Source organism: Dermacentor andersoni, chromosome 9 (genome assembly GCF_023375885.2).
Source record: "Dermacentor andersoni chromosome 9, qqDerAnde1_hic_scaffold, whole genome shotgun sequence".
In the NCBI taxonomy this organism is placed as follows: Eukaryota; Metazoa; Arthropoda; class Arachnida; order Ixodida; family Ixodidae; genus Dermacentor; species Dermacentor andersoni.
The window spans coordinates 18,161,200-18,231,519 of record NC_092822.1 but is presented as its reverse complement, the minus strand read 5'-3'; the positions used below and the strand labels follow the sequence as shown (position 1 = coordinate 18,231,519).

Sequence of the window (70,320 nt, the reverse complement as noted above, 5' to 3'; positions counted from 1 at the left end):
GCACTGTACTCCTTGGGGTCTGGCTGTTTGGTTCGACAATTATTCTGCGTAGGTTCCGACCCTAAGCTTCATCATCGACCTATTTCATATCCACTGCACAGTGAAGTTTCTGCCAGTGATATTAAATAACCCCTGACCCCATCTTATGCCCAGCTAATTTTATATTCTCATTACGACACAATCGTCTGCCATCCTCGACTGAATTTCGCCCCCCTTGGCATACACTCTGTAACTAATAGAGAGTTCGATGGAAGTATGTCTGATCGGGACGGAGCATGACAAGGAAATACGTACAGCGACCAAAATAACTTTATAAGCAAGGGGGGGGGATGCAAATGAGAGAAAGGCAGGGAGGTTAACCAGACTTAAAACGTCCGGTTAAGACGTTTCGACTTCTCTACGGAAGCATTGTTAACAATGGTGCAAAAAAAATCTTGAAGTGCTTGCTTAAGTAGGTTTTGTAATTGTGTAACTATAATAACTCTGTAACTCTAACAGAACAACGGTTACCTGCTCTATGCCCTACACGGCATTCCCTACGCCACTGCTTCCACCTATAATCCCACAATGATATCGGTATTTCGAGCACCACAATATACAGTTTGAGGCCATGGCTGGATTTCGAAAACGCCACTCCTCTGTTGATCGCCACACATCATCATCAACTCCTCTGTTGACAACGTCATCGACCTCGTAAAACTCGTACAGTAAGAAAAACACACCAAGCGTCTATCGGTTGCGCTTTTCCTCGATGTGAAAGGCGCATGTGATAACGTAACGTCCAAAGCTATTCTTGATGCTCTAGAGAATATTGGAACGTTTCGATGGATGCTGAGCTACGTATTCAAGACGTCTTCCTTTGTGCTAAGTGCGCCCCTGCATGATTACACATGTCATGACATTTGACCGGGGCGGGGTTCCCAGCTCAACTTTCTTCAATTAACCTGACGATCAATGGACTTGGCGAGGTTCTACTAAAGGCAGTAAATCTTTCCTTGTAAACAGAAAACACATGCACGTGAGTCTCGGCAGTACCACGTCCTCAGGCGCGCGCACGACTCCAAAAATGAGCAATTCTAACATCGACGTACATACGGGATCAAGACCTCAGCATTTCCATCGAGGAGTGCGACTAGCGGCTTTTACCCACAAGTCTGGGACCTGGTACCCCGTTTACATTAATCACAAAGCGATCTCATATGCAAATTTTTACCAATTCCTAAGTGCTATTACCGACAGAGACCTTTCGCGGAGCCTCCACACCTTATACGTCAAGAAAAGCCTTGCCTATATCACCCGTACACTACGGTTTCTCGGAGGTAAAACATGGGGCGCATTCCTGACACATGTGCTTGAACTACACAGGACGCTCTTCCTAGGAAACTTGCGATGCAGCACGCCACTGCTGCAGAGTCCAACACTGGCAAAACTAACGTTTACTACAGAGCGTCCAAGGCCGAACTCTTCGAATATGACAGGGGCCATCTCGCTGAGCTTGAACCTTACCAACGATTGCCATCACCAGGGATCCGCCACTAACTACATGTATAGCTGTCGACGCACACCGGCCACATATTCATCATATACCGGGAGTTCCTGGCCACCGTCTCACTCCCTCCAAAGGTTTCATGGGGGACGGCAAGCCCCCCGCCCTCTCCCTCGACGATGCCGAAGCCTACCTTCCCCCCCCCCCCCCCCCACCTAAAACGTAATTACCAGAGTTTTGTCACCCACATCGTTTGAGGTTTCCTTTGTTTTGCCTCTGCCTTTTCACCTAAAATTTTATTGGGTCTATTAGCTTACTGCGCCATTATCGGCGCTGACGTGCACGGACTTTCATTCATACTATCGCTTTATTTCTTCAAATCCTGACAACAGGAGGAGAAGCGCAATAGAAGCCCCCCCACCAGAGGCGGCTGCCTCATCCATATTTTCTAACTTCAACAATTTTTTTTAAATTTCCGCTGTAAACACCCTGCACATGCATAATATATTTAAATATGCATACAGGACAAAGCTTATTATATTTTTGAAAGAGAAGGAGGTAGCCAATGAACAATTATCTCAAAAGGTATGGATGCCCTATGCTTAGAGAATGAGTGTGTTGCTAATGTTCACCTCGCTCCAAATTGCTTTGCATGCTTTTTTGACCCTGAAAGGAGCTGCAGACTTCAGTGACCCCTTCGGCAGTCTTTTACCAACGGCGTGTGAAATCACGTGAACGAGATGTGTTTCAGTATTGCTTCCCTTTCCAGTAAGCCATCCTCACGACTAAGGAAAAAAAGAGCAACTCTTTTAATAAGTTACAACACTCATTAGGGATAGAAACATCGTCACTTGCCTGCAAAGGTCATATATACAGGTTGTCTCCATTAACTATAATGCACCAAGATTTAAAAGAAGAGCAACTGCGTTACTCGAAGAAAACATAGTGCATATTGTTTACATCAGAGCGGAGTAGCCGCCAATAACTTTTTCGTTACTGAGAGTTATTTAGGTCATTGTAATAAATGATCTAACTCGAGATGTACTATCCTAATTATCAAAGTGCCAATGAGGCTTTTGTAGGCACAGCCAAGGGACATCTAAATGCGGTATTTCCTGCGACGTACTAATTGCTCACTAATTTTTCCCGATTGATAAGTAAACCCTGCGAAATTTGAAAAATACCACGTGACTGCACTCCCACCCGCATCATAAAGCAACGCCCTCGACAGGCTCCCTCCGAGTTAGTCACAAAGAAATAGAGGAAATAAGAAAAACATCATGATCGAGCCTTACCTGCCGCGCCCCGGCCTAAGTAACACGTCGCGTTTGGTGTTACCTGAAAACAAGTTGTGATATTTTTCTCTTAGCGTAGATAAAGTGCATGGATGGTACTTTTTTTATGCCACCAAACCTACAGATAACAACGAATTGACGTCAGCGCAATGGTTTAAAGGTACGTTCCGTTTCGTCCCAGTTGCCATGTCTTTCTCTAATGAGCAGAAGGAAAACATGACCCTTGCCTTGGGAGCTGCAAATGGCAACAGGAGGAAGGCCGCAAATATATATCAGTCATGGAAGTGTGGCGGTAGTCTAAACGCGTCGACTATAATAATAAATTATGAAAAGTTGAGACACACCGGCAGCTTTCAGAAACTGCGGCGGAGGATTCCATCTTTGAGTCCTAGCCTACGCAGGGATGTTCTATCATTTATGGCCTCAAACCCTCATGCTTGCGCGCGAGACTTGACCGCCCAGGTGCCAGTTTCCAACTCACCAGTTTGGAGGCTTCTAAATCACTCAGCCTCTTACTCGTACCACCTTAACCAGCGCCAATGCTTGGAAAATAGGGACCTGCAGAATCGCCTAGATTTCTTGAATTGGTTCCTCACAAAAGCCGACAAGTCAACGGACATTTTTAGTAACTTCATGTGCACAGATGAAGCCAATCTTTGCAGAAACACCTAAGTAAATTTGCACAATGCATACTGTTCGAGTAACTCCAATCCAAACTGGATGAAGCGCACTCGGCACCAGTATCAGTGGGCGTTCTATGTGTGGTGCGGAATTTACGCCGGTGCTATAATCGATCCCATCTTCTTCGATGACACTGACTGGAAAGCGTTACGTGGATGAAATATTTGAAGGAGTGGTGGATGAGTTTCTCAGGGAAATTCCCGCTGTCACGTCTTCTACTTATGTGGCATCAGCAAGATGGGGCGCCAGCACACAGCAGCAGCCGAGCACGAAGCTGGCTGAATGTGAGTTTTCATGCCCAGTACATTGGAAGGAACGGGCCTGTGAACTGGCCGGCTGGGTCACCTGACCTCTCTCCACACCATCTCTTGTGAAAGATCATATTTACATAATCGAGACGACGACGTCAGATGAGCTCAAGGCAAGGATAACGGATGTCTGCCGTAGAAGTCCAGCGTCGGTCATCAAGAAAGCCAATGAAGATGCGATGAAGAGGACTCAGTATTGCGCTTATGCAGATGGAGACCCATTCGAACACGTCCTCTAGGCAGCAGCTGGTGTTTCACGGCGCTTACGAGCCCACAAAAAATAAGGGTACACTGAAATCTGAGGGTTGTCTTTTGCTGTTGTTTTTGTGCAGACGCCGCGACTGCCAATTCGGCTGATTTAGAAGTGGTACATTTACTTTCCTGAGCGCATCGGCTTTGCCTTTTCTCTACACGTGGGTCGCTTCAATGTGTGTTTAGCCGCTTTTATTTTTTCCACGAGCTTGTTTTTGCAGCAGCTATACACTCTCATGAAAAAATAAAACCGTCATCTTAATTTTGCTTTGCTCCGAAGCAAATTTCTGGCACGACATACAGCCGTGGTCCTGCCCTGATAAGCTGAGGCATGACGTCAGCTCCCATCACTTCTTAGTGCACAATGATTTCATGCACTTCCTCTGAGTGCCAGTCCCATGTTGTTTGTGCGCCAGTTATGTGTTGTGTTTCTAATCTTTAAGATTATGTGCACCGTGCTAACTCCGGAACCCCTTCACTGCGATGGGCCTTGCGTAGCCCCAGCCAACGTTACTAGACTAGGTTCAGTTTTCAAACTCCTGTGACTGCGTGGACCCACCACCGATCCTCGCATCTCGTGGCGCTGCTGTCGCACTTTGCTCGGTCAGCACGGCGCGGACGGGGCGGCGAAGCGCTGTCCACGGCTGTTCACGCGTTTTGGCCGTGTTCATTACACGCGTGTTTTGCCGCAGTCTCGGTGCTTTTTGCGACACTATTGTGCGTTTTCAATGCCGTGTGCAATTTGACAAGTTTGCGGCCCATGTCATCCAATTTTCTTCGGTGACGCGAATGCATATTTATGCTCCGTTCCTGCAGCGAGAACCTGCCTTGAATGCGCAAGAATGCTCGCAAGCGAGCAAAGCTCACGTAGGTTTTAACATTGCACTTGTGAATGTGGTGCTCTGATGAAAGAAAGGGCGCTAGCTTCAATTTTTTTTTTTCAACCCGAAATGAAGTTCTGAGAGTTTGTACGTACTGCAGGGTGTCCCAGCTAACTTTAGCCAGAGTGTTAAAATACGCGAATGCCAAGTAGCTGAACAAAACCAAGGTAATGTTGTTTGGCGTCACTTGGAGATGTTCACATATTTTTTTCAAATCCGCCAGTTAAGTAATTAGTCTTAATTATTTAATAACTTTCTGAAGTATATAATTATATGAAAAGTGTCAATGGTAAAATTGTAGTGCGACAAGAAAAACTCCCGACACATCTTTCAGTTCCTCAATACGTGCTACATAAAAGTGTTTTTCCGAATGTGAAAGAATCCCGCCGCTCGAGGCACTTTGTATGTATTCCCGGCCTGCTTTCACGCTCGGAAAAACTTTTATGTAGTACGTACTGAGGAACAAAAAGCTGTGTCGGGAGCTTTTCATGTCGCTCTACAACTTTCTCATTGACACTTCTAATCTAACTATAATATTTTCGAAGTTCATTAAATAATTAGGAATAATTATCTAATTAGGCGTGATGAAACAATAATTTCAGTATCTCCAAGTAACGGCAAATAACATTACCTCGGTTCTAGCCAGCCACGTGGGATTCGCATATTTTTAAGCTCAAGCTAAAGTTAGCTGGGACACCTTGTATATGGAAAAATGTGCTTTGGATTTATTCCTACTATTTTTAAAGTGCACGGATCGACCTCTTGACCACTAGAACTGCTGATGAGTAGCACCCATTAGTACTAATTAATTACCCATTGACCTGCGGACAGCCACAACGGCTGATTATACAAGTTTAGTAGTAATAAGCTAATTGTTTTTTACATGATCAAATAATGAAAACTTGAGGGGCGCTGCGTTGACGAAATATCTGATTTGTATATCTTATGTTCTAATAAAGAAAGAAAGAGTTATCCCTACGTGGATGAATGGGAAAGCATTGCCACCACCAAAAGTTGAGGGTTCGACTCTCACCAACGATCGTGGGTTCGAGTGTCTTAATTACTCTATTAATTAAGTTCGTCATAATTATCACAAAAGTAAGTGGGTTCGACTACTACCAGTGCTCGTGAGTTCGAGTGTCATGATGAACTCTATCGTAACTAAATATGCGCCTTGTTTCGCCCTCCCTTAATTAACTTCGCCCTAATGAACACCAAAGGCACTGTGTTGGACTCCCACTAAAGGTCGCGGGTTCGAGTGCCCTAACTATATCTTAGAAACTGGTATTACTTAACATCGCCCTAATTAATACCAACGGTCACAGGTTCGACTGCCACCAATGGTCGTGGGTTCGAGTGTCTCAACTCTATTTCAGTTAACTTTGCCTTAATTCGCCCAATTCACTCTGGCTTAATCCACTCTACCTTAACTGGCGTCGTCAACTGCCTCGACTGGCTCACTTGGACTCCCAGGTGGGACACCCAAGGCCCCGTAGGCGAACGCTCTGCAGGACTATAAGTGAAGTTGTTACCAACCAAACGTGCAAGTTTGGATGTCACTTATAGTTAATAAGAGCTATGTGGGATACTTCCAGTGTGATGTGGTGACTGTACCGAATAACTAGATCATGCTTCTGGTGCTCTGCCCGTGGTGAAATTAGTTGTAAGCTTGCGGCTTGTATTGGAGTGTATGCAGTGTTTGTTGTTATCATGATCATTTCTTCCTTTTGTTTCCTGAGTAACGTTTAGAAATGTTTCGCCAGAGCCCAGGGGCTCGTGGCAGACGGCCAGGCAACGTGAAGCCCACCCTATTAACTTGTCGGACAAAAAGTAAAGTTTTCACCACCACCTAATGTTTAGGATTTCGGGATAGTCGACCCTTAAGAGGCCTGCGTTCCTGTTTGTCTTAACAAAACAGCTACAAACTTTTCCGCAGGACGTGGAAACTTATGCTCGCGACGAGAGGCTGAAGTCAATGACGGATCTCCTGTGCAACGTCCGGGTCGTGAAAATGTATGCCTGGGAAGATGTCCTGCAAGAGAACGTGCTTCGATCGAGGAAAGTGGAGCTTAGAAACCTGCTTGCAATCAATGTGCTCAACGCTGTCCTCGATGCTCTGTGCAGCTCCTGCAGTACTGTGGTACGATAAAAATATTCACTTAGGCTAAGAGCTGTCGAATGGCATCTTTTATTATTATTATTATTATTGCGACAAATACTTGCCCTTAAGGCACAATTCTTTATGTCTATATCTGTAATATATGTGTGCTGTGAGAGCTGTGTTGTGTATGAGTTGGAGGGGCGTTTTGTGGAATCTGTTATCATGTATCCAGCGGTCACAGCTGGTTGCGACACTGTAGCGAAGGCAGGCTTGCAGTAGGAGATGCGAGCGTTCCGATTGTAAGCCTGGCCATATATGTCTATATTAGGCACGCACCTTCCTCCATAACTGGGGGTGAGCAGTATGAAAACGTAGTACCCAGTGGTAAATAAGACCAATACCACGTTGAGAACACAGCCGGTGTAAAAGCCACCCCGGCCCGACGCCTCCTAAGCGCAACTAACTCCGCCATAGTAAAGTGAACAGAGAAGGTGTAGACACACGGTGGAATAAAAGCTCGCGTGTCCTGCCGGAGAAAATTTTGACGGGCTCGGAGTGAGCTAAGGGATTCATGTGGGAGGGGAATAGGCGGAAGATATGGATTAGGAGGGAAGTGCGCCTGCTAGTCAGCAGCAGTGTTGTGAGGGTTCGCAGCATGGCCTTGAATCCAGTGTACTTTGACGCAAGTAACTGTTTTACTATACATAGTGTGGGTTGTCTCGCAGATTTACATCGCCTCGTAAACCTTCTTGAGTTCTTGGATGGCCGCTAAAGAATCAGTGAACATATCTAGTTTGACTGTAGGCAGCTTAGATGCGACACTTTGCACAGCGTCATGAATGGCTTGAAGTACCATTACTTGAGCGCTGGCTTCCGTAAATAAATAACGCTGGTAACCACTGATGAAATTATGCGTAGTACTGAGGAATGATGTTCTCCTGCTGTCTGGTAGGACAGCAACATCCGCATAGACTTTGCAGGTGTTAGCGCATGATGCATCGATGATACCATAGAATGGTATCTAAACATGTGGGTACGAGGCGCTCTTTGAATGACTAACAAATGGTACTATTATTGCCAAAGCAAAGCCACTCCGCGAGTGACACGGTTTGTTTATTAGTACTGCTGGAGTCGCTCAGGAGCTAAACAGAGCGCCAGGCGCTTTCTCTGTCAATATTAGTCACATTGATATTTAAATGTGTCACAATGGTCTCAATATGTGACATAGCGAGTGGTCTGGCAGCGGGGAGACAAAAAAATTTGCATACCCCGCTTTCCAAGAGATACTGAAAATAACATTACAGATAGAGGAGTCGACATAAGCAGAGTATTTCCTTATGGCAGAAACACTTGCTACACGTTAAGCAAAACAACAATTTGGGCGCCTTAATTTTATTGCGATAGCAATTATATGGAGACTCCAGACACATTTTTGCCCTCGCCGTCGCAGTGACGTTAAGCATAAAGTCCTAAGGTGATCATGCCGTCCTCGCGTGTCGTATGCTGTATGTATGAGCGAAAGCACACGAGGAAAGCCGACGATCGTGGCTCAGTCTGGCGCGCGCGGGGGAGCAAAGCGGAGAGCAAACGCGCCGTCTTCCGTCGCGCGAAAGGCCCTGGGGGGAGGGGAGGGAGGGAGAGGGGGCGGCACTGTACTCCGGCAGCAACTGCGTAATCCGCGACCGGCCGCAAGGGGAACAGACGATCGCGGTTCAGTATCGCACGCGCTAGGGAGGAAAGCGGGCAGGCAGCGCGAGAGGGAGGGAGTCGGCTTCAACTTCGCCAACAAGCGCGTACTTTGCACCGCCGTTCGCGTTCGCGCGCGACGTATTTCTAGAGGGACCTGCAGACGGCTTATACCTTTGTGCGCGCTGTGTTCTCGCCGCTCTCGCATTGAAGCGATAGACAGCGCGAAGGTCACTTCGCTCGCTGCTGCTGCTGCCGCACTTGCCGAAAATTTAGCCAATTAAGCAGTTGCTAGCACCGCAGGCCATCGTTACTTGCGTAGGTTCTTTTCGGTCTCTAGAAATGACTAAATATTGCAAGCGATGGAATGGTAAAACCTACTGCAGCGGCTGCGGCAAAATGTGCCCCAGAATGATTGGCTAGCAGCAGCCCCCCACACGATAACATATATACTCGGTAACAATCCTACAGTTCAGCACAATCGCCGCCCACTAAAGCAAACTGCATCTATCCTCTGTGCCTTCGCGCACCAGAACCTAGTTCCCGAGAGACGTCGATGTTGACAGAAGTTCGCCTCTGCCACTACGTAACGGAAATGAGCGAATATATTGGCGAATTCATACAAATTCTAGTTGAAGTCTACAGCGGTATTTTCGCCACTGAACTGTTAGGGTTGTCACCGACTGAAGGCAATCATTCGTGTTCTTAATTCATTCTTTTTCTTCGCTTCTTTTTTTTTTCAGACAACAATTATCCTCTTCTCAACTATGTCTCTGTTCGAGCCTGAACGTGCCCTCAGTCCTCAGCTGTCTTTCTCGTGCGTTTCTTTGTTGTACATCACCGATTTGACTGCCAACAGCCTTGCTCTTGTCTTTAGGAACATCAGCAAGGTACGCTCTCTTTTATAGCTACGCAATTTCCTTCCTTCATCTAATGCACTTGAAGATTGCACTTTCGCCTACCCACGCCTGTAATAACTCGCTAAATACGTCACGTCTACAATAAAAGTAACACCAAACACACACCATCCCCATTTCCTATTTTATTTGCTGTTTAGCCCCCATACTTGCAGCTCCGATAGACACTAGCGCAATATTTCCCTATACAGTCGGATCCCATTATTGCGACATCCGTTAATACGACCTCCCACTTAAATGGAACGCGCCGGAAAGTTTCGGCGAGAAACCATCATTATTATGAAATTAAAATCCGTTTAGTTCGAACGTGAAAGCAAGGGCATTGGTTAATTCGGCCTCCACGGGCATCCCCTCAAACGCCCAGCGGTTATCAAAAGCTTGAAAACCTAAATTCATAAATTCATTTGAAGCTGTTTTCGTTTTATCTGTTATTGGCCAACGCTCCTTCCGCCCATGGAGCCATGCTTTCCCGCTTGTTTCGTGTGGTGTCAAAGCGGGGCAGCGCTTAAACATGTCGGCGCTCTTCGCCGCATGCTGGTTGAGTTGTGCTTCAAGAGCCGGAAGCAAAAACTTATTACAGACGGTGTCAGCAATGAAAAGGGATTCGAATTCGTAAGTTTAATTTTTCCATCATTTCCTAATGCAAACTTTCGGATAATTCGATCAAATCTTGCGTTATCGCAAGGGCCGAATTGACGGCAGTAGGCTGTAGTATATTTTTGCGGAAAACTATGATATTCAATGTTGTGCTATCGGCGCCACCTAAATACGTTTCTCATCTTTCAGGGCGCAGTTGCACTGAAGCGCATCGCTGAATTTTCCACGGCCGAAGAATATGGCGAGGAAAAGCAGTCGCAAGTGAAGGATTGCTTCAGTCAGAAGGGTACGAGATTGCTGAGCAAGTGCTCGTTGAGTCAGGCGGATGCTTTTGCTGACATTCGCTTTGCTCTGTCAGCTGTGAAAATTTCAGTAAGCTTTCGTTTGCTGCTTACACTCCAAGTTAAACGGGTACACTCACTTTCCTATTTCTTGGGCTTTCTTCGCTTAAATCAAAGATACTTGTTTAAGTTTCAGGACAATGCAGGACAGACAGAGGCAATAGACGACAGGTCCTGACAGGGGAACACAACGCATCCGACAACGTGAATGTTATGTGTTGCTCTTACTATTCTTTGTTCATCGTTTCCTTTCTGTTTGTTTGATTTGATTCAGCTTACGGAGTTAGAACTCGTATAAAACACCCGTATCTATTTTTATATACTTACAGATAATGCTATCACCGTAGGTCTCCCACGTTTTTCGCAAACCTAAGAAGTTTGGGAGCGTTTTACGATCTTTCGACTGTTGCGTCTAGTTTTACGGAAAACAAAGCGCTGTTCGCTAAAAAGTTTCGCTCATCAGTGTCCGAATCTCCGGATGGAAGTTTTCTTATAGTGGAAGGGTGCAAGCAAGTTAATACAGACAAACTCCTGAAGCAGGCGAAGCCTGCGACAGCAAAGTCACTGAAAAACTTAGTGATATAACAAGATGAGGGTCTTGTCAGTCTAGGCTGTTCCAACGTTGCTGAAGCAAGGTTTGTGTACGGGCTAGTTGATATTCCATTGTTTCAAACATCTCTTGCAGCGCATCCCTTGTCTATGTATGCGCTGTAAGTGCTGTTTGAACCAACATTGCTGGTGCTGCCTGTGTGCTGCGTATAAGACTAAACCACCGTCAATAAATGCATACATATTCCACAAAAAGCGTGTGCTCGAGGTACGCTTTTAATCAATACGTTGTACCTCTTCCCCCCCCCCCCCCCCCGCCCGTTCGCCCGCGGTCTCGTACCCAAAATATATTCTAATGTTCGGAGCTTAGCAGGTGTACAAGAGGCTTCAGACAAGATGCAAATCAGTGCAAACACTAATTGTAACTTGCAATCGCGAAAAATACTTTGCGTGATTACACATGTCGGACACACGTTTGAGAAACAGGGCGCTTAAGACAAGTGGCACTGACAGAATTGCGAGACGCGAGTCGTGCGAGATGTTTTGCACGCTCTGTCGGTGGGCGTCCACTCAGCGCTACGCATCTGAACGGGCACCGCAGTTAATGGAATATCTTCATTAAAAAGTGCATTTAACAGTTGATTTATATTTGAAAAGTACCCATTTGGGGACAGCTTTGGTAAGTTCAAGGTCATCGGTAAAAAAAAAAGCTCTAGTACGTTCCTGAGCTGTTAAGTGCCCATACAATAAGTATAACCTGCAATCGCAAGTAACAACAACGGTTGCTCCAAATTCCTCTGCAGGAGCCGTGAGCCTGAAAAACTGCACGCTGGCATGGAGCCGCTCGCCGGCAAAATCCGCTGAGCCACTGCTGAGAAACGTGACGCTCAACGTCGAACCCGGATCACTTGTTGGAATCGTTGGCTTCGTCGGCAGCGGCAAGTCATCGCTGCTGTCGGCCATCCTTGGAGATATGCAGTGCCTAGAAGGCAGTGTTACACACAGGGTGAGCATGCAGCCTCGGTCGTGTGAGTGGTCCCTAGTGAGTTACAGTTGACTTCATCCATTTGAGTTTGACTGGTTATGGCGCAAAACGTTTTCAGACTGTCTTCTCCATCTTTGTGCCTTGCTGCGCGCTGCTGCATTTCTGTATTCACTTGGATAAGCTAATAGCGACCTAGTAAGTTTGCGCCATTATGAAAAAAATATATAGACCTAGATGCTCTGATGAATTCGCGTAAAATTAAAGAGCACCACTAATGCGAAGTTCAAAGCCTTACACGTCTGAACCATGTATCCCCTTTGTCAAAAATACGAAGGTTACGTTGCAAATGATCGCCACACTGACTGCAGCCAGCTGAAGGTATTTCCCGTGGTTTGCCATAAGTTCCAACACTCGGGGGGTTGAAACAAACTTGTGCTTGCCATCCACACGTCTGAAGGGTCAGAAGCCCCACGACAGCTGCATCGTGTAGTGAAATGCTGCCTCGCCCACCTCCACCCTGTTAGTCTCTCTCTCTCTTTCTCTCTCTGTGTGCGTGCGCGCGGCAGTCACGACAGCAGTAAGCCCAGCCATGCGCCACGACTCCAACCCCTCTTTCTTGTCCTCTCAGGGCCGTATAGCGTACGTGCCTCAGTTGCCGAACGTGCACAACATGACCATACGGGACAACATTCTCTACGGCCGGCCCATGCATCCGGGCAACTACGAACGCGTGCTTCGCCGCTGCCAGCTAATGAACGACCTCAACAAGATTCCAGCGGGGGACGTGGCAGAGGTGGGAGAGAAGGTGCGTATAGGCATAGCTTTAGTTTGGAGCGCAGCTTCGCTAGATGCAAATCGTATGCTCTGGTTTTTCTCTTTTTCTTCTTCTCTTTTTTGTTTATTTACAGCGATATATGTTATATAGGCTCGCTCCCCTGGTCATCTTGATGTTCGCCGCTGGTGCCGATGTCCATCGCCGTCCGGCGCAGGAACCCTATAGTATTTTGCGAGCCCATCATGGTCATGATGGCCGCGCGCTAATGAGATCGGAAGCCTTCAACACACACGTACAGATTTATTTAATTATTTATTTATTTATTTATTTATTTATTTATTTATTTATTTATTTATTTATTTATTTACAACATATTGAAGTCGCAAGACCAAGCAGGGGGGGCGTAACAAAAGCAGTTGACAAAAGGAATTCAACAAACACAAGTAAACGTAGAGAAACAGCACAACACAGTATGATACATAATTACAATCAAAAGTCAGCAGGATAGAGCAAAAGAGCAAAGCACAACCAAAATAGATGCGCAATTTGAAAACAACACCACAGCTTGTACCGTGGGGTCATAAACAGAAAGGCACACAGCTCTCAAAGATGACTGATATCAGAAGCCTCCCACATCCAAAAAATTGGCGATGCATGCGTAAACAACCCGCATACTCCTTCCAAAGGAAATGGCCCTCCTGTTGGAGTGGTTTCGTCCCATCGCTTCCACGCTCGTTCCTGCTGAATATTTTCTGCTTGTTTCTTGTTGATCATACAGAATACAAATGCCACTTGGAAAAATAAAAAGCTGTTTGTTTGTCAGCGCCGTTCTATGCCCCTTTCTTATGTCCTTTTCACTGCGCTGATTTCTCTGCTGAATTCATGAGCCAACTAGCCCAAACATGTACATTTCTTCATGGCTAAAGCGATCTTAACCCGGTGCACTGTCCGAGGGAGTAGGTTTCCGGCTTGTAAGACTTCTTCCATATTATCTAAAAGTGGCCACATCTTAATTTATCCTGATTGATTGATTGATTGATTGATTGATTGATTGATTGATTGATTGATTGATTGATTGATTGATTGATTGTGATCAAGTGTGCGAATGAGTCAGCGAGTGACTGACTGAGCAAGAGTGAGTGTGATCAGAATTTGAAATCTCAACAACAAATGAGTCACCACACGCCCCACAACAAAAAGGATTCATAATTATATGTTTTTGTTGCTTCGTTCATTCGGTCACAGGGAACGAACCTGAGCGGCGGCCAGAAACAGCGAATATCGTTGGCTCGCGCGGCGTACAGCAACAGTGACGTGTACCTCCTCGACGACCCGCTCAGCGCACTTGACCCCGCGGTGGCCAACAGCATTTTCCGCGATGTCCTGGGTCCGTCCTCCCTTCTCAGGAACAAGGTGAGCTACCGGGCTTCCTTTTCTGTAGAAGGGTACACGAGTACACGAGCGATCCGTGCCAAATGGAACGCATCTGCCGTGGCCGGGAATCAAACCCGATACCTCACGCTCAGCAGCAGAACACTGATGTGCACACTGACTCACCGCGGCGAGTATCAGCACTAAGTGGACTGAATGGTTCAAGGAAAACATGTTTAGTTCTTATAATATTGCCTGTCCTCAATCAAGCAAAGGTTATTCCATTTCAGTCAAGCACAATCCACAGACATAAACAAGCAGAGATCAATGGCAGAAGCCTGCGCTGCGCCCGGTTATTGCTTTTAAGTCAAGCCATAGTTTGGATTTTACTAATCTTCTAAGCGAACGCAAATATCTATGTCTACGTATTAGAAGCTTGTTAACGATCCACCAAAACGGGAGAGAAAGCAGTTGGCGCACAAATTTAGCAAATATAAATGGGTACCATGAATTTAATGACAACCTGTCAAGACCACGGGGCAAAGATACATGATAGAAAATGCAGCTGTCACTTGTTAGCGTTGTCCTTTACACAAATGATAGTTGTTAGGTCTTAAAGTAGGTGAATCGCATACTGCTTTTGTTGTTACAATTGTACCTAACTGTTGCGCCTGCATTCGCCTTGACATAGCTGTCCCTGACGCTTTCAGCTGGAGTGTTTCATTCAATATGCATCCGTTTCAGACTCGCATTATGGTTTGCAACCAAGGAACGTACTTGGGTCACATGGATAAAATTGTATTCGTCCATGGCAAGAAGGCAACGGTGTACTCATCTGTCGACGATCTGCTGCAAGACCCAGCGTCGCCGCAGAATTTCCACGCGGCTTTAAAGCAAAATCTGCTGGCGTCCACTGCCGCCGACGGGTAAGGTACTAAGCGGCAAGCCTCCGATAGCGCGCGTATCATTGCACACAATATGAGCACCACTGCGTGCGCTTCCTAACAGCCGTGTTACTGAAACCTTGATTAGGTTCCACGTGGCACATTTCTAATAACTTTTTCTCGTGTTGAGGCCTTTACGACGGAGAAAGTGTTGTTCAAACGTACTAGGTTTAACCTTCGCCGTCTTTAGAATGCAATTTAATTCTTATCTTTGCTGATAAACAAACAGCTAGACCTGAACAGATGCTGTAAAATCCATGTCGTCGCGAGGTGTTAACGTCGTGAGCACAAGGCGGCGGCGTCGCAGTCCTTCTGTCCTTGTGGCTTCTTTTGTGGCCGGTAGAGCCTCCTGTCAGAGTAATGCCTACTCCTGGTATCCTAGTAATGCGACCTACTTGAAAGGTTTTACTTTAGTATCACAAGTTCTTTATTGCACGAAGGGTATTGTTTAAAGGTGGGACCTTGTAGCTCTCTCGTAGAAGCCTTTCAATGAGTTCCTAGACTGAACGCTTTCATATAAGCACAACAAGCGTCTGAATGAATAAATACAGAAAAAGCAATGCTTGCTACAATCCAGCTGTATTGTGTTTTTGTTGATTGAGGGACGCAAACATGAAAGAGCAAAGGTTAGTTTCGTAACAGATGAATTACTGTTGCGATGTTACATCTGTCCGCAATTGTTTCCACAAGTGAGCTGCAGTATACGAAACGGAAATTGAGCCATAATTAGCACGCGCGTTTGGAGTATCGGAGTCGATGCTCGTAGAGGGCATGAAGTATTCCATGTAATTTTTACTAATGCACAAGATAACTTTAAGCATGATTTTCTAAATCAAAGTGAGAAAATGGTAATGAGTGCATTCGTTTACGGGTAGTACCTCAAACTAAGCATGGAATAAGCGTATCTAAACGACTGCATTCTTTTGAGCTGAGCGTATAGCTCGAAGCACAGCATTTTGCGCGACAGTATAATGGGCATAATGAGGTGATGGGCCACGTGAGTCCATAAACGGTAAATGCGAACGAAATATGCGAATGTATGAAGCTAATATAGATAGTCCGAACAGTATGTAATGGGAAGTAAACGCGTTATTTATTAAGTGTTGTGGTTTTCTTGCAGGCAGTGACTATATACTGAATGGCTGTCAAGATAAACTCTAAATATTTCTGCACGTTGACTCTTTGCGAGGGACACTCATCAAAGTTTACATAGCGCTCGTTAATCGGATGTTTGTAGCGGCGAAGACAATGTAGTTACTTTTATCTATGTTTTCCCAAAGACAGTCGATTCTAGCCAGTTGGACAGCTTTCGTATAACGGCAAGAGCTATGTTCTAAAGTTCAGTTTCATTTTCAAATATTAAGCAAATATTCGTATAATCTGCATATAAGGTACTCTCTATACTGAGAGATAGCCGCGTAAAGCGCTTATACATGCCAGAAAACGTACTTACTAGAGGTACTCTTATTCAGTGGCCCCGAAAATTAAAAATAATAATGACACGTGTACTTATCTTTATCTAGCGACCACGTTTCGCCGCCTGACAGGTGTTGTCGCACGGCGCGGGACGCGCCTGCATGTGTCATAAGTTTCTGGAAAGTTATCGATGCTTCTATCCGCTGTCTGTTGCCGCCGAACCTTGTGTTACCTGATTTCATCGCCTGACGCGAATGGTGTAGAACTCTGTGGAAGGCACGCGGGTCCCAACGATTAGTCTGGAACATTCGACGACTGCTCTATAAAAGCCGACGCGCTTGACCCGCTGATCAGATTTTCGACGATCGCCGACCGTGTTCGCCGCTATCGTTGTGCTATAAGTGTAGCCTGTTTTGTGGGCACAGGTTCGCCCAATAAAAGTTAGTTTTGTCGTTCACAGTATTGCTACTGTGTTATTCAACGTCACCACCACGTGACAATAATTAAATTCTAGAGTTTTAAGTGCCTAAACTTCGACCTGACAATGAGGCACGCCGATGTATTGAGAGGCTCCGGATTAATTTTGACCACCTGGGGATCTTTAGCGTGAACTTAATGCACGATGCAACAGCTCTATCGCACTACGCCCTCATCAGAATGCGACTGTCGCAATCGGGATCGAACTCGCGACTTCGAGCTCTGTAGCGCAGCGCCATAGCCATTGCCCTACTGCGGCAAGTCGGCCCTCAAGCTCCTGGCAACGATAGTGCAAATCAAACTTGGTAACTCTAAACTTTTGAAACGTTCGAATTTCTCGAGAAAGATGCTTTGTTCTAGATAAGTATAGTACTTCATGTCACACCAAGATTGTATACTTTGTTCAGCTCAGCTTCAAATTCCGCTGACCCTTAATCACCAGTCATTCAGCAGAACTGATAGTTGGGCGAGATGGTATGTACTCATGGTGAAATTTGTGCGCGCTACAAATTTCTCCATGACCAGTCACTCATAAGCGGTTTTAACTAAAACTTATACGGTTTATTGTTATTTTCTTGGTTATGCTGGAAGCACTGCGCTTGAACAGGATGAAGAAAACGACGCTGCCGGACGAATTACAGAAGAAGAAATGGATCAATCAAACAAGGTGAATGACGTCGATTCCGTTATTCGGAACAGGGGTGTCTTAAACTTAGCTAAAAATGTTTAATGCACTAAATAAATTTATTGCGGTAAATATGACCTGTGTAATATTAAATACTTTAAATGTATTCACTTTCGTTAAACATCGGCGACTAGTGCAGATCGAAGCAGCAGTGAACAGAAACATAATGAAGGGGTTCTCAAACAAGCAAAAGTTCGTTAAGCAAGTCCCCCACTCAGTGCTTGTCTGAAAGAAAGCGTTAAGTTGGACGTAACGTTGTCGTAAGTTTCGATTCGACTGCGATGTATCGCCTTATGATAGTGATAGCACGCATTTATTGAATTATAGAATAAGAAGGTCCCATTATGGCAGCACACATGCAAGGAAAGACACTGCTGTAAGTACAGTAATAACTTTGTGACTTTTTAGGCCACTAAGTATTGTAATGGCATTTATTCTAATGAATTATTGTTGATTTGTAATTAAACCCCAGAGAGGTATTATTTATGAAGAACGCTTTCGGGACGCGCACGTTTACAGTGTGGATGATCTCTGCACGGAACCTTGAATTCTGGTATATTACAGGGTAACTTCAAATATGTCGTCATCAAATTTTCAAAGGCGGTTGTTTTAGCGACGGTACTTGTCATCATCACCTTGTTTTATGTCCACTGTCCGACCAAGCCCTCTCCAGCAATCTTCAGTCACACGTTTCGCAGCAGCTGACACTAACCTGTGCTTGCCACGCCGTACTTGTGACAAGCTATAATTTTCAACGTCACTTAAGCAATTCATGAACATGTACTGTATTTGTGAAAAGCGATATGACTTGCTGCCAAACCGAAGTAGGCCACAAGACATGGTCGTGCTTTAATGCATACACCAAACGAACGGAACAAGAGAGGTCTAAGCCTGGAGCCAACGTTTCCACAAGGGGTCACGTCTCCTCCTAAATAACCTTAACGAGGCCATGAAACACTATTTGATAATCTGAACATATAAAAAAACGTTGTCGATATGTTGACATGTGATAGTTTGATGAAACGTTTCGTAGTAATATTTGGCTCACATGTCGACAACGTTGTTGAAACGTTGCCAACGTGCGAGCCAGATATTATTGCGCTGCACGCAGCAAAGAACTTACCATATTATGTCGTAAGCAGAGAAAGTCGCCTGCTCTTGCACTCGCAATGTCATCATCGAAAGCAGTTGACCGACCGACGCTATTGGCGGAGTCCGTTATCGCGGAAACATTTTCAGTAACACGTAATTGCCCGTTTTGAGCTAAATAAACGAAAAACATACATGTTTGCGATCTCAAAAAAAAAAAAGACAGAAAAGTCATTTCATCTTTTCCCTACGCGTAGATGCGTCTGCTACGTGTGACATCCAAGATGGCAGCGGCACGCTGCGTAGTCTAACGCGGCCGTCACATGGTGCCGCGACGAGCCCTTTCGCCACAGCGACACTAAACTTCCGACCGTGGCTTTGTCCGCTTTGCTTCTCCGCTGTGCAGCTCCCAACGGGCTAGCAGAGACGAAAAGCGAAAGTCGGGTATCCGTGCGATAACTCCAATAATAATCGAAGGATTTGAAAAGTTCTCGCAGCACAAGATTCGTTGGACGACGTACTTTAACGGTGAGACCATTCTGTGATTGGTTTAGAAAAGTGTTTCAGGGCCACTTTAAGCATGGCGTTACCGTTTTACAATTACCAATATACCTCTCCCACCACAGCATCCCATGCATCCCGGCTTTGAATGCGTCTGCGCAGTCAGAGGCAGGCTGCACTTGTTTCAGAAACGTATGACGGCATGTAGGATTTTATCGCGCAATCGAAATTCATTATGGAACATATAGTTTCGTTTTCCAGGATAATTATGCCGTGCATACCGGAGGTGTTTGTCTAACTCAACGTTCACTCTCACCTCGGGCGGTTGCGATCGCAGACCAGCTTGCAGCTTCTCCTGGCTCTCGTCCGTTTCTCGCAATGGCCCGCGATGGCAGGCGTGGCCGTCCTGGCCGCGGCAGCCGTGGCGCATGCGATGCAGCAGCTGTGGATCAAGTCGTGGACGGACGCCTCCATCGCCGATCCCGGCGGCGCGGCAGCGGCACGGCGGTACTGGGTCGGAGGACTCGTCGGCATCTGCGTTGCCAACGGTGGGCACCTTTCACACACACGCAACAATTTGTTCCTCGGATTCACACGCGTGCACTGAAGAATTACGGCAAGCATATATGAATGGCATTAGCATTCTTGTGATAGTTCAGGCACTTTCCTGTGACTATCTATGTATGTCGTCTCTAACCGTTTACCCGCCTATACCTGCGTCACCGGGTAGTTCAGCGAATGGATAGGGCGTCGGGCTGGTCTGTGGAAACAGAGCTCGAATCCAACTACCAGACCAACTTGGGTCACTCAGTATGTGGCAATGTGTACACACATGCCGCTCTTTAATGAACCTCCTTCACGCCCATATGGGTCAATGTAGATGCAGGAGCGGGTAGGTACTGCTGTTCAGGAAACTAACGCCGTGTATCGCGTCACATACCTAGTGACTATAGTGACATGGCTCACAGGGTATGTACGTGTCTACCGCTCTTCAATGAACACCTCTGACGCCAACTTGGGTAGCTAGCTATGTCCCACTGGCATTGTGCCACTCTAAAATATAGAAAAAAATCCCTTAAATGTATCTGATGCCGGGCGGAATTGAACCCGCGTCCCAATTGTTCTTCTTCAAGGACAGCAACCGGATGCTTTAGCAGGCTGCGTAACAAATTTACTGTGCAGCTTTTCAGTGAACATCTCTCACGCCGAAGCTTTAGCGAGGAGCGCCATGAATGCGCTGGGTATATTCCACTGGGTATATCCCACTCCGTCGGGCTCAGCCGCTCAATGCCAAAGTCCCTACGCCACAACGGCAAAGTATAACTCGTTTCGACAGTGACAATACGTGGTGTCCCTAGATTGATTCAATGCTAAACGCATTACCATCGACGTCATCGTGAGGTTAAGACTAGTGCGAAACGTGTGACTGAAGATTGCTGGAGAGGGCTTGGTCGGACAGTGGACATAAAATAGGGTGATGATGACAAGTACTGTCGCTAAATCAATCGCCTTTGAGGATAAGATTATGCCGAAATTCTTAATTAATTAAATTATGGGGTTTTACGTGCCAAAACCGCTATCTTATGGTGAAGCACGCCGTAGCGGAGGACTCCGGAAATTCGGAGCACCTGGGGTTCTTTAACGTGCACCTAAATCTAAGCGCACGAGTGTTTTCGCACTTGGCACCCATCGAAATGCGGCCGCCGTGGGCGGGATCTGAACCCGAGGCCTCGCGCTTAGCAGCGCAACACCAAAGCCACTAAGCAACCACGGCGGGTCCAGGGAAACTATGTCAACGTGTGCCCGAATCAGGGTTCTATGAGCAAGAGCATGCGACTCGCTTTCTCAAGCGCTTTCAATCGCAGATTTATGCGAAGAGCTGTTAGCTTTTCTACATTTCTTCTTCCACCGAACGCGTTTGCAGTGCTGTGCCGCTTGCTGGGCGGCGTGCTGCTGGCGGCCACTGCGCTGTTCATGTCCGGCTCTCTGCACCGCGCCATGCTGGAAGGTGTTCTTCACAGTCCGGTGTCTTTCTTCGACGCGTCGCCCAGGGGCCGAGTGCTGAACCGGTTCGCCGGTGACCTGGACATCATGGACGCCGAATCGTTCGTTTGCGGCAAGCAGTGCGTCCAGGGGTCGCTGATCACAGTCGCCAGCGTCGCGGTGGTTGCCACGCAGGCGCCCCTGGTGGTGGTGGTCACTGCAGTTGTGGCCGTCCTCGCCGCAAAGGGTTTTGTGAGCAACATTTGGTCATCTTCCGCCAGCGCACGTCTCATTGATGTCGGCCCTTTCTATCTGTGCATGTCTTCTCTATTTTTTTCTATGCAAATATGAGTGCGAGCCCTAGCAAGCAAATAGCCCGCCTTACTGCCCTGGCGCCTCTTTAAGTCCGCTGTCATCCGCCAGCCATTCTAATGAGGAATGAGTAAGAATTTTCGAAGTCTACGCCCAGTCTAGCGGTACAACAGTTTAGTGTCACAATGCGAGTGGGCTGATACGGTAATCGTAGCAGCGACATGTTAAGTACGAACATGATACCATGTGCAAGTCCAACCGCACGAGGACCAACTACGCCGCAAACGCGTTTCAGCCAAGCGTGAACAACTGCGAGGAGACAATCGATTCACCTCGTCAGCCAGTGCACCCGCTTCGACGTCGTACCAGTCCAATGTCAGCCTCAGAGTGTGCTCAGCCAACCTGACAGTCGACCTTTTGCAGAGGCAAAAGTCCTGGGCCTCCATCGTCAAGCGGACCTGATAAGACGCTTAGGACTGTGTCTACTGCATGTGCATACAAGTGTGAACGTGAACTCCCTCTCATTTTGCCTTTGCGTTCTTTCTTTCAAGTCATCATCCCCTTTACTAGGACAGCTACACTCTAGCTTTACACTGTGCAGGGTAGCCAGCTAGATATCCGTCCGGTTAACTTAATTCTTTGGCATTCAGCCTTCACCCTCCCCCTCGCCTCCCTCTTTCTCATCTTTCTATTCCCTCTCCCCCGTTCCCCAGAATAGGGTAGCCAACAAGACGCATTTCTCGTTAACATCCCTGCCTTCTCTCTTTATTTACTCCTCTTCCTCCTCCTCTTTGTCTTCACTCTCTCTCTCTCCATTATCCACCGATGCACTTCTGTAACTCTGTGCTGTGGGTGCCGTCTGCTCCGAATCTATGAAGTCGCCATTGTGCATATTTCGGCCCATTAGTTCCCTACTGGTGGTAGTATTTGCTTTAAATTTGTGTCATGATACATCGACAGCAAGGTATTCGTGACCATGCGTCGCTGTTTCCGAAATCCGTTCTCGATATTTAGAAGCTTTAAGCTTGATGATGGAAGCTGAGGCTGTACATTGCTTCCGAGACATGGCGGCGGGTGCGGCAAGGCACGGGCACTGCCAGATTTTAGAGGCAATATATTGCTAATGTTTGCTTGTGATGTACATTTCGTATAGATGGCGCCCCAGCCTATATTTTGCGCACCTGAAACTAACATTGTTTTCCAAGTGTCGCGCGTAATGCCCGTAGAAATCTCGCGTTCGCGTGCGCAAAGCTTATAAGCAGGTCAGACTAAATTGCGTAATGATTCATGCACTTGTCCTGTGAAGTTAGGTTGGATGCAGTATTTTCGGCTTTTAATTTCGGGATAACGCTTGTCGAGTTAATGTTGCCGGTTGGACACGCACACGTAAATGCTTCAAGTATACTGATAATATCTCGTAAAATAATATGAATCACTCAAAGGCTTAACTCCACAGAATCTCTTTAAATGTGGAGAAGCCAGCTTTGACGAACGCTTCTTTTGGGGATGTACACTCAGATGCACGCTCCCGTGGGGTAGTCTTCTGGGACTGTCCCAAGTACCCCGTACCCACAAGAACTACAGAAAGTCTGGTTAGTTGGTAAAGATTTAAGATTTGAAATTTAGGCGCGGTGAATACGGACAAAGAGCAACGAAAGGGCGCGTACAGTCATTTTCGTTCCCTATGTCTGTGTGCGTTTTCTGCGGCTAACCTTCAAGGCGAAGTGCCGTTAGCATAAAGGTACGCAAGAGATCAGAACGCCTGTTACGCGTGACTACATGGAAGAGCGATGTTTAATTGTTTTGGAGGTGGTCTTTAAGCACGGCGTGCAGACATATAAGTGTGCGTTTTGAAGTCAGAAATAGGCCACAGTTGTAAATGCCGGTGAGCCTAGAAACTCGACGATGTACTGGAACAGTTTCGGAACTGTTACCGTATGAATTTATGCTGATAGAACCTGCGAGTATAGGCTCTTTTCTGTGAGCATGGTTTAGCTGCAATGGTCACGACCAGGTGCTCTGCGCACCGCTGTTTTACAAAACGTGGAAATACTCGTCGGCGGCGTCTTAAAAAGCAGCAGTACGTTGCCGCTTGCTCCCGACTTTCCGAACCTCGCAGAGCATGGCCGTGAGCGCGTCGCACAGTTCGCGCTTCTACGACAGCGTGTCCACTTCGAAGCTGCTGCAGCACATGACCGAGACTCTGGAGGCGCTGAGCAGCGTGCGGGCGTACGGCGTCCTGGAGAGGTTCCGGCGGCACTTCTACCGCCTCGACGACATGTGCCTGCGCGGTTATTCTTCCTACGCCGCCTGCTACCGTCTCACGCGGACCGTCACGGCCGCGGGTGGGTTCGTGGTCGTGCTCGCAGCGATGCTGTTCAGCACCGTGGGCAGCATGGCAGCGCCCGATCCGAGCAGCTTGGGACTCACCCTCAGTTCAGCCACCTCGGTGAGAGCACCAGTGAGAGAGGGTCGTGCGTGCTAATGAGACACACAGCAGAAGGATGAGCGACTCGCCACAAGTTTTCCCGTAGCGTCCATGTCACGGCTTGTCACCCGCTCGCCGTCGGCGCAAAGTCGTCGACGGGGTATACAAGCCGGGTGGTCGTTCTGTACTCAAGCGCACACAGTGAAGGGGTCAGAGTCGGGAGAAAGAAAGAAAAAAAGAAACTTTATCTACTGACAACGGCACATTATTCAAACGAAACACAATAAACACAAGAACTACAACACACATGCACTTAATCTAGATCAATGATGAAGACAAAGGAAATACAACGAACAGTTAACTGTAATTATAGAAATTAACAGTACACACTTAACGGTGGTCAACTAAACAGAGTTCAATACAAAACAAATGATGGCATACGCATGGCCGGGCGGCAGCAGCAAGTCCATAAAGCGTGCAGTCGACGGCAGCGCTTTTTCGAAGAACGCTGGCAAGCCGACCTCGTTGCGGTAGATGCGATTGCTGGGCTGGTTTCCCGGGAGTCTAGGTCTGAAGTCTTCCCTGGAGCAGGTTGAGCTAACTTGAGGGGAACTACCGTGAGCTTCGTTGCAGAAGTTGGTTTGTCGTCTCTTACGTCACCTAGTAACTCGCAGCTCAGGAGAGGCTAGGCGGCCCAGGCGATACTGGACTGCACTAGCGCCTTGACGCTTCTTAGCTTATTGTAGTCTCAGCTTCTAGACTGCTTAGCTCGGTCTAAAACCAGCGTTAAATAGCTTCTCATTTCCCTAGTTCCCTGTGTTGGGGAATGGTAGATATTGGTGGCGATCCAATCAAGTTCACCCAGTTGTACTCCGGCTCCTCCTAAGGTCTTGGCCGCGCCCGTTTTAATTAGGGGCGAGGGTACGGGTGATCGCCCCCTGCTGTTGGAGGTCGCGCCCTTGTATTGCACCACACACGCACACCCTTGAGTCCGTGGAGGGCCTCTATTGTTCGTTCACAAGCACAGGGGAAACTACGGTACCCGGCCATACGGCGCTGTCGGCACGCATACACTGTCAGCAATTCGTGGACAGACGATTGCACAGAGGCACCACATATTTCGGAGTATTCGCACTACCCGCCTTCTTAACGAGCTTCTCAATACACGCGCTGGGCAGAGAATACCCGGGAGATTCCTAAAGAAAAGCTGTCGGGGCGTTACGGTCGCGCCGACGACAAAAAGACAATCTCTAAACCTGCCTTCGACTTCTTTCGGCCGCTTTCCCGAGTGGCCGGCAATAAGCGTCTTGCTCGCCAGTTCCTATTCCTACGACCTTGTGGCGCCCGTTGATCGGTAATTCGCCGAATCGAATAATGTCGCGCCGTGACAGTCCATTAACTTGCAGTAGTTCGAACAAAAGCGGCTCGCTTTACTTGTGACGGCCGCTTACGGAGAGTACCAGGAGGAGCTTGGCGGACAAACGTCACCCGATTGGCTTCTTGACTGCTTCCGAATAAACGTGGGAATGGTCGATCCACATGATTTACTGAGCAGGAGCAGAATACGTACAATTAGAGATAGCTTAGTTGAGAGATCCAGGTTAATTCTGACCGACATCGGCTCCATTACGTTCACAAGTGTGCCAGCATTTTTGTATTCTGCGACCGCGAGAATGCGCCCCACCGATATTGGGATTTTAACTCGCGACATCGGGCTCTGTAGCCGAGCACCACAGCCATTGAGCAATCAGTGTGGGTGACAGTATAGATGAGGCATGACGAGAATCGCGCACAGAGTGTGAAAGAGGTGTGGAGTCGGAAGACTGCCTTCTCGGGAAAAGGATATGTCACAGAGATGAGTCACGGGTGGCATGACCATGTCAACTCGCCGCCTTGCCAGTCTGCGCTCGCTTCGTTGCACAGGGCGCTATCGGATGCGCAGGATGGTCCTCGCGTGCCTCCGGACACCACGTGGCAGCGAACTCGATGCTTCGAGCGCGTACCATGTGCTAAGAGCTGGAGACTCCAAGAACGAAAACGAAGGACACACTCGTCCTGCGTCCTTTCTTTTCATCTCCACCATTTCCAGCGCTAAATAGCTGTTACAGTGTCATATTCAACAAGCCCAACGTCAACCTTTGTTAAGTGCCCGTCTTGTAACCACAACGTGACACAAAACAACTAACGGCAACAACTAAACAACACAACATGCACATACTACCAACCGAAGAGAAAAATGTGACAACTTTCCAACACAACACGAAAGCCTACAAACTTTCCAAATTTAGAGTATATGCTTATAAACGCCCGCGCCGTCTCAATGCATATGTAGCACCTTTGGTAGCGATTTTCGTCCTTAAGCGTGGAAGAGTCTCTTTCCACTCACTCCGTGACTATTCGATGGTGAGACCTTCGATGCCTTTGAATTGTCTGTGAGGTGTGACTGCGACACAAAGAAGAGTTCGCGTGAGTGCGGCTGCGACACCATCCCACAGAATGCGTCTTCGAGTTGCCCGTCCTGCTCTGCGCCCACTTCGAGAGACAAAGCGCCTTTATGAACATGACCCGGGCTGCAAACCGACCGCGTGGGTTTTCATATACTACGCTTCTTCTATTTATTTAACACTTTATCCGGGAGACAGGGTTTTGCAATTGCATGTAGAGAAGTATTGATATCGAAGGGCAAACTAACGTACAAAATATATGTCTCCCTTTTTCGCAGTACGTTATAAATGGACACTTTCCTTAACCCCTTCTGGAGCAATGATTTCGGTAGGAATCGTAGTGTATTTCCCCAAATATTCGACTTTCAGGAAAGGAAAAACAAACCAAAAAAGGACTATTCTCAGGAATGTGAGTGCCTGCCAATGCTATGTAATTACATAACTTCTCATCTTTGTACCGCAGATGAATATGACCCTCCCTGAAATTTCACAAATGTCCATGCACCTTCATCACGCTGAGGCTATAGGCCTCAGGACTTCATTTTTCGAGTGTGCTGCCTAATGCACATATAACCTCCCTTGAACGGCACCAGAAAGTTGTTAACGACGTTTGTCGCCATAGTTCACACTACCACGATTGTAAGTAAGGAAGTCTGAAGAACCGCATCCTACTTATTTTTGGCAGCTCATGAGAAAAACCGTAGACTCACTGCAAAAAACTCGAAGACTTTTTTTTTTATTTTTCCCTGACCATTGTCGTTCATACGCAACTTCTCACTTCATTAAAAAAAATGTAAAGCAGAAAGGATTAACGAGTCTAATATACACTGCTTTCAAACCAACACTTTTACAGATTCCGCTGGCGCTGGTGAGCCTTTGCCTGATGCTGTTCGGTACACTTCAGTTAATGGTGTCCTTCGAGCGTTGTTTGGAGTACACGGAGCTGCCGCCTGAGGTGCATCGTCGTTTACATTCCTCTGGTTGTCGCACTTAGACATAAAAAGTGTTGCGAAAAGTAGTCTTGTTGCGGCTTTCGGTTCGCACGCGCAGACTGACGTCGACGGGATCCCTGGAGGAGAACAACAGGATTTGGGCTGCCTGGCTTTGTCCGAGGACTGGCCGTCGGAAGGCGGAGTCACGTTTCAGGAGTACTCCGCTTCGTACCGACCTGGCATCGCACCGAACGTTCTCAACGGCGTCACTTTCACGGTGCAGCCTAGGCAGAAAGTAAGCGCTTGGTCTGCTAGTTCTTGCATTCTGTTGAGATCCAAGTCATACGTACCCGAAAGCGAAAGCGTACTCTTGTAGGCTAGGTAGTTTAATGAAGTCAACATGATGACTGGATGGCGCAAAAGTTTATATGAAATAAAAGAAAGCAAGTGGAAACATTTCGTGGCTGTAATATACGGATCCACTTAAAGCCACGTCTTCAGTATAAATAACGCAGCAATAAAGCTAAAGAAAAAGCGGGTGGCGGGTGGGGGGGGGGCGCACTCTTGCGCTTGAAACATGTTGTTCCACTTAAAGTTTCATTGGTTCCACTATGCATGCGTGGAACGACAACCTTAAGCTCAGCGTAAGTGAAACTGCGTGAATCAGCATCTTGCCGGCTGCTCGTTTTCACTGAGTTACCCACCGCAGTGGCTTAGCGGCTATGGCGTTGCGCTGCTAAGCACGAGGTCACGGGATCGAATCCCGGCCGCATTTCGATAGGGGCGAAATGCAAGAACGCCCATGTCCCGTGCAATGGGGGCACATTAAAGATCCATAGTGGTCAAATGTAATCTGGAGTCCCCCACTACAGCATGCCTCATAATCGAATAGTAGTTTTGACACGTGAATCCCCAGAATTCAATTCAATTCATTGATGAGAATAATTGGAATTTGTACGAATGATAGCAATGTCAACGAAACGACACGCTAACGCGCATTCTTGCGAGAAGAAAGAGATTCGTCTCGATTCCATGCTGTGAAAGGGAATGTGCACCGAAGCTGGTGCGGACGATAAACGACGTTACACGACGTCTGTCACGTGCGCACGCACGCGTAAGGAAGTGCCGCATACATCCTCATTCTTCTAGGCCATCCGTCAAGCGCCTTATTGAACTAAATTAATGCTTAAAAGTAAACTGCGTCAGCAAATGCGTAAAGTAAGATTTGCATACAAGCTGCAGACATGACAGCTTCCGATCGTTATACGAATATACGAGAAAACAGAAATCTCTTAGGCAGAAATTCAAACACAAAGCCTTCCAGCTGCAGTTTGCTTTTGGCTCCTCCGCTTAGTGCAAGTGCACTATTGAAGTAATTGAATTTCTCAAAGTAATATGTGTCAGAAAATTCGCAGAGCACGACTTCCACATAACCTACAGACTACAAACTGAAACACAAGCCCCTTCTTTATGCTGCGATTTTTTTTATTTATTTATTTTTCGGTGAGCACGCCACAAGAAAATCCCGAATAACTAGAGGCTAATAGCTTCGCTGTAACAAAAAAAAAGAAAAAGAATACATAATTTTTCAGAGCGTTTAATTTTTGTGGCTGCAGAGACGGAGAACAATCGCAATAACGATCTCGCGTCGTAGAAGATGTTGCTTACTTCGTTGCGTATAGTTTTGAGGTAAACTTGATCTGAATTAGAGCGGTTTTATACAGATATACATGCGCAGTTGCTAGAATTATGTAACGACACCAAAAACAGCGATGATGTGTTCTCATAGAGGCAGCGAAATTAATGATAACTAAGGATGCGCGTAGTTAAGCGAGACAATAAAACAAACTACGCTAATAGGTACTGCCGGGCTACTTGGTTCGTGATACAGCTCGGAATAAGACAGGGACAAGGACAACACGTGCCAAACAGTGGCGCATCCACCGAGTGGCACAACAGGCACGCGTCCCACCCCCCCGCTCCTGCGAGAGAGAAAACAAGGATAGGAAAGGCAGGGAGGTCAACGAGAAGAGCACCCTACACTGCGGGTAGGGGAAAGGGGAATAGAAAGAGGCAAAAAGGGAGAGACTAAGCACTGAGTGCATGCGTTGTGTTAGTATGCGACCTGCCCAACCCTCTTCGCCCTCCGACCTCCCTCCTACCAAATAATTCTGACAAAGCCACCGGCGCCAACTATCGCTTGGCTATGCATGAGCTTGAACAACGTCATCTGCACTTTATTTTCAGGTGGGCGTCGTTGGAAGGACGGGGGCCGGCAAGTCTTCTCTCGTGCTTGCCCTTTTGCGCATTCTTAAAGCTTCTCAAGGACGCATCCTCATCGACGGCGTCGACATTGCCGAAGTTCCTCTGAAAAGGCTGCGCCGGGCCATCACGGTCATTCCGCAGGTGACGCTGGAACCGACGAAGCTGTTGGTTTTGTTCGCAAAGAGCATTACTGGAAGTTTACGATGTTTACGCTATAGCTCACCGCTCATATGGCTTTTTTTTTTTTCTTTCTTTTTTTCTGTGCGCGTTTCCTAACACCCTGTAGAACTGGGTAGAGACGCACGACTATGTCTGGTTAACCACCACGTTATTTCTTTGCATCGATGTCCTATGCTCTATTCTTTCTTTATCTCTACTTTGCTATCACTTTACCTCCCCCTCCACTCTCTCCCCAGCGTAGGACAGCAAACCGGATCTTGCCATCTGGTTAACCTCCCTGCCTTTCTGCTTTCTTACCGTCTCTCCATTGGTACTTTATTCACGGTGGTGCTGCAAACACGCGACAGGACCCGAGCCTGGTCCGAGGCACGATGCGCATGAACTTGGATCCGACAGGCTCACACTCCGATGACCAGCTATGGCAGGCGTTGCGCCACGTCCACCTGGGACCCTTAGTCAAAGGTCACCCAGCCGGACTGGACATGGAGACCGCTGACGGGGGCACGAACCTCAGGTGAGTCATCGCAGTCGGTTCTATTCCTGCTCATGTTTTGTCTCGTCGACTCTTCCAGTGCAGGGAACAAGTGCAGGGCTACAAGTCACTTCACTCACCGGAAATACAATCGGCTGCGTATATCTTAACGCTGGTGCATTTCACGCTGCGAATGCATGCGCAGTTCATCCCGTTCGACCGCCACCGTGCGCGGTAGGTTAAATGCGGACATTGCACAGCAGCCTTCTTTTCAAGCTTGAACCAGATGCGTGACACAGATGAATAAGACGTTGAGGCTTCTTAAGTGACCCCTGATCGACTCTGCACTCGCGGACGAGTGCTCGATTTCCTCCTCGCCTTCGTCTCCACCCCCCCCCCCCCCCCCCCCGCGCGGGCGCTCTCACATTCTCACCCCTTGAAGCAAATATAAATCGCACATATTGTCACGTTGTATGGAAGGTGAAGAATCAAACACTGCAAAAAGTGTGAGTTAAAGGAAAATGGACACCAAATTTAGAGGCTAAATTCAATATAGCTTAAGATTTGCCTGCTTACGAGGAACGCTTTGACAAAGTATGAGTGACAGGAGCCACATAAAATGTAGTTTATTTCGATTTTAAGGTCTAGAAATGAAATGTGACTTCCTTTTACGACGAACCCGTCGCGACAGCCATCATGAAAGCGTCACTGTTGAGAGCAAAATGGTGTGACGTTAAAGGCGCTGGTGGAGGTGCATTTCCTGAGTTGCCGCACTTGCATTTGCTGAAACGCGACCGGGAGACGCAAGTGCGCGTCTTCCATATAGCTGCGGCGCCGGCGAACGTGAGCGTACGTGTGAAATTGACCAAAGGACGAGTGAATTTGCTGTCGTCTACTCTTTGGTGGTTCACGTGACCTCCGTAACATCGGGTACCGTACATTTACGCCATTCAAAGGTAATTCACCCGTGCTGGCTGGAATACTGATACGAGAAACTGTGCGATAGAAATTGCGCGATATTTCATTACCGAGGACACGATCCTGCATATGCCGATCGTTATCGTGGTCCCATTGATGCTGTGGATTATTACCTAAGAGTAAAAAGTCGTCACCTGAGAATTCGGTGCCTACACTTCTTTAAGAGGAAAGCTTTAGCTCGGGCCCAACTCCGATGCGGCTGGTTCAAATGCATGTAATCAGCAGAAATGCTTTTCTGGAATCAGCTCAGCATCACTTTTATTGAAACTTGTTACATTTAAGAGACAAAGAAATATTTAATTCTAGTGGCTTTCAAAACGCAATTTTGATTTGGTGCATTAATGCATAATGGTTTTACAAAAATTGCCGAAAATCGACAAGTTCGAGAAATGTATAATGGTGTTTACAAATCTGTAACTCTGTGCCAAAAATAGGTATCGTAGTTGTGTAAATTGCACCCATTAGTACATCCAAGGCAGCCAAAATTTTTCAAGGTAAAGAAATTGTGACCCTGTTTACAAGAGTTTTGCAAGAGTCCTGCTCACACATTAGTGGTGCGTTGAAGAGCCATGTATAATACATCAATTTCGTCCACTTTAATGGAACTCCTAGATGAAATTTACTGAACTGTGATATCATACTTCATCGCAGAGTTACTGAGTTGCAAACTCGATAGTTCGTGTTCTCAAAATTTGCGATTTCCAACAATTTCTTAATAAAATGCCAACGGCCTAAATAAAGAAAATCTGCTTCCAACATTCACTGAGCTCTACCGTTATATTTTCGGTTCAATAAATCTCCTCGACTTTTGTGAAGCGGTTGACGAGAAAAACTATTTCTGCTTTCTCATGTACTTAGAAAGCAGCCCCTGAGTTAAAGCTTACTCTTTGGGATTCAACTCTTTAACGGGCGAACTTGTGCCCAGAAAAGAGGATCAACAAAAGAGGGTTGTAGCGCCGAAAAAGACAACACATAGCAAGCGAGACGGGACAGGCGCAAACCCTCTTCTGGAAACATGCACCAAATAGCCCCCCAACAAGTGTTACTCAGGATCAACAAACCCCAACACCGCGATCACGGTCAAGCGCAGTGGTCGAATTCGTAGACGTTCACACACACCCGCGAATCAAGTTCGTCCACTATCCATGCACGTCACACCACATTCTTTGAAACTGATGGTAGCGCTAAAAGGGGCGAACACAAGGTGAAAAGACGACACGACGATGAGGTAACGCTAACTAGGGTGTCGTCTTTTCACCTTGTGTTCGTCCCTTTTAGCGCTACCATCAGTTTTAAAGAATGCATCACCAACTAGCCCAGCACCAAGTTTTATTGAAGCACACATAAACACACCAGATTAATGGCTGGTCAATGAGAGTGGTGACGTGGGCTTGTTGTTGATCTCGAAACGAACTGTCGCAAGAAGACAGATCTGGAAAGAGCAGTAAAAAAGTGAGTGCGCGAGAAAGGTAAGGAAAAAGTCCGTAGATTGCAGGACATTTGTAATTTAGCGTCACCCAATGCTTGACAATCCTGCTTTCTTAGGGAAGATGTGAATGTCATTGCTTCACAGACTGCTCTATCATCTGTTCCCTTTTTATGTACTACGATTGTCATTATCTCGTAAGTTGTCTTGCGCTTTTTTCCTCGAAATTTATTTTCTTGCGTTCTGCGTGTACGCACTCACGCTTGTGTCCACCTGGCTTTTTTTCTTGCTTTCATTTTGCCTTTATGTAGTGAGCTTGTGTTACGTTGCATCCCTGCTCCCACTCCTGCCTAAGGCCTCAAAAGTAGGCCGGTAGCATGTGATAAATAAACAAAACAAATAATAAATATAGAGACGGCTTTAACCGCTTAAACGTGGAGGCTGAACATATGTCAACGCACTTAGCGAGTCGTGCATAAGAAAGCCATCCATAGCATCATCATCATCAGCCTGGTTACGCCCACTGCAGGGCAAAGGCCTCTCCCATACTTCTCCAACAACCCCGGTCATGTACTAATTGCGGCCATGCCGTCCCTGCAAACTTCTTAATCTCATCCGCCCACCTAACTTTCTGCCGCCCCCTGCTACGCTTCCCTTCCCTTGGGATCCAGTCCGTAACCCTTAAAGACCATCGGTTATCTTCCCTCCTCATTACATGTCCTGCCCATGCCCATTTCTTTTTCTTGATTTCAACTAAGATGTCATTAACTCGCGTTTGTTCCCTCACCCAATCTGCTCTTTTCTTATCCCTTAACGTTACACCTATCATTCTTCTTTCCATAGCTCGTTGCGTCGTCCTCAATTTGAGTAGAACCCATTTCGTAATCCTCCAGGTTTCTGCCCCGTAGGTGAGTACTGGTAAGACACAGCTATTATACACTTTTCTCTTGAGGGATAATGGCAACCTGCTGTTCATGATCTGAGAATGCCTGCCAAACGCACCCCAGCCCATTCTTATTCTTCTGATTATTTCCGTCTCATGATCCGGATCCGCCGTCACTACCTGCCCTAAGTAGATGTATTCCTTTACGACTTCCAGTGCCTCGCTGCCTATTGTAAATTGCTGTTCTCTTCCGAGACTGTTAAACATTACTTTAGTTTTCTGCAGATTAATTTTTAGACCCACTCTTCTGCTTTGCCTCTCCAGGTCAGTGAGCATGCATTGCAATTGGTCCCCTGAGTTACTAAGCAAGGCAATATCATCAGCGAATCGCAAGTTACTAAGGTATTCTCCATTAATTTTTATCCCCAATTCTTCCCAATCCAGGTCTCTGAATACCTCCTGTAAACACGCTGTGAATAGCATTGGAGAGATCGTATCTCCCTGCCTGACACCTTTCTTTATTGGGATTTTGTTGCTTTCTTTATGGAGGACTACGGTGGCTGTGGAGCCGCTATAGATATTTTTCAGTATTTTTACATACGGCTCGTCTACACCCTGATTCCTTAATGCCTCCATGACTGCTGAGGTTTCGACAGAATCAAACGCTTTCTCATAATCAATGAAAGCTATATATAAGGGTTGGTTATATTCCGCACATTTCTCTATCACCTGATTGATAGTGTGAATATGATCTATTGTTGAGTAGCCTTTACGGAATCCTGCCTGGTCCTTTGCTTGACAGAAATCTAAGGTGTTCCTGATTCTATTTGCGATTACCTTAGTAAATATTTTGTAGGCAACGGACAGTAAGCTGATCGGTCTATAATTTTTCAAGTCTTTGGCGTCCCCTTTTTTATGGATTAGGATTATGTTAGCGTTCTTCCAAGATTCCGGTACGCTCGACGTCATGAGGCATTGCGTATACAGGGTGGCCAGTTTCTCTAGAACAATCTGCCCACCATCCTTCAACAAATCTGCTGTTACCTGATCCTCCCCAGCTGCCTTCCCCCTTTGCATTTCTCCCAAGGCTTTCTTTACTTCTTCCGGCGTTACCTTTGGGACTTCGAATTCCTCTAGACTATTTTCTCTTCCATTATCGTCGTGGGTGCCACTGGTACTGTATAAATCTCTATAGAACTCCTCAGCCACTTGAACTATCTCATCCATATTAGTAATGATATTGCCGGCTTTGTCTCTTAACGCATACATCTGATTCTTGCCAATTCCTAGTTTCTTCTTCACTGCTTTTAGGCTTCCTCCGTTCCTGAGAGCATGTTCAATTCTGTCCATATTATACTTCCTTATGTCAGCTGTCTTACGCTTGTTGATTAACTTCGAAAGTTCTGCCAGTTCTATTCTAGCTGTAGGGTTAGAGGCTTTCATACATTGGCGTTTCTTGATCAGATCTTTCGTCGCCTGCGATAGTTTACTGGTATCCTGCCTAATCGAGTTACCACCGACTTCCATTGCACACTTCTTAATGATGCCCACAAGATTGTCGTTCATTGCTTCAACACTAAGGTCCTCTTCCTGAGTTAAAGCCGAATACCTGTTCTGTAGCTTGATCTGGAATTCCTCTATTTTCCCTCTTACCGCTAACTCATTTATCGGCTTCTTATGTACCAGTTTCTTCCGTTCCCTCCTCAGGTCTAGGCTAATTCGAGTTCTTACCATCCTGTGGTCACTGCAGCGCACCTTGCCGAGCACGTCCACATCTTGTATGATGCCAGGGTTAGCGCAGAGTATGAGGTCTATTTCATTTCTAGTCTCGCCGTTCGGGCTCCTCCACGTCCACTTTCGGCTATCCCGCTTGCGGAAGAAGGTATTCATTATCCTCATATTATTCTGTTCCGCAAACTCGACTAATAACTCCCCCCTGCTATTCCTAGTGCCTATGCCATATTCCCCCACTGCCTTGTCTCCAGCCTGCTTCTTGCCTACCTTGGCATTAAAGTCGCCCATTAGTATAGTGTATTTGGTTTTCTCTCTACCCATCGCCGATTCCACGTCTTCATAGAAGCATTCGACTTCCTGGTCATCATGACTGGATGTAGGGGCGTAGACCTGTACAATCTTCATTTTGTACCTCTTATTAAGTTTAACAACAAGACCTGCCACCCTCTCGTTAATGCTATAGAATTCCTGTATGTTACCAGCTATATTCTTATTAATCAGGAATCCGACTCCTAGTTCTCTTCTTTCCTCTAGGCCGCGGTAGCACAGGACGTGCCCGCTTTTTAGCACTGTATATGCTTCTTTTGGCCTCCTAACTTCACTGAGCCCTATTATATCCCATTTACTGCCCTCTAATTCCTCCAATAGCACTGCTAGACTCGCCTCACTAGATAACGTTCTAGCGTTAAACGTTGCCAGGTTCATATTCCAATGGCGGCCTGTCCGGAGCCAGTGATTCTTAGCACCCTCTGCAGCGTCGCAGGTCTGACCGCCGCCGTGGTCAGTAGCTTCGCAGCTGCTGGGGACTGAGGGCCGGGGTTTGATTGTTGTGTTCATATAGGAGGTTGTGGCCAAGTACTGCACCAGGGTGGCCAATCCTGCTCTGGTGAGGGAGTGCGTTACCGGTTCTGGTCACCGGGATCAGGCCACACTCCAGGCCTGTTTGTGCAATTTTATCAACACGCGGATTTTTTTTTTTGTTTTTTTTTTAATCCGGTGGAAAATCCATAGCGTTGTCTCCTAAAGAGCTACTTTTCCTGCGCATGCGGCGATAAAACGTTACCGAGCTGTTGTGTTCAGTAATGCTGTTTTCTGGCTAAATCTTTCACCTTGGTTTCTTTCTTCTTTCGCGTGAAGCTGACTGCTTCCGTGCGATTCGTATCACGGTTAGCGCCATGTGCGCTGCACTGCCCCGTTTCCAAAATGAAGTCTGTCGTTGCAAACAGCGCTCCGAGTTTGCATTCTACGTGCCTTCCTTCTAGCCCTCGCTCAACTTAATCGCTGGCGCTCGCGTGCTGCATCCGAGCAATGCACAATGATATTTGCAACACGCGGGCGATTCGTTTAGGCGCGTCTTTCTTCGCCATAAGATGCGCGACAAAGTCAAAGAAATGTTGCGGGACTGAAGGCACGTCTTGCGGCGAGCGAATACTTAACGACAGCGATAATTCGGTTAAAAACGAGCCTCTGTAAAAAAAATTGGCAGTGGCTTCGCTCGGCTGTGCCAGGATATACGCAGCGAAAGTTAAGTCATAGCATGGTTAGCCTTGGTTAATCTTGATTGCAGGTCCTAGTCTGCTTGTCAAGCTATGTTGTGGCGTTTAGCCAATCGTTCGGCGCGCTGTTCGTCTGTTTCCTGACCAATTCGTTTCCTCTTCATCTCATTCCGATGTCGATTCCAGGCCTCCTCCTGCTTATCAAAATTTTCGCCGTCCATACTGCCGCCTCAACTGCGGTTGCAGTGCACGCGAGCTCTCCGTTTCAATCCTCCGACATGTTATCAGGCATGCGACGCAGCTGGCGAAGCGGGCGGAGGCGGGCGCAACGACGAGGAACGCGATGTCACGAAGAACGCGGTGTGATGTCATGTGCCTCCTCGGAGCACGGCCACGCGAAATCGCAAGTTCTCGGCCGCTAAAGCTTTCGCTTAAAAAAAAAAAAAGGTAAAACGATTGACGCGTGACAATATTGCCCCTCTCTCGCAGCGTCGGTCAGCGGCAGCTGGTGTGCCTCGCCCGCGCCCTGCTGCGCGACTCGAAGGTGCTGCTGCTGGACGAGGCCACCTCGCAGATGGACGGTGACACGGACCGCCTCATCCAGGCGACGCTCAGGGAGGCATTCGGGAACAGCACGCTGATGGCCATCGCACACCGGATACACACCGTGCTCGACTACGACAGGTATGCGGAGGAGTATGCGGTATCACTTACCGCATTATCACGCTCATGAGCACGCCATGAACTTCTAACCGCATAATACCCAACGTGTCGCGCATGCTACGCCGTTGTTGATACCTCGTAAGTTCTGCGGTATTGCGTGCCAAGAGCGCGATTTCATTATGAGGCACACCGTAGTGGGGGACTCCCGGTTAATTTTGACCACTCAGGTTTTTTTTTTCTTTATGTGCGCTTAAATCTAAATACACGAGCCTTGTTCTGCATATTGCCCCCATCGAAATGCGGCCGCGGCGGCTGGGATCGAACCCGGTACCAGTAGCTCATCAGCGCAACGCCGCAGCCAATAGTTTGTCGCAGCGGGTTCTTGAAAATTCTCAACGAAGACCTGTTAGTGTGTGTGTGTGTGTGTGTGTGTGTGTGTGTGTGTGCGTGCGTGCGTGCGTGCGTGCGTGCGTGCGTGCGTGCGTGCGTGCGTGCGTGCGTGTGTGTGTGTGTGTGTGTGTGTGTGTGTGTGTGTGTGTGTTGAACAGACCAATTAGGAATTACTTATTTACGGTACTAAATAAGATATAACTCTAGCATCTGATTATATATCTATACAAAAGTACTATCCGTGCGTCGCGGGATCGAATCTCGGCCATGGCGGCCGCATTTCGACGGGGGCGAAATGCGAAAACACCCGTGTACTTAAATTTAGGTGCACGTTAAAGAACCCCAGGGTGGTCGAAATTTCCGGAGTTCCCCACTACGGCGTGCCTCATAATCAGAAAGTGGTTCTGGCACGTAAAACCCCACAATTTATTTTTTTACTATCCGTGCCCCGCAACCAAGGCGCACAAGCTGATCAAACTTTCCATTTTACAGGTGAGCACATCGCAGAAACAACGACAGGAGAGAACACACACCACAAGCACCACGAGCGCACCACAACGCTTGCGGTGTGTGTTTTCGCTTTTGCCTGTCGTCGATCTAGAGCTGTTTTTAACTTCAAAAGACGTGACAAACCAATTAGCCCAGCGATTGGCACTAAATTTTCTTGATGTCCAACTGTGCTTGTTCATTACAAGATTAAATTATGGTAACAGCCGTGCGAGGGCTTAGATCTTATGGTCATTTTTTTTCTTTAGATCTGCGTGTACCTATCATCGGTGCTACTCAAAGTTACAGGGGTATACACTTAACCCGAGGGCGGTGTCGAAGGGAGGCGTATATTGGAATTTTGTGTAACTCGAAGCAAACTAGTACAGCGTTTGGCGATGTCACAGTGCCAGTTATAAGGGCGACTGTTTAAATAAATATTTTACACTTTTTTTGTATTTTTGCATTGCTAGCTGCTTTGTTTTCGCTTAACTTTCTCAACGAGATTCCTCTTTCAGTTTACGTACGCTACATTAAATAAGTGGCTTGGAAAAAAAGAAAATGACAGCCTGCTGTTATAAGCCACTGCAGCTTCGGGGAAGCGAAGTGGTGTGTGTGTGTGTGTGTGTGTGTGTGTGTGTGTGTGTGTGTGTGTGCGTGTGTGTGTGTGTGTGTGTGTGTGTGTGTGCGTGTGTGTGCGTGTGTGCGTGTGTGCGTGCGTGCGTGCGTGCGTGCGTGCGTGCGTGCGTGCGTGCGTGCGTGTAAACCGACTTCACTGCACGTCAACAGCCAAAAAACCGCCTGAGGCAAGCTAGGAAATGCAGAGTCGAAAACTTTGAGCAAAAGAAAGAAAGCATCGGTAAACGCGAAATCTTGTGGTTAGTAAATGCAGACGAAGGTAATTGTACATACGTAGGCGACCTCAACACCGCTTTATTCTTTTTTCTTTATATATATATATATATATATATATATATATATAATATAATCGCTAGATTAGTGAGGTGATCTGAAACGGAGTAGTTCTTGATGAGGGCGTTCTCACTTGATTTGACGCGGGCTTGTCCGAACAAAGAAGAAACGGTATACCGTCGCTGCTTTCAGAATACTCGTCATGGAGGACGGAAGAGTGAGGGAGTACGACACGCCGGCCTCTCTGCTCTCCGATCGTAGCAGCTGCTTCTACAGGATGGCCGCGGACGCTGGCGTCGCCGCTGCCAGTCGAAGCGATCATCCATTCGACGTAACATCGTTGTGAAAGGACCTTTCAAAATAAAACGTCAGACGCGGCGACACTGCTGCTGCGACTGCGCCTGATGGATGTTGATAACGGCAGGTCTTTCGATCCCCGAGACCAAACTCGTGTGTCCGATTCAAATCATCTTGTAAATCTTTCCCACCATTCCTATACTTCGTCCTCTTACGAATTAAAAGCGTGTGTTAGTGCTCGTACAACTTCGAAAAGACGCGTGAGTATTCCTTTAATGCTAATATTTATAGTCTGATGTAATACTACAACTCAGTAAATATAAGAGAGTCCGTGAAAAAAAACAGGGGCTGACATTTCGATTTTGACTGTCCGGGACTCTTTGACGTGTCACTCAAGTCGAAGTGTAGCGGAGTTTCTGCATACCGCCGACATCGGAATACGGCCGCCGCAGCCTAAGCCGTATACACTTGCAAAACGACATTGCAAAAACGACGAAGCGAAATGGACGCAGCGCTCAATCGGCAGGGCTACTTTTAAGTGCCATGTATTCCGTCTTTATCCCTAATATTAACTATGTCCGAGCAGACGCCTTCGAAATTTGTGACTCGTGGCATGCTGGCACGAGAATTTCAATACGACGTCGGTCGCCCATCTTTCATCATTGCGTCTTTTCCGGCTTATAAATTAGGGTTCCTCTCGTGGTAAGAATTATGCCTCTTGTTTTTGCTATTCTAAAACGAGTTGTTCTAATAAAGCTCTCTGTAGCCTTCTTTTCATTGTCCCTTTATTCAATGGTGGAAAGAGTCTGAGTTCTAGAATTCTTACGTTTTCGTTTTATTAGTCTCTTTAAGTATATTATTTCTCTAGTTATCTAAGGGCTTCTATTGCTAGTTTTCTTTTTAAAACACGTAACATCAAAAAAAAAAAAAGAAAGTTGCTTTTGCTACGCCGAGGCCTGACGAATTCTTCACGGATATGTTACGAAGCGCTAACCATAAATTAGGCGCAGGATTTGACGCGCAAGGCTTTTTCAGCGTTTATGAAATTTTGAGCACCATAAGACCAACTACGGTGTATAGGACGCTGTAGTCTACAGCAGGTAGGGCTGTTTAACAGAGATTTTTGCGACGTAATCGAATACGAAACGAATAGTGCCATAAGCGGATCGAATCGAATAGTTTTCGAATAGCCTTCTAATAATGAATAGCCGATATCACAGATAATATAAAACGATGTTCCCATCCCAGTATTCTTAAGGTTACCGAGTTTCTGTCCTTACATCGTACGTTATGAAGCGTTGTTCACCAAAAACAAAGATGGATCACGAGCAAGCAAGAAGTTTCTTTGCATGCACAGGGCTGTTCAGAGAGTGCGAATGATCTCTGTACATCCAGTAAAGCACGGTTACTTAAGTGGCGCAGCCTGCGCCACAATGCAAGTTCTCATGTTTTATGTCTATGTTATGCCCGCGGCGGTGAAAATTTACCTTCATCATCATCATCATCCTGGTTACACCCACTGCAGGGCAAAGGCCTCTCCCATACTTCTCCAACTACCCCGGTCATGTACTAATTGTGCCCATGTTGTCCCTGCAAACTTCTTAATCTCATCCGCCCACCTAACTTTCTGCCGCCTCCTGCTACGCTTCCCTTCCCTTGGAATCCAGTCCGTAACCCTTAATGACCATCGGTTGTCTTCCCTCCTCTTTACATGTCCTGCCCATGCCCATTTCCTTTTCTTGATTTAAACTAAGATGTCATTAACTCGCGTTTGTTCCCTCACCCAATCTGCTCTTTTCTTTCCCTTAACGTTACACCGATCATTCTTCTTTCCATAGCTCGTTGCGTCGTCCTCAATTTAAGTAGAACCCTTTTCGTAAGCCTCCAGGTTTCTGCCCCGTACGTGAGTACTGGTAAGACACAGCTGTTATACACTTTTCTCTTGAGGGATAATGGCAACCTGCTGTTCATGATCTCAGAATGCCTGCCAAACGCACCCCAGCCCATTCTTATTCTTCTGATTATTTCAGTCTCATGATCAGGATCCGCGGTCACTACCTGTCCTAAGTAGATGTATTCCTTTACTACTTCCAGTGCCTCGCTACCTATCGTAAACTGCTGTTCTCTTCCGAGACTGTTAAAGATTACTTTAGTTTCCTGCAGATTATTTTTTAGACCCACCCTTCTGCTTTGCCTCTCCAGGTCAGTGAGAATGCATTGCGGTTGGTCCCCTGGGTTACTAAACAAGCCAATATCATCAGCGAACCGCAAGTTACTAAGGTATTCTCCATTTACTCTTATCGCCAATTCTTCCCAATCCAGGTCTCTGAATACCTCCTGTAAACACGCTGTGAATAGCATTGGAGAGATCGTATCTCCTTGCCTGATGCCTTTCTTTATTGGGATTTTGTTGCTTTCTTTATGGAGGACTACGGTGGCTGTGGAGCCGCTATAGATATATTTCAGTATATTTACATAAGGCTCGTCTACACCCTGATTCCGTAATGTCTCCATGACTGCTGAGGTTTCGATTGAATCAAACGCTTTCTCGTAATCAATGAAAGTTATATATAAGGGTTGGTTATATTCCGCACATTTCTCTATCACCTGATTGATAGCGTGAATATGGTCTATTGTTGAGTAGCCTTTACGGAATCCTGCCTGGTCCTTTGGTTGACGGAAGTCTAAGGTGTTCCTGATTCTATTTGCAATTACCTTAGTAAATACTTTGTAGGCAACGGACAGTAAGCTGATCGGTCTATAATTTTTCAAGTCTTTGGCGTCCCCTTTCTTATGGATTAGGATTATGTTAGCGTTCTTCCAAGATTCCGGTACGCTCGAAGTCATGAGGCATTGCGTATACAGGGTGGCCAGTTTCTCTGGAACAATCTGCCCACCATCCTTCAACAAATCTGCTGTTACCTGATCCTCCCCAGCTGCCTTCCCCCTCTGCATAGCTCCCAAGGCTTTCTTTACTTCTTCCGGCGTTACGTGTGGGATTTCAAATTCCTCTAGACTATTCTCTCTCACATTATCGTCGTGGGTGCTACTGGTACTGTATAGATCTCTGTAGAACTCCTCAGCCAATTGAACTATCTCATCCATACTAGTAATGATATTGCCGGCTTTGTCTCTTAACGAATATAGCTTATTCTTGCCTATTCCTAGTTTCTTCTTCACTGCTTTTAGGCTTCCTCCGTTCCTGAGAGCATGTTCAATTCTGTCCATATTATACTTCCTTATGTCAGCTGTCTTACGCTTGTTGATTAACTTCGAAAGTTCTGCCAGTTCTATTCTAGCTGTAGGGTTAGAGGCTTTCATACATTGGCGTTTCTTGATCAGATCTTTGGTCTCCTGCGATAGCTTACTGGCATCCTGTCTAACGGAGTTACCACCGACTTCTATTTCACATTCCTTAATGATGCCCATAAGATTGTCTTTCATATTTTCAACATTAAGGTCCTCTTCCTGAGTTAAGGCCGAATACCTGTTCCGTAGCTTGATCCGGAATTCCTCTATTTTCCCTCTTACCGCTAACACATTGATTGGCTTCTTATGTACCAGTTTCTTTCGTTCCCTCCTCAAGTCTAGGCTAATTCGAGTTCTTACCATCCTATGGTCACTGCAGCGCACCTTGCCGAGCACGTCCACATCTTGTATGATGCCAGGGCTAGCGCAGAGTATGAAGTCTATTTCATTTCTAGTCTCGCCATTCTGGCTCCTCTACGTCCACTTTCGGCTATCCCGCTTGCGGAAGAAGGTATTCATTATCCGCATATTATTCTGTTCAGCAAACTCTACAAATAACTCTCCCCTGCTATTCCTAGAGCCTATGCCATATTCCCCCACTGACTTGTCTCCACCCTGTTTCTTGCCTACCCTGGCATTGAAGTCGCCCATCAGTATAGTGTATTTTGTTTTGACTTTAGCCATCGCCTATTCCACGTCTTCATAGAAGCTTTCGACTTCCTGGTCCTTACGACTGGATGTAGGGGCGTAGACCTGTACGACCTTCAATTTGTACCTCTTATTAAGTTTCACAACAAGACCTGCCACCCTCTCGTTAATGCTATAGAATTCCTGTATGTTACTAGCTATATTCTTAATAATCAGGAATCCGACTCCTAGTTCTCGTCTCTCCGCTAAGCCCCGGTAGCACAGGACGTGCCCGCTTTTCAGCACTGTATATGCTTCTTTCGTCCTCCTGACTTCACTGAGCCCTATTATATACCATTTACTGCCCTCTAATTCCTCCAATAGCACTGCTAGACTCGCCTCACTAGATAATGTTCCAGCGTTAAACGTTGCCAGGTTCAGATTCCAATGGCGGCCTGTCCGTACTTCTCCACAAATTTTATGTTTAGTTGGGCGCGGTTGACGTTTTGAAATATTCGAAACGTATTCGATAAATATCCGCATTTAAGAATAGTGACTATTCGATTCGTTCTTCGAATCCAATAGGACACGATTCTTAAAGGCGGATATTTATCGAATATATTTCGAATATATTGAAATATTTCGAATAACGAATATGCGATTCGTTATTGGAAAGTTTCGAATATTCGTACACCCTTACTAGAGAGCGACACAGCGTCACGCAACAGATGTACGGAGATTGCAAAAAATAATGCGAAAGAAAACAGCTGTTTTAATTCAGGCGACATATGCATGCGGTGTTGCATTTCGCAGGCGTCGGTGTAGGCTGGCCGAGTTATATAAGAAAGAGGGAATCTTTAAAGAGAATACACAGCAATTAAACAATTCATAATGCGTTCCCGTGTTGGTACCCGCTCTTCTTTAGTGGTGGCATTTGAGAGGGTTCTTCTTAGACCTGGTAGATTTTTTTGCATGTTTAGCTGAAAAGGTGAGCGTTTATCAAAAAATAATATTTTGGGTATTTGGAAGTCCCCTTTTTATTGTACAAATCCATATTCCAATAAATCCAACTATTCGATGTAGAATTGAAAAGCGAACGTTCGCATAATTCGATTCGCTAATCGAAAATATATAGTATTAGATTTCTCGAATATTCGGTTTTTTTTACTTATCGGCACCCACGTTAAATGACCCAGCCGCGGTCGATGCCTTGTCACGAGCAACGTTCCCGCGACGAGCGATATCTGTCGGCACGGGGTTCGACCAGATCGACAGGGAACGATGGAAACGATTAATGGTGTACGCGAAAAGCAGTAGCGGGTGTGAAAAGCACGGAAGCATGTGTGGAGATCTTATCGCACGTGGGCGTACACGCTTATCGTATCGGATGTGCGAGTTCAGTGTCCACGCACACAGATTAGCGCCATTCGCACAGAGGCGAACTTTGCACGTGAGCTCGCGGTATTTGCCTGCTGTGCGACCGCGGACCCGAACGCCGCTTCAACGGCCGTCATTAATCAAACCCGTGCACGTGACCCCGGGACTGATCGCTGATGAGCCAGCCGTAGGAACATTAGCGACAAGCTCTGCGTGACGGTTGGCGGCCCATTATGACTTGCCGTGGGCCTCCCGATTTGGGAACTCGCTGACGATAACCGACAGAAACCACATGCCATAAAGATGGAAAAACACCCCTGCTTTCTGGAAGAAAACTGGAAAGCACAACTTTCTATGCAATAGAAGATTACCATTAAGCACAGTACAGCCCACTACTAAAGCGAGAACCACACAGTGTTTAGAACAACTTCGATATTTCTTCAACTTCAGCGGGAAAAAAAGCACTTGATCCTATTGACAGACAGTCTATCGATAAAAAAAAATACCAGAGCGTCGTATACGAACTGAGTCATCAGTGCTCGCATACTAATTTGGTGTTCCCTTTAATAAGACTAGAGCATAATATACATCTCGATTCATAGGTACCCAATTTAATAATAGCTTGCAAGATTATCGTTAAGTAATATGATCAGCTTCCTGAGCATATGTAGCAGTGTGTTTCTTGCACGAAATTTGGAAGCATAAAAGAGTGTTAAATTTTCAGATATATTCGATTCGATATTCGTGTTTTTTTTTTTTTTCTCGCTCTCTCGATTGGATTCGACATTCGATTCTAAATAATCGATATTTACACATCCCTATAGGTGTTATATATAGAGTAGCTACTTGTTTACTGAACGCTGTGAAAGCGAATGGGATGTTTTCCTCTTTCATTTAGAGCCGCAATGTGCGCATACTTAGCTATGATATTTATCTATGATACTTGGCTATGATATATGATAGCGAGCCTGCCAACAAGCAGATCTGTTGCAAAATGTGATATTTGTTGTTGTTTTTCCAAGGAACATCATTTCTCACAGTTCATCACAATAAAGTTTCTCAGCAATGACACACGCCTGTTTGCCTTCTAATGGCAATTTTTAGATAAAGGTACCCATACAATGCTGAATTCCCAGCATGGAACATCAGTGCAATTGGCTGTTACAAACCACAGCTGTTCAAATACCACATCATTCTACGTCTCTCAGACGAGCTCGCCACACGTTGCAACGACACTTTCATACGGCCGTCGCCTTCAAAGGTTAGAGACCTGTTTTAAGACGCACATTTCTCCGATAACGTGTGCACGGAATCTCGAAGGCCGTAAGGACAACTTCATTGTTTTCGTTGTTTCCAAAAGATGGCGCCACCATTCTAGGGTCACGGCGTGGGACGGCGTTTAATTATGCGGAGTACTGAGTTTTTACCCGCTGATTCATCGAGCATGTGAGGGCGTGCTGCCGGCATTGCAGTAGTGTTGCAGCACCTCCGTGAAACGGCTGCGCAGTCTGCCTAGTACAGCCTGTGGGAAGCCGAGCGCTGGACATGTGTGCACCATCTGCCTGCACCTCGTAGTCGTGGATAGGACTGCTACGTACCGTTGGGAATCAAGTTCCAGCTTGGTCTGCAACCGTAGTTTCGTCGTGTATGTGTCGTAAGTGATCGTATCGGTGTTCTTGCTTTTCGTGATCATCCCCGTGCGCGAATTGCTTTTCTCAAGAATTCCTAGTGCTACTCGCGACAACCATTATCGTCAAAACTGTTAGTTCGGCCTCCTTTACGTGGTGGCAGTGCGTTAATGCGCCACATGATTGTAGCTAACGTTGTGCGCAACGAGTGCTTTCCCTGCGACCGTGTAGTCACTTTGCGTTACTTTACACTTTGACACTTGAATTACAGTCACTTTACATTTGTCGGCATTGTCAACAGTCGTGCAGCGCTGTTGGATTATTATTCTAGTCTGACGTTATATTTCCTTATGAAAATTATGTCCTTCACTTGACCAGAAAGCAGAAGGCCTCTGTATCCCAGCGGAAAAAGGGCAGCCAAGCTGTCGCCGAGTGTCAACAACACACGCGCGCAGTTTAAAACGCGTGCGAGTGTTTGAATGCGTCAAAGAACGCTTCCCGAATCTTTGTAGTAACAAGGCGTACAGTCAACCACAAAAGATTATGGACCACGGGTTCTTAGAAAACGTTCAATTCCCGAGCAGCCTGTCTGTTAATGCGAATACTAGGCTGCGTTGCAAGGCTGCGCAGATATTTAGCTTTATCTCAGATCTTGTATTCTGTAAAATTTTGCGGGTGGAGGTACGGCACAATATAACGACAGTTTTAGATTAAGGCACCTTGGCGTATCCCGGAACCAAACGTCTGCTTGCGTTTTGAGATGCTCAAGCGGATTGCGTCAGGCCTCTTGCGTCCCCTGATCTCAAAATCTCCGATGAGCTGGAGCAACCCCGTTAATTTACGGGTATCGCAGCTGAACAGAAATAAATGCAAAAAGAAAAAGGTAAGCTTACTTCAAAACTGCACTTTACAACAGAGGCACACAGATTGGTAAGATTTCTGGATGCGCCATCCAGTCGCATGCTACGCTTTCTTAATGTGATATGGTTACAAACGTACAGCCAGGCGTCTGATTCTATGAACTTCCGTTGTGTGAAAGAAGTGTCTCTCATCCTCATCACCCATCTTGGACTGGCCGGCTGCTGGATTTGTTCGTGCCGGCTTTCAGGGCTCACGTCGGCATAAACGTCACCTTCGCTTATATAGACGGCATAAAGCACTGCAGGCCAATTCTCATTTCAGACTAGCCGATGACATGGAACCTGCGCCCACAGGGGTCGGTGGCATGGAAAGTGCAGTCAAGTCCTTGGATTCAGCGCGGCTGTTGCACAGGGTCGGAAGTTTACTTGGAACGTTGAAATACCGTGGCGTGGACCTACAAGCGCCCTGCAGCGACACCCTCGGCAAAAGCAAGTGCTGGCTAAGGTGGCACCTGCCCGCTGTGAACGAAGTCCTCTGGAAAATCTCCATGCAGGTCGTGGAACATGCACCCGGTGCGTTCACGCTGGGCAGCGTTGAAGCTGCCGATGTGGACACGGTACGTACGGACGCCTCTTTTCAGGACGGCGGCCTCCTTGTGTACTGGCTGCTCAAGCATCACAGCTGCATCAAGCGCCTTGTCCTGGGCATCACGGCTGTTCCGCTGTGGCACTTTCCTTCGCTGCTCGCCAGCGCAATCCATGCCAGCCGAGGCATCGTAGAGGTCGCAGGACACCCTAACGACATGACGGAGTCCTGGCGGGAAATCCGTCAGTGCAGGGTTCTGGCGTGCGCCCTGGGAAAACTGTCGCCTGCGTTGAATTGCTTAGATTTGACGTCGCTGAAACTGGACCACGTCGCAGCAGAGTGCATCGCCGATGACATTGCCAGGAGCAACCTGCAGCGCCTGCACCTTTGCAGCGAAATGTCAGCGAGTGTCACACGGAAACTGTTGTCTGCCGTCAGCTCCTGCCAAAGCCTGACCTCTCTCGAGCTCACCGGTTTCACGCAGTTCTCTCGGTCCAGTGCAGTCGCGCTAGCAGCCGCCTTGAAGCGCAACAGAACGCTACGGAGACTGTTTCTGAAGTTCGTGGAGGATGACGTGGTCGGTATCATCCTTGCCTCTCTGAAGAACAACGAAGCGCTACACGAGCTGTCGCTCGACTATTCAATAGACTTTACGCGTTCTACAATGTGGGACGGTCTTCAAGCACTTCGGGAGAACAGGGTGCTCAAGTGCCTCAAACTTACTGATGCCTACCTTTCTAACAGCTGTGCAATGGTCATAGCTGAAGTCCTGCGGCACAACAATGCGCTCGAAGAGATTTCGCTTTCTACGAACCAGATCAGCGACCTCGGGGCGCGAGCACTGGCGAAGACACTGAAGCAGAGTTCTAGCATAAGGCGACTCGACATCTCAAGTTGCCGATTGACCGCCGGTGTCGTGCCGAAGTTTATAGAAGCGATTTCGCGGAACGGCACGATCGAATGCGTAGAACTCGGCAACGTCGACATCCCCGAAGGGTGGGCCCCGACATCGCCTCTTACAGCTGATGTGTTCGCTCGCTTGCACGTTTCGTGGAACGGCCGCGGGCTTGAGGAATGGGCTGCGTGTCTACCCTGTGAAGGGCACCGCTTTCCCCGACCGTCCATTGGCTGGAACAACGCTGCGAACTACTCGAGCATTGTGCAGTGGTTTTCCGCAGCGCGCGCCAGTAGTGCGTCTCTCGTGGAACTGGTCATCGAGTGTCCGCGCGCAGTGGGCGCAGACTGCACCGAAGCGGTCGTCTCTTTTCTAGAGACCACACATTCCCTCAAAAAGCTGATTGTGCGTCCGTCCCATTGTAACTACGTGTTCTCAGCTGCGGTTATTAACGGTCTCGCCCGTAATAAGACCGTCTGCGAGGCCGAGTTCCACCAGGAGCTCCGCGCCCACTTGGATGTTAAGGCTATTGAGGCCCTCCTGCTCGCCAACCGAACTCTACACCGTCTAAAGTTCAGGGATGACTCTCTCCCCAGCAAGGCGCCTACTTTGTTCGCACGTGCGCTGGAGGACAACTTCGTGTTCCTCACTCTGGAATTTGAGCGCCACTACGTGAGAAACGACATGTACCCAATAGTGAGCGCCCTGAACAGGAACAGATCACTTCTGAACAGAGCAGTCGAATGTGTCCTGGGCGCTGCTAGGGATGAGCTGTCGGCACGAGCCCTTCGCCTTCTTTCGGCCACCGAATCGCTTCTCGATGCAGTTACTGACGTTTCGGGCAAGACGCGCGAGGAGTGCCGGTGTTTGGTGCTAGAAGCAGTGCGCCGCCTCAATAGTCAAGCCTCTGAAGATGTTGTTACGAGTCGCTTACACAAAGTAGACGAAGACTGCGATCGGCCCACGGCTCCAGTTTGTGTAAACAGTCATTGTGTATAAACATTCCGCTAGATTTTACCCACTTGTCGCCTCGCAGTAGATTGGTGGATTAGTAATGTCACTATAGAACAAATGGATGCGTGGCGCCCCAACGATTATGTATATAGAAGTTAGCCTTGCCAACCACAGATCACAAATTTTTGGTTGGCTAGTGGTGAGCTAGGAATCGCGATATCGCAGGACAGTGCGGGTTCATGTGGAGACTGGCTGTAACTTCGCGGGACACGACGCACGCTGTGCTCTTTGCCGACGAAGCTGAACTGTGAAGGTGAAGATCTGTCTTAATGTGTTCTTTCCCTTCTCGCCACGATCGCCTCAGACCATCTTCTGAGATTAAAGACATTCTTTCAATGTGCCATCAAGCTTCAACACCTTGGAAAAAAGTTACGTTTAAGGTAACCAAAAACCCTACGGCTGTCATGTGTGTTTTCGTGTCTAGTCCACAACCGAACTGCAGTTTCTATTTATTCGTAAAGAAATAACCACGCGACCCCTGTCAGGGCACTGAGTAAGTGACGAATAAAGAAAAGAAAAAAGAAATCCGTTATACGCCGAGTGATGCTTTCGACTTTTGCAGCTGGGTGTGTTATCGAGTTTTGCAGGCAAATTGGTGCTGGTTAATATTATTTTTGTACACTTTTATTTGTTTCGTTAGCCGTACACCGGAATCACTTGGGCGATATTAGAGAGCTTTAGCTTGTCCGGTATTCCGGTAAAACGCAGGCGGACGGGCTGGAGGCGCAAACGTGAGCCTTTGGGTTGTGGCTTGACAAACTTTCAACTCTCATTAGCAACTGCTTCTGTGGGTTGGGCTAACGGTCCTACGGCCCTTTTTCTTTTCCTCCTTCACCTATAGCAATCGAGACGAGGTGCTTGTTCCTCAGTCTAGGCTGTAAACACTAAACCTGATAGATCAGTAAGACTCCGTAAGATGCAACGCTAGTCTGGGCAGTAACCACTTAGTGGTTGAACAGTGAGACTCGGTTGGTCGTATGTGGTGGCAGTTGTCCTAGGCTCTAACTTAAGAAAATGTAGAAGAATTAGGCGCTGTTTATTTGTGTGTTTTGCATCGGTGTTCTTTTGCTAACTCTGCATTTGACTGTGTAAATATTTTCGTTGCAATATATGTTCAAGTTTTGTTACCTCCAACCTGCCTCCTGCTTCATCAACGCCGATAATCACCTTCAAGAGACTTTGATGGACTTCAAAGAGAAAAGAACAAACTTAACTCCCAGTAACCTTACTTCACAGGTGAATTAAAACATCCGTAGTAGGGCGTCATATATGTGTAACATCTCATGAAAAGACCGGCAGGAGCTACATCGATTATCTCGCGCTATAAGAACAGCGCGAACCAGAGAACGCCCACAGAAAATATCTGCAGTTGTCCGCCGAGACGCATGTGCGATAACGAAACCACGAGCACCCACAGTGCACTCCATTTATCACTCGTCAGGTGAATTGCCAGATACAAAAGCAACCTTTCTAGCTGACATAGCTGCGACAGTAATTACTGAGCACTCCTTTTTTGGTCCGCTCTTTTAATGCGTAATACAAGGCGCGTATGGCAGCTTTCGATCCGCGGTGTTTTGGAAGAAGTAACAAACATTGATTTTATATTTGGTAGAAATATTGGGCACGCGTTATGTCTAATGTGTGTGGAAAGTTTGATGCGTGTAGATAAATACGGCGTTTACGAGCGTCATATGCATGTTTTTTCTGGTTTCGTTAAAGTACGATCGAAAATGACTCCAAGTTCAGATTTTGCACGACGTGTTTTCATGTCACGAGTCTTATGCTGGAAAGTTTCGGTGTGGTTTAATTACCAATTCCTAATGCAACTGCTATAAAGCTCACACAAGCCATGCATGTACGTTTCTTCCTTCCTTCTTTTGTTCTTCATATACGCGTTTGTTACAGAAACGCAAACGGAGTGTCATCAGCGACGTTGACATGGTGTGCGGATTATGTGAAATAAATTGATATTTCACGTGAAGTTTTGCCTCTCTTCTCTTTCATATCCTTGCACCATTTCACGCAGCTTTATCAATCAATGCACCAATCAGCCGAATAGTGTGCTTCTATTAAACTGCACAGTGGTTACCTTTCTGCGTGCATTCTCATGCATGCTGCTTAATTACTCCATTGAATAAACATCACAGCATGCCATGCATCCATGTCTACTCGCATTTATGCGGTGCAGTAAGCACAGTGTACAAACTTTGGTCGTCCCAGATGTGATCAACGCAGATCACCACCTATGGAACTCCACTTTAATGTCACGGTGCTTCACGGTACACAGTCATCACTTCTTTCGTCTTCTTTCTATTCCCCCTTTCCCTCACCCCTAGTGTAGGGTAGCAAACCGGACGCTTGTCTGGTTGACCTCCCTGCCTTTCCTCTCTTCGCTATCTCTCTCTCTCGCTCACTCTGTGTCTGTCTGCCTGTCATGTAAAAGACGCATGTCAACGGGAATATTTACTGCACGGTCGACTAGGATTTTTGAAGCGCGATCATGCACGGTAAAGGGGGTGTGTCGGCAATTGTACCTGAGACACATCGTGAACTCCCGTTCTGCCTATCTCCGCATGCAATAAAACCGTAGTACTGTCATTTACGAAGCATACTTTTACTGCGCGTTAGTGAGGAGTGAAAGCAGCGCGCATAGTCCAGGCGTAGGGCTGTGAAGGCCCCGCATAGAATAAAGAACCGACTGGGCCCCGCTCCGCGCATCTTGCGACGACGCCCAATCGACCGCAGGCATAGCCTCCGAGACTGTGCGCGCCGTTGCGATTGGTTGTGATGTCGGAGGCCTCCCTCTGTTGGATGGGAAGGGAGCTGTGAAGATGGACTGGTTCGGGTAACGTTGGTAAGTACTCTTATTGCAGGGTTGAAAGCGCCCGAGTGCACATAATGGCGCATGCCAATCGCGCGTGCAATTATTACACTCCGGTTCGAATTCTGGTCTCGGAGGCAGCATGTCTTGCAATAGTGTCCCTCTGTACGCTGTGCGGAGCAAATAAAGCGACACTATCGTCCATAGGTTAAGGGCCACGCTGTGTTTATAGTTCCTGGATACGTCCTAGGTCACTCGATCGTGGATACAAAAAAAGAAAACGCACAATCGCCAAACCAACGTAGCCCTCATGGCATAGAGCTCCGTGATCTCCACAAGCCAACCCTCTGAGATTGTGCATGCTATTCTCGGAGGTGACAGCGTTGTTGTTCTTAAATCATACGCTTGACGGCGCCACTCATCCGCGGTAGAGGCCTAAATCAACAACAACAGTTCTCTAGAGGGTGTTGCCTGAATTCGCTATGACGTAGCAATGACATGCGCGTCTCACGTGGCCTCGTTATGCGCAGAACAGGTTCACAACCGCGTCAAACGTGCAAGCGTATTGCGATACACTTGCCGCGCCTCAGTGTAACGGCTGGCGCGGCGTGCTAAGCACAGCTTCTGCAATCCCAAGCGGTCAAAATGTGTGCATCTGCCTGTTTTTCGTTGTGGCTACTACGGCGTCCTGTTGAGTATCACGTTTGAGCTTGAGCCGCAGCCGTTGTGTCGTGTGTTTCGTAGGTTGTCAGTCGCCTATTTGCGGGCTCGCTTTTCATGGTCATTGTCACGCCACGCACTAACTGCTTCTAATGCTGATTATGATGCTGCTTAACATGCGTCTTTGTTAATTTATAAGTTTCTAGTCCGGTACCGGTAGAATGCAATTATTGCACACTTTCAAAAATAGAGGTCAGTTGCCTGTCATGATTTCGTAATGCCCGCTGTATGCGCCCCAAACCATTTTTATTGCAATTTCCTTCTGATAATCAGGTTCCGAAATCGCTCGCACCTAAATTTCGCTTCGACATGCCATTCGGCGATGGGTATTCATTGGTGCTATTTATTGATGTTGTAACGTTGTGTACTCTTGGAAATAATTCTGAATAAGATCGATAGTGCTATTCTCTGATGTAATATTGGGACCGCCTGCAGCAAGGCTGTAACCAGGGGGAGAATTCGGGGTTTCTGACACCTCCCGAAACTATTACTGTTGCCATATACTGCGTAGCACAGCTTACTATGTATCACTATACCTGATATTGATGTATAGACATACGTCAAGATGTAAAATATTTTATACTTCTATATGTCACCAATGTGCTTTTCACGAAGCAAATGTGCTAATATTTCAAAATAGCCGCCGATGTCCCAGCGAAACTCCTCCCAAAATAATTGTTTGGTACAGCCCTGAACTGCAGTGATTATTCCAATTATTCGAAAAGAACTATTCGAAAATTATTCGATATTCTATATGGTTCGGTTCACTTTTGACACTGTTCAATTTACATTCGCTTCGGTCTCTAAAATACTGCTTGCAGAACCGTAGTGAGAAGTAATCCAGCCTTCTCCAAAACTTGATGTTGCAACAAAAGCAACGGATTCGTAAATTCTTCTACAGTGTTCGACATCTTCTTCTAGCAGCGTGAAACGCTCGAGCTATAACCATGGTAACGAACGTACAGCAGGGCGCCTCATTCGATGAAATGCATCCGTCTGAGAGAAGTGTCCTTAATCCTTAGACTGGCCGGCTGCTGGATTTCTTGGTGCCGGCTTTCAGGGCTCACGTTGGCATAAACGTCTCTTTCTCTTATAATGACGACATAAAGCACTGAGGGCCAATTCTCATTAATTGCAGACTAGCCGATGGCATGGAACCTGCACCCACAGGGGTCAGTGGCTTGGAAGGTGCAGTCAAGTCCCTGGATTCTACGCGACTGTTGCACATGTACGACAGTTTACTTCAAAAGCTTAAATCCCGTGGCGTGGACCTACAAGCGCCCTGCAGCGAAACCCTCGGCAAAAGCAAGTGCTGGCTAAGGTGGCACCTGCCCGCTTTGAATGACGTTCTCTGGAAAGTCTTTATGCAGGTCATGGAACATGCACCCGGTGTGTTCACGCTGAGCAGCGTTCCAGGCGCCGATGTAGACACGGTACGTACAGATGCCTCTTTGCTGGAGGGCGCTCTACTCGTGTACAGGCTGCTCGAGATTCACGGGTGCATCAAGCGCCTTGTCCTGAGCTTAACGGCTGTTCTGCTGTGGCACTTTCCTGCACTACTCGGCCGCGCGCTGGAAGCCAGTCGAGGTCTTGTTGAGGCTGCGGGATACCCTGTTGACAAAAACGAGCCATGGCGGGACACATGTCAGTGCAGAGTTTTGGCCCGTGCATTGGGTAAGCTGTCCCCTGGGTTGAGCTGCTTAGATGTTACGTCGCTGAAACTTGACCACGTCTCAGCAGAGTACATCGCCGACGGGATTACGAAGAGCAACCTGCGGCGCCTGCACCTGTGCAGCGAAATGTCAGCGAGTGTCACACGGAAGCTGTTGTCTGCAGTCAGCTCCTGCCAAAGCCTGACGTCCCTCGAGTTCAGGGGTTTCGGAGAGTTCTCGCGGTCCAGTGCAGTTGAGCTCGCAGCCGCCTTGAAGCGCAACAAAACGCTACGGAGACTGCTTGTGAAATTCATGGAAGCAGACGTCGTCGGCATTATCCTTGCATCTATGAAGCACAACAAAACGCTCCAGGAGCTGTCGCTCGACTATCCGGATGGCATTTCGCATTCTACATTGTGGGACGGCCTTCAAGCGCTGCGTGCGAACAGGGTGCTCAAACGCTTCGAACTTACCCACGCCTACTTTCCAAGCAGCTGTGCGATGGTCATAGCTGAAGTTATGAGGGACAACAATGCGCTCGAAGAGCTTTCGCTTTCTTCAAACCGGTTCGGCGACCTTGGAGCGCTAGCATTAGCTAGGACCCTTGAGGAAAGTTCCTCTTTAAGACTTCTCGACATCTCCAGGTGCCGATTAACAGTTGGTGTCGTGTCAAGATTTGTAGAAGCGGTTTCTCGAAACTGCGCGGTTGAGTGCGTGCGCCTCGGCCACGTCGATATTCCTGAAGAGTGGACACCAACCTTGCCTCTTACAGTGGATGTGTTCGCTCGATTGCACGTTTCGTGGAACACCCGAGCACTTGAGCAATGGGCCGCGTGTTTGCAGCACGAAGGCCGCCGCTTCACTCGACAGTGCCTTGGCTGGACCAAAGGTGCTCACTGCTCGGGCATCGTGCAGTGGCTTTCGGCACCGTGCGTGAGTCATGCGTCTCTCGTGGAACTGGTCATCGAGTGTCCGCGCGCAGTGGGTGCAGACTGCACCGAAGCCGTCGTCTCTTTACTGGAGACCACACATACCCTCAAAAAACTCGTCGTGCGTCCGTTCCAGTGTGAATACGTCTTTTCAACTGCGATTATTAACGGCCTCGCCCGTAACAATACCGTGTGCGAGGCCGAGTTCCACCAGACGCTCCGCGCACATCTGGACGTCAAGGCTGTCGAGGTGCTGCTGCTTGCCAACAGAACCTTACACCGACTCAAGTTCAGGGACGAGTCACTCCCCAGCAAGGCACCTATTCTGCTGGCGCGTGCTTTGGAGGAAAACTTCGTGTTCCTGATGCTGGAATTTGATGACCACTACACGCGAAATGACATGTACCCAATAGTGAGCGCCCTGAACAGGAACCGATCACTGCTAAACAGAGCAGTCGAATGTGTCTTGGACGCTGCCAGGGATGAGCAGTCGGCGCGCGCCCTTCGTCTTCTTCATGCCACCGAATCGCTTCTTGATGCAGTCACTGACATTTCGGGCAAGTCTCGCGATGAGTGCCGGTGTTTAGTACTAGAAGCTGTGCGCAGCATCGAGTGTCAACCCTGAGGATATAATGTCACTATAGGGCATATGAACGCGTGTTAGCGCCTCAAAGGTGTTGTATACAAAAACTAGCGTAGCCAACTCAATCACTGCGATAATTAGTGGTGGGCTAGTGATCATGATATCCCCGGACAGTGCGCGTTCATATAGCGATTGGCTGTAATAGCGCAGGTGACTTTGCAGTATTCTAGTCGAGCTGTGGAAGTTTGTCATCAAAGCTAACCTGTGAAAGTGAATACTAGGCATTGTGTGTTATTTTCCTAATTGCCACAATTGTTTCAGGCCATCGGCGATAATCGCGTATCTCAGAGCTCTCAATAAAGTTTTTCCATCCATCCATCCTGTGCGACTAAATATCAGTTTATTCATTGTAACATCAAGCTTCAAACTGTCGAGAAAAATTTGCGTCAAAGGTGGGTTCTAACCAGAAGCTGACGACTGTGGTGGTGGTTTTTGCTACATTATTTATTTATTTGCAAATAAATACTTCACTGTCCCTTCTCAGGGCGTTCAGTAAAGGAGACATCGGAAGCAAACAAAACGAAACGCGTATTAAAGCAAGTGTCGCATAAAGAACACGAGATATGTGACATTTAGACACTACTGACAAAACTAGCAACTAAGTCATAAACATAAAACAATAAAGATTGAAAAAGAAGCATCATAACGTCACTAGTGCTTAATAAAGTGGTTTCAATTGGTCGCGTTAAAGGCAACATCTGAAAATATACACTCCTTTCTTTCATTATACATACGGAGTGTACAGACTTGAGCATGTTCGCAGTGCATGTTAAAATAAGAACCATTCTGACATTCAGTTAGCAGTGTGTGCGTATTTTTTTCGTTTGTCCTTGTCTCTCGCGCTGTTCTTATGTTAACATTATTACATTATATCTGAAAAGTATACCACAGGGCGGCGGGTCAAGCAAGGAGCACGACTCTTCGTCTTCTGCCATCGAGTAACCGCTGCCTTCCATGCGCCCCCCTCCCCCACAACCTCTTTCTTTATTTCGTCCCAGATGAGCCCGAGACCACACTAATTAGGCCGAAAGCAAGTCGTATACATACCGTGTGGCCCAGCTAACATTAGCCAAGCTGTTCAATAAAAAAAACACACACACCGTGCGAGATACAACGATAAAACCTACGGTACCCAGTTGTCAGAGGTCTGACGACCTAACTCAGTAAGTCATAAGGTTAAATCTTGCACGAAGTTTCTTTAATTTTCTTTTCTCTCTCTTTCTTGCGAGAAGGTGAACTTCGGTCCCAGTACATGGCCACAGCGGTTGCTGTCTATGTTGCCATAAAGGGTTCGCAGACTAGACGACCGGAGCCTGTAGGCGAGGAGGAAAAGCCTTCAGAAAAGAGCGAGGAGAAGTCAAACGGGGAAGCCGTACAAAAAGAGCAGAAAATTCGAATCTTTTAGACCCATCCGCTGCTCTAAGTGCCACAAACTAGGTCATATCGCTGTGAACTGTGGAAAGCCTAGCGTAGTTTTTTCCCACGTGGATGAAAAAGACGAGAATATGGAACTTTTAAGCCCATATCTTCACAACCTGCAAGTTAATGGGAAACCATGCCGGGTGCTAAGAGACACTGCCGCCACTATGGGCACTGTTCATCCGTCTTACGTGACGGTAGATGACTTCACGGGAGAAGTAGCATGGATCAAAAAGGATTTTAGATCAGTTAGTCGTGCCTACTAAGTACAGGGAGGACTTCTTGAGTCTCTATCATGGAAATGGGTGGTCTGGCCACCTAGGCATAAACAAATCAAAGGAAATATTGCTTATGGAATACTACTGACCTGGCTGTTTCAAAGACTTAGAAAATTTTGTAAGATCACGCGACGTCTGCCAGCGCTCGGGTAAACCAAGAGAAACATGGAAAGCTGCTCTAAAAGTAGTGCCCTTAATATCAGTCAGAACCTTTCAGACGACTTGTGATAGACCCGGTAGGGCCTCTACCAAAGACAAAGTCGGGTTAGAGGTACTTGTTTACCATGCTGTGTCCGGCTACAAAGTTTCCGGAAGCAATCCCTCTGAAAGAACGACAGAAAGCTGAGCTAGTTGGCAAGGATTCATTATGTAGCAAAGAGGTGAGGCGCGCATACGGGACACAAGAGTAGAGAAGTGGACAACACGAACGCCTCTGAAAGGGCTCAGCTCCACCGAAGTAGTAGACGCGCTTTTGTCAGTATTCGCTCGAGTTGCGTTTCCAGCCGAAATTCAGGCGAATCAAGAGTCAGTATTCACCAACTCACTGACTTCTACATTCTTACAAAAGTGCGGGGTAAAGTTGATACACAGTTCCGTCTATCACCCTCAGTCAAATAGTGTAGAGAGGTGGCATTGAGTGCTTAAGCGAGTTTTGCGGGCGCTCTGTTACGAGCACAAGGAGTACTGGGAGAATTGTCTTCCGGCCACTTTGTTTGCTTTGCGAACGGTTCCTAATGAGGCTACAGGGTTCTCGCCAGCAGAACTAGTGTATGGGAGGACACCCTGTTCTCCACTGAGAATGTTATGAGAGATGTGAGAGGAAAGAGGAGAGAGTGCAACAGTGGTAGAATATGTGCTAAATCTGCTGGAACGGCTAAGTGCAACCCAAGAACTAGTAAAAAAGAACATGGGAGTAGCTTAACAGAACGCCAAGTTTTATTACGACAAGAATGCGAGGCTTCGTACGTTTAACGCAGGAGATCAGGTAATTATCATCAAACCTTCAAGAAAGAACAAGCTTGAAGTTCACTGGGACAGACCCGTTAAAGTGTTGCACAAACGTTCAGATACTAACTATGCTCTGAAAATGCCCGGTCGCAGGAAGGGGGTGAGGATATACCACTGCAATTTGATGAAGCCGTGAGTAGAGAGGAGCGGAGTCGTTAACTTTACCTTCAAGGAGCAGGATGACACTAGTACCGAGTTTAATGAGTATAAGGCAACCTCCAACTCTGAAATCAGCCTGGAAGAAGTGTTAAAACATTCGGTAAGCTCGCCCGCTCTTAGACCCGACCAGCTAGATGAGCTAAAAGGGATGTTAGGGGAATATCTCGACAGATTCAGCGATCGGCCAGGTATGACCTAACTAATAACGCACGAAATAGAGCTGATGTCAACCGAACCCGTAATATCAAAGCCTTACAAGGTGTCTCCACGACAGAGAGAAATTGTGGAGGCAGAGATACAGCGCATGCTAGAGTTGGGGGTTATTGAGCTTGGTGAGAGTGACTACACGTCACCGCTAATACTTGTAGAAATCCCCAATAAAGACCCTCGTCCTTGTGTTGACTACAGGAAGTTAAATGCCATCACTATAGGGATCAATTGTACCCGATACCCAACATTGAGGAACGAATTGAAAAAGTTAGCGTTGCAAAATACATTTCAACTGTAGATCTCGTGCGGGGATACTGGCAAGTTTCCCTTTCAGAAAGTGCCAGCCGCTATGCCGCATTTATCTCACCTGTAGGCACTATTCGCCCTGTCACCCTCAGCTTCGGGCTGAAGAACGCGCCGTTTAGCTTCTCTAAGTTAATGGATGTTGATATCTTGATGATATTTTGATGGTGTAGCAATTTTTTCGGACAGCTGGGAATAGCACGTATCGCACCTCAAACAGCTGTTCTCACTGTTGAGGGAAGCCGGCTTACGATGAAAGCGGGAAAGTGTATGTTTGGCTGCTCGCAAGTTACTTATCTGGGCTATGTTGTCGGTCAGGGCACGAGACGGCCGGCCGAGCTGAAACCAGCTACGATTGGAGAATTTTCACAGCCGCGCCCGAAAACAGACATTCGTTCATTTTTGGGACTTGCGGGGTACTATCAATGGTATATTCCGAATTACTCGCAAATAGCAAGTCCTTTAACGGACGCCCTCCGAAAGGGAGCACCTTGTAACGTGCACTGGGATAAGGACAAAGAGAACGCTTTCCAAGGTTTGAAAACGCTTTGGCGACGTTATAGATCACTTTGCGTACTTTGGCGACGTTGCAGCTCGCTTTGAAGATACGGCGCCCGCGCGGCCGCGCCGTAATTGGCAGCCGCCGGAGAAGAACGCCCCGCCCCCTCCCATGCGTGCCTTGTGCCCTACCGTAGAGGGCGCGCTTCCGGCCCTTCCTCGCTCGCACACGCGAGGTTGAGCCGCGTGAGCATTTTCAGCCTCGCACAATTTCACTTTCACATACAGCTTACGTATCATTAAACCTTCCTCTCGACTCTACAGCATATATACGGTGCGCGGTGACTATTCTATCGCCCTTGGACTTCATGCGGAACCTCACGGCGACGGCGACGCCGACGACAGAAGTACGTCAGGAGTGTTCATATAATTGCTACCACAATAAAAAGCGCTTTTTCAAGAAAGCTAAGAATGATTATAAATATAACCACGTCCTCTCTATGATATTTGCATTTATTGAACGACAAGCAAGTAACAGTAGCACGGTTGATTCGTGGCGATGTTAATATGAAACTGTGTTCTTGCCATGACGTCCCAGATCGGGAGCGGAACGCGAATCTCGGAATCCGTGCTGCAGGGGTTACGAGCGTTGTGCTCATTTTAATGTAGGCATATCGTGGCCCGGTCTCGGCTTGGCCAAAGATTTGATGACTTAACAGACGTACGTAGCCTTTGTAACGCCCTCTTGCGTGCATCTGAAACGGAGAACGCGCATCGAGAGATGACCGCCTCCTTTTTGTCCTTTTTCTTCTTGCAGCCATGCAAAGACAAAATCGTTCCCTTCACTATATATATGATCTGTATCCATTCAGATGGACATTGCAGTCTACAGAGACTGTATGGTCAGGAGTCAGTTCAACGCTAAGGTGGCTAGAACCATACCCACCCTAACCATTCTAGTTCTAGCCGTCATACAATGCGAAAAAAGAAGTGACTCTTTTGTGCTAAATGTGTACTTCCGTTAATTTTCATAACGAACTCGTAAATTTCACTAATCAGTGGCAAATAATATGAAGCTAACTTTTGGATGCTGTAACATTACATAAAGTTATTATAAAATAAAAAGTTTTCGGGCACAAAAACCAGGCTATGAGAGTGGCAATCCTCAGTGTGTAATAATTAGATTTGCGATGTAGTAGCTATTTCCTGTATTTGACGCACGGTTTCAAAGAGACGTAGACACCTCCTTGAATTTCCCTTGGCGTTTATCATTTCCTCCTTGTTATAGCTAGAGAACGTGTGTTCAGAGGGGGGAAGAGAAGCGTTTGTTGAGTTGCTCATGTTGAAGAGGAGGAAGACAAAATCACAACACAAAGAAGAGAGTACACGGCGACACAAACGCTGCACTCGCAACCACCGTTTATTTCAAAAGCCGGTCTTAAACAGGCATCCACCGCAATACCCTGTGACCGAAAAATGCAGTTCATATGAAAGAGGGAAAAAATTTTGGACGACGCTTAAGCTTCACCTTTAAGAGTGGAACGCAGTACAGCATTCAAAAATGCCTGACTGCTTCTCGCGCCTCCCGGCAACTGCAGCTTGTGTAACCGCACTGTTTACCCGGAAATGCTGGCGGCGAACGCTATGCATAGTGATAGAATGATGTGGCAACATAACGTGCATATACCTAATGTCCTATAGCAAGCTGTGCCGAAAGTTTGTTGAATGTTATCGATGGTTCTATATGTGTTGTCTATGTTGTCGCTAAGCCTCGTGTAACCGAATTCTGGGGACGTATTCTGCTACGATCCCTTTCGGCGACAGTATCATCGTCAAGTGCGTGCTGATAGGATGGTTGAGCAAAATCGCATGAGCTGACTGGCTGGTTGTGCACTATGTCACGCGAAGGCGATAGTATACCGCCGAAGCGATCGTCACAGAATGCGTCGTCCCCTGTGCGCGACGGGAATACTGGTGTACATTCTAGAACTTATGAGAGCGCACGCGATCACGCCAGAAGGTTCGTTGAGCTATGTATGAGTGACCGACGCGTCTGAACCGCAGATCATATTTTCGACGGTCGCAGACTTCGCTCGCCGCTATATATCGTTGTGCTCTAGTGTTACTTGTTTCGCTGAGCAGAAGTTCGCCCAACAGAGAGTTAAATTTGAAACGCTGTTTTGGCACTGCGTCGTTCTTCACCGTCACTAGAACGCGACAATATGAAGTGCATTTGTCTTTCACGCACAAAAAACAAGTCCACAAGAAAAGGAAGACCAAACAGGACGAGCGCGGGATATATCCGCAGGGTATATATCACTGCGCACCCGCGATGTCAGTACCGTACAGTCTACTACCCTGCCACGGCTTACGTGCGCGTGTCGCTCTTTCAGACACCCAACACTCCCGTATCGGCCGATAACCACATCGTCGCGCTTTGTCAATTGCGTGCGCAGGTGGAACAGCTGAGGAATGTGGCCAAACTTCGGCCCAACATGACCTGGCTTCTCTACGACACTCACCTGGGAGACATGACCGGGAACTGCTCGAAAACGGGCCACGAGGTGTTGCGCGCTGCCAGGGCGGCGTTGCTGGCCAACTGATGTCGAGCGTGCGCCATCGCAGCCAGTCCGCAAGCTGCAACGGGGGAAGGGCGGCAGGGAAAGAGGGAGAAAGCGTCATCGGTCGCTTCGCAGACGTCAAAGCGTGGACGGATAAGCGATTGGCTGGACGGCTGGCGAATTCGTGCCCCTTACGGCGGCTTGTGCCAAGACTTCCTAGATGCTATGGTGTTTCCAGCTGTACCGTGACGAACCAGCCAACCACGACTTGGGAGTCCTGCACTCGCTTCTATACCGTGGCTCGAAGTGCTGCCTAACTGTTACCAATTATTTATCTGATTTTATTCCTCCTTGCGTTTTCCTTTCATGATTAGTGCAGAAATAAGTTGCTCCAATTTGTGTTCGCTTAAAGGGCCAAAGGAATATCTGCGACGTTTGTAAATTCATATTTCTTTGACGCAATAGCATATGTTTAGGAATGTTCTCGCACTGAATTTACCATGCCGAGATTATCTTTCTACGCTCTTAAACCATAAAGCACCCGCCACGACAATCTTACTAATTTGCACGTTGTGTAAATTTAATAATGTACTCTGCGCTGCTGCAGAAACTTTGCTTTAGAGAATGCTGACTTTCAATGAAAGTCGAGCTCAGGAAGTTATGCCGGTTTCATTAATGTGTGCCACATATTATTCCATGTTACGTTAACGTCCGTATTACATGTGCACAAGTCAAGCATACTTTAACTAGCGTTATTATAAGAAACGGAGAGTTGTGCCGCTAGCCACAACGCGCACTTCAGCGTAGGGACGACAGATGGCGCCGCCGTAGCGTTTCAGTAAAATCGACATCTTCACGCGAAACGTCTTTCACTTCGGTCAGCATGAGTCACATGCTGACGGAACTTTCACTTCAGCCAGCATTTCGCGCGCGCAAGGGAGGAAGGCCGGGAGGAAGCACGCCGTCTTCCATCGCGCGCGACGCACCGTGCACGGGGGTTCTGTGTTCTACTCCGGAGACGGATGCGCATGGAGCCGCTGAGCGGGCCGTATCTTGAAAACAACGTGCGGTGGCGACAGAATCTACATGCAACGAGAGCTGATAGCTTTTCGCGTGCGCTATGTTCTTGCCGTTCGCGTTGAAGCGAGACAGCACGAATGTCGATTCGCTCCCTGCAGCTGCCTCGCCTCTTCACGCCAGCATTTTGACAGCGGGTGTCCGCGGTCATCGAGTGAGATGTGTGTTTATGTTTGCTTGTACGCGCGTGGCACCATGCTTGTTAATTTATTCCGGAAGCAAATGTTTACAAGTTTATACGGCCAATGAAATTACTATCCTTACTTCGCAGAGCTGTCTATTAATTGGCTACTGTAATCGATGCTTCGCCTTTCGTGCGAAACTGCGAATTTTTTTTTTATATGTTAGGCGTTTTATTTTAGAAAATTTCTACACTTTATTGGCGCTTAAATAATTGTAGTGTAATACACAGATCCGGGAGAATTCTATAAAATAGTTACAATGAACAAATTTCTAGTAAATTCACCAAAAGGGTGGTCAACTTGGTAGATTTTTGTCACTGTTTGGGACGTATACTCTTAAGGAGGCATTTCTTGATCGAAGCTCGTTGCCAATGAGCACCTTTACACATTGAATACGAATACTCGTAGGTTCAATACCGAAGATCTAGGCAACAGGAACCATGTTTTGCTTACTTGAGCAAACTTTGAAGTCCCCTGATAGGGAAGCTTTTTTCAGCAATAATATGATTGGGAAATCATTCTGAGCAAACTAGTAAGTAGCCATGATTTTTTAAAGCAATATCTGATATTGTCAAGCGATACGTATGGGACACTTGGCAGGGAATGACACTCGCACAAAAACGTTATGCAACAAATTCACGCAGGTATAATCAAAATATCATAAAATCTTCAAATCCTTGAGCAGTGTTTCTACAGGGTCTTGCCAGTGTATCCGTTGCATTTCAGTGATCCAAAAGCATTCACGAAACGTCCGACAGGATAAGAAAGCTTTCAATCTTGCTTCCACGGATTCTGGTTGAATTTCTTTTCTAGAGGGGTAGAGATAAATAAAATTAACAATTGCTTTCTGCTGAAAGGAAAATTGTTTCCCTACTGTAAGGGAAACTATTCCACGCAAAAGCGGTTCGAGTCGATTTCGAAACAAACGCAAATAGTCCGGTTTTTCCAGCCCGTCGCTAAACATCCGCGTTGATTCCGTATCCCTAGCCTCTGAGATCGCACGTGAGCACGGCGGTGCGATCTCTGGGGCCACACAATATCTGATTTATGTCGTTCAGCGCTCTCAAGATGGCAGCCGCTGTGGAAACGGCTGATTAGTTGTACTAGCCACTATTTCTTTCTTCTTCCCCTTTTGACTGTAGTGATACGCGATGAGTGAGGTTTGGCTACCAAAGTGTCCTCTCGACTGGGGATTTATTTTTTATTAGATGCAAATAAGCGGGCAACTATGAAAGAGCAGAACGAGGTGCGTAACTTCGTTGCGCGCGAGCATATATGTTCCACAAACAAGTGTGTATAGTGTTTGACTCGGAACATACTCCAACTGTAGCTTGATGTTACATATCGAACTTAATTTTTCATTACACGCAAACAATAGTCGTGCAAAGGTCAGAGGACAGTAAAATGTAAATAGCAGCTCGGTCTTATTGCACAGATAAGAAAGCAGGCTTGCGGCAACAACCCGTCCTTCACAATATGGACGTTGCGCCCGAGCACTGTCTGCTGGTTTCAGCAGCGTGCACATCATCTGCCGCGCGTTACCGACCCGTGCGTCGCGCTTGAGCTCTCGCCTTGTTCAAATGAGTGTGCGAATTCACAAAAGTCGATGTTAAGCTTCCCGCCAGGCGTCTCGTCCCGCGAGGCATAGAGTTTCCTACAATAATTCTTGTAGGTAACTCTATGCCGCGAGGCGTCGGCGTCGTTCCTCACCGGAGCGACACGACACACCTAGGCCACGCCAATCTCTGAGGCAATGTCACTGCGGCCGCTGCTTTTCCCCGCGTACGCGCGATGGCGTAAGGGCACCCGCTGGTGCAAAGCCCCTTCACGCTAATGCGCGGTTGTCCTGGAGGCCGCGCTGCACAAGGGTGTAGACTTTCGCGTTCGGTGGCGTTGTGCACCTATTGCAGGATCTCGGTGCAAATGGTAAATAGGGGTGACGTCGTGTAGCCATGTAGCTCTATCAGTGCGGTGCTGAGCGCTCCTCGCTGTTATCCGTGTATGACTGTCTGCACCGCGTGAGTACAACTTCGGCCGCGCCTTTCCTGCGTGGCCTCCTGCTGTTATCGCTGGGCCTGGTAAGTATTGCCTTTGATTTTCACCGCTTGCTGTGCACCACAACGTCAACATGCTCGTTTCATCACGACGTTGGTAAACAGTCATTGATTCGTTCCTAGCACGATAGATAGCGCCGTGTGTATTTCCGCCGAGAGACGAAGTAAAAAAACTAAACAAAAAAATTAAGGAGGGGCCCTGACGTCACTCTCTCTGAAGCCGGAAGTTGGCGTTGCCATGGCGTTGCTCCGCCATCATGTCGGGCCAGTTCTCCTCTCTTGTTTATATTTCTCGCGAGAACACGCCGCGCTGTGAGCAACCGGGGGGCTCGGACGTGCGCGCTCCGCAGGAATACATAGTATGCACGTACGTCATTCAATGATACTCCGCGCTTCCGGTTTACGGCAGCGCCAGCTCTGGGAACCTATAGTCCTATGCGCGCGCCTGTTGATAAGGTACCCCAAGATGGCCGAAGGTAGCAGAAGCAGCGGATGTGACGTCACGTGCATACTACGTATATTAAAGGATCCAATCGCGATGCCTCATCGCATTACTGTTGACGAAGTCATGTTGAATGCCATTTTCTCGCTCGTCTAGTGCATAATTAACGGCTTCACTATATTCTGTGTTCCAGACGGCTCAAGCGCCGAGATAATGAGAACTAAAGATAGATAAAGAAAGATAAAGAGTAATACGGTGAGGTACCTTCCTCCCCAGAGGCCCCATTGGCTCGCGCCGCTCCGCGTGCCCGCTATATAGATCAGCCGTGCAAAGCAGCATGACAATCATGCTCACGCATTGTCGCTCACAGTGACCTATAGCTTGTTTACCCAAGTTAGTAATTGTTTTCGACTTCACAGAGGAAAAAAATGGAGCTGTGGGTACAAACGGTGACGCATATAGAGTTCACATTAGCAATTTATACATGAACAGGATTGTTGTTCTTTTAACCAGTGCAAGATTAGCAGAAAATGCTGCATTAGTTGAACACACTACGACAATGCGAACGGAATTAATACGCAGAACGCAAGCGGAACACGCACAAATAGCATAAGTGTCGAAACAGACTGTGGCTGTGCGCCAGTCCTCCGCTGAATGACAGTTAGCGCTACTTTCGGGCAAAATCGGAACGCCCTGCTCATCTCGTTCAAAAAATGTGGCCTATATGCTGTTGTCGGCGGGGTTTATGGGCACACAACCGATTGAAATATATAGACAGCAGCGAAGCGTCGCGGTGTTCATTTCAGTGCGTGCCGCCGACCGCCTATACACACGGCGACGGTGCTGCGTGGAATCGGTCTCGCGGCAAGTACATTAGCTGCGAAAGGCATAAACGCATTTCGACACTGACACTTCCATTAAGCCTAACAGGGTATGTTTGCGCACTCGTTTCAGAAAAGAAACGACGGCATGGCGTCGGGGCCCAGCGATCTCGGCGGCATCCTAAGTGAAATCTCCTGCGTGGATTTCAGACGGCTCGCAGCCAGGATCAAGAGCATTTTGCTGAACTTTAAAGCCTGCGGTGTAGACCTCGACAAGCCATGCAGCAGTACTGCGCAGAACCCCAGCCGCTGCTGGATCACGTGGTACCTGCCCGCACTGAATGAAGTGATGCGCGTCGCTTCGATGCACATTTTCGAACATGCTTCCGGAAAGTTGGCGCTTAGCTCTTTTCCGGACGTCAGCCAAGATTACCAGAACCTTGAGAGCACCCTCCTCGAAAGTGTCACGCTAGTGTACTCGCTGCTGAAAGAGCACCGATGCATCACGCGTCTTGACGTGGGTGATACTGCAGTTTTGTTCTGCTACTTCCCAAAGCTGATTTCCAAAGCGCTGCGTCAGAACAAAGGAATAGTGGAGGTCCGCGTTTATCCCGGTGACGTGAGCGGTGTTTGGCGCGGAACGCACGCTTTGACTATCCTGTCTTCCGCCCTGGCACCACTTTCTCGAAGACTCGATGTCTTGGACGTCAACGAGCTCATGCCGACCGTCGAGTCGTTAGGGGAAATCGCCGAGGCGGTTAAGAAAAGCAGCTTGCGCCGTCTCGTTATGAGAAACGGTCTTTCGAGCAAGATTTCAAGGAGATTGTTCCGCGTCGTCGGGTGTTCTTCCTCGCTGAGCGTGCTGGAAATCGGGTGTAACAAGAGACTGCCACTATCGAACGCCACTATCTTGTCCGATGCGTTGAAGCGTAACAAAACGCTGCGAAAACTTTCCATAGGATGGGTGTTGGGAGCAGACGCGGTCGGAACAATACTCACATCCTTGAAAGACAACACAACCTTGGAAGAGCTGGCACTCCTCAACTCGTACGAAGAACCGAACTACATCTTTTGGGAGGGCTTGGAGGCGCTACGCTCGAACCGTAGACTCGAGTGCCTGAAGCTCGTGGAAGTTAGCTTGAACGACACCTGTGCTCTAATCGTAGCAGACATTCTGCGGGAGAATGACACGCTCCAAGACGTCTGCCTTTCCCAGAACAACATCACCGATGTCGGAGCTGGTGCGCTAGCCAAGGCCCTGCAACAAAACTCTACTTTAAAGCGCCTGGACATCTCTCAGTGCACGTTGAGTTGCAAAGCCTTGTCAAGCTTCGTAGAATCGCTCTCGCACAACACCACGGTAGAGTACGTTCGACTCGGGTTCGTTGACGTTCCGGAGACGTGGACGCCGAGTTCGCCCCTCACTGCGAACCGCTGCGCTCGCCTGGGTGTCACGTGGAACACGCGTGGTCTCGAAGAATGGGCCGCGTCGCTGCGACCAGGGGAACACCACTTCCAGCGACTTTGCGTCGGCTGGACTGCAGATTCCACGTCGTCCGGCGTCGTTCACTGGTTCGACGCGGTGCGTGCGAGCGGCACTTTGCTTACGGAACTCGTCGTCAACTGCCCCAGAGCAGTCGCTCGGGAGTGCGGCGACGCTACGATGTCTTTTCTCGAGAGTACGCGTTCCTTGAAGAAGCTTACCGTGGAGACTGTCAACTACTCCTACGGCTACGTGACCGCCATCATCCGTGGCCTCGTCCGTAACAAGAGTGTCGGCGAGGCCAAATTTCACCAGTGCCTCCACATAGACCAGGACGTCAAAGCGCTGCAAGAACTGATGCGCACGAGCCGGACCTTGCATCGCCTGGCGTTCACATCTCACTATCTCGGAGAGCACGCCGTCCGGTCTTTCGCTCGCGCTTTAGAGGACAACTTCGTTCTTCTCAGTTTAGACTTCGAGTATTTGCCTAGCGTCAGCATGTATCCCATCCTGAGCATCCTCGACAGGAATCGGTTGTTCCTCAATCGTGCCGTCGACTGCGTGTTGAACTCTTCGGCGGACGACGAGTCCATACGGGGCCTGCAGCTTCTCTCCGATAGCGACTCGCTGATCGATGCGGTTGCCGCCGTTTGGGGCAAGGGACGCGAGGAATGCAGGAGCCTAGTGCAGGCATCGGCTCGCCGCCTATTGAGCGCGTCGCAAAGTCAGTGAAGTTGCGAGGGCTGAGGCCAAGTTGTGTAGAAGATAGAGCGTCGAGTGAAAAGCGTCACCTATCACTGTTGCGGAGATCAGGCGCGATGTACGTTTGCATTCAAGCAGAAAATCTGCCGAATGCAACAGAAAGTCAGTAAAAGCGCGACAGAATTTCTATAGCGACTATTGTTAGGGCTCCCATTTCCCCAGGCTTTTCCTGGCAAGTGGAAGTTCTTTCCTTAAAGCTTGCTGTTTGTATATTTCGCGTCTTCAGAAAACGAATGGCTCGTGAATATGCAAGGGCGAAAAAAAGCCATAGTCGGAAGAGCTGGAAACTGTGCATGCTTGCAAATGTTCGTAACGGATAGCGGAAAAGGAGCAAGCGAAAAAGAAATTTGTGGGTTTTATTTTTTTATTTGGACTCATGCACCGTAGTACGTATCGCAGTGGCAATGGCATTGCGCTACTGAGGTCGCGGGTACGATCCCGGCG

General features: G+C 47.5%; 5 protein-coding genes across 6 annotated transcripts; all 5 read left to right on the top strand.

The window, feature by feature from the left end:
• Positions 1 to 6,848: 6,848 nt before the first annotated feature.
• Positions 6,849 to 12,569, top strand: LOC140213202 (ATP-binding cassette sub-family C member 2-like). The gene is made up of 5 exons (XM_072284359.1): positions 6,849 to 7,043; positions 9,434 to 9,580; positions 10,394 to 10,490; positions 11,898 to 12,100; positions 12,537 to 12,569. The coding sequence occupies exons 1-5, from the start codon at positions 6,879 to 6,881 to the stop codon at positions 12,567 to 12,569; spliced, it is 645 nt and encodes a 214-aa protein (XP_072140460.1). The 5' UTR covers positions 6,849 to 6,878.
• Positions 12,570 to 12,609: 40 nt separating this feature from the next.
• Positions 12,610 to 19,257, top strand: LOC129383837 (multidrug resistance-associated protein 1-like). The gene is made up of 5 exons (XM_055068760.2): positions 12,610 to 12,884; positions 14,100 to 14,267; positions 14,970 to 15,151; positions 17,654 to 17,729; positions 19,243 to 19,257. The coding sequence occupies exons 1-5, from the start codon at positions 12,669 to 12,671 to the stop codon at positions 19,255 to 19,257; spliced, it is 657 nt and encodes a 218-aa protein (XP_054924735.2). The 5' UTR covers positions 12,610 to 12,668.
• Positions 19,258 to 19,657: 400 nt separating this feature from the next.
• LOC126527156 (ATP-binding cassette sub-family C member 3-like) lies at positions 19,658 to 40,391 on the top strand. Its single transcript, XM_050174908.3, has 9 exons — positions 19,658 to 19,885; positions 21,262 to 21,572; positions 23,752 to 24,081; positions 27,358 to 27,459; positions 27,555 to 27,731; positions 29,684 to 29,842; positions 30,229 to 30,395; positions 37,360 to 37,554; positions 39,514 to 40,391. Exons 1-9 carry the CDS (start codon positions 19,726 to 19,728, stop codon positions 39,665 to 39,667), a joined length of 1,755 nt encoding a protein of 584 aa, XP_050030865.2. The 5' UTR covers positions 19,658 to 19,725; the 3' UTR covers positions 39,668 to 40,391.
• Positions 40,392 to 46,439: 6,048 nt separating this feature from the next.
• Positions 46,440 to 56,937, top strand: LOC126527155 (uncharacterized). Of its 2 annotated transcripts, none has more exons than XM_050174904.3 (2): positions 46,440 to 46,525; positions 47,682 to 52,956. In XM_050174904.3, exon 2 carries the CDS (start codon positions 47,695 to 47,697, stop codon positions 49,837 to 49,839), a length of 2,145 nt encoding a protein of 714 aa, XP_050030861.1. In that variant the 5' UTR covers positions 46,440 to 46,525; positions 47,682 to 47,694; the 3' UTR covers positions 49,840 to 52,956. The 2 variants fall into 2 exon arrangements, with proteins under 2 accessions (XP_050030861.1, XP_072140545.1); XM_072284444.1 differs by lacking the exon at positions 47,682 to 52,956 and adding an exon at positions 54,534 to 56,937 and having other exon boundaries at positions 46,446 to 46,525.
• Positions 56,938 to 65,998: 9,061 nt separating this feature from the next.
• On the top strand, positions 65,999 to 70,003 carry LOC126527154 (uncharacterized). Its single transcript, XM_050174903.2, has 2 exons — positions 65,999 to 66,392; positions 67,765 to 70,003. The coding sequence occupies exon 2, from the start codon at positions 67,780 to 67,782 to the stop codon at positions 69,844 to 69,846; it is 2,067 nt and encodes a 688-aa protein (XP_050030860.1). The 5' UTR covers positions 65,999 to 66,392; positions 67,765 to 67,779; the 3' UTR covers positions 69,847 to 70,003.
• Positions 70,004 to 70,320: the final 317 nt, after the last annotated feature.

Excerpts from the sequence above, each read along its gene's own strand:
- LOC126527156 (XM_050174908.3), top strand. The coding sequence starts at position 19,726 with ATGGCAGGCGTGGCCGTCCTGGCCGCGGCAGCCGTGGCGCATGCGATG. Across the intron at positions 27,732-29,683 it reads CGGTGCAGCCTAGGCAGAAA|GTGGGCGTCGTTGGAAGGAC; the intron begins GTAAGCGCTTGG and ends CTTTATTTTCAG. Across the intron at positions 29,843-30,228 it reads CCATCACGGTCATTCCGCAG|GACCCGAGCCTGGTCCGAGG; the intron begins GTGACGCTGGAA and ends AACACGCGACAG.
- LOC126527154 (XM_050174903.2), top strand. The coding sequence starts at position 67,780 with ATGGCGTCGGGGCCCAGCGATCTCGGCGGCATCCTAAGTGAAATCTCC.
- LOC129383837 (XM_055068760.2), top strand. The coding sequence starts at position 12,669 with ATGCGCCACGACTCCAACCCCTCTTTCTTGTCCTCTCAGGGCCGTATA. Across the intron at positions 14,268-14,969 it reads CCTCCCTTCTCAGGAACAAG|ACTCGCATTATGGTTTGCAA; the intron begins GTGAGCTACCGG and ends CATCCGTTTCAG. Across the intron at positions 15,152-17,653 it reads GCGTCCACTGCCGCCGACGG|CACTGCGCTTGAACAGGATG; the intron begins GTAAGGTACTAA and ends TTATGCTGGAAG.
- LOC126527155 (XM_050174904.3), top strand. The coding sequence starts at position 47,695 with ATGGAACCTGCGCCCACAGGGGTCGGTGGCATGGAAAGTGCAGTCAAG.
- LOC140213202 (XM_072284359.1), top strand. The coding sequence starts at position 6,879 with ATGACGGATCTCCTGTGCAACGTCCGGGTCGTGAAAATGTATGCCTGG. Across the intron at positions 7,044-9,433 it reads GCAGCTCCTGCAGTACTGTG|ACAACAATTATCCTCTTCTC; the intron begins GTACGATAAAAA and ends TTTTTTTTTCAG. Across the intron at positions 9,581-10,393 it reads TCTTTAGGAACATCAGCAAG|GGCGCAGTTGCACTGAAGCG; the intron begins GTACGCTCTCTT and ends CTCATCTTTCAG.